The sequence below is a fragment of the Dermacentor silvarum genome, chromosome 2 (genome assembly GCF_013339745.2).
Source record: "Dermacentor silvarum isolate Dsil-2018 chromosome 2, BIME_Dsil_1.4, whole genome shotgun sequence".
NCBI lineage: Eukaryota > Metazoa > Arthropoda > Arachnida > Ixodida > Ixodidae > Dermacentor > Dermacentor silvarum.
Window position 1 is genome coordinate 213,325,842 of NC_051155.1, and position 72,089 is coordinate 213,397,930.

The 72,089-nt window shown below is 45.6% G+C and overlaps 2 protein-coding genes across 2 annotated transcripts; one reads left to right on the forward strand and one right to left on the reverse strand.

Moving 5' to 3' along the window:
• Positions 1–852: 852 nt before the first annotated feature.
• LOC119440695 (adult-specific rigid cuticular protein 15.7) lies at positions 853–16,364 on the reverse strand. Its single transcript, XM_049663016.1, has 4 exons — positions 16,337–16,364; positions 7,196–7,338; positions 6,182–6,530; positions 853–928 (listed from the first exon to the last, which is right to left on the reverse strand). The coding sequence occupies exons 1-3, from the start codon at positions 16,362–16,364 to the stop codon at positions 6,237–6,239; spliced, it is 465 nt and encodes a 154-aa protein (XP_049518973.1). The 3' UTR covers positions 853–928; positions 6,182–6,236.
• Positions 16,365–24,571: 8,207 nt separating this feature from the next.
• On the forward strand, positions 24,572–26,734 carry LOC119440696 (endothelin-converting enzyme 1). Its single transcript, XM_037705585.1, has one exon. It carries the CDS (start codon positions 24,572–24,574, stop codon positions 26,732–26,734), a length of 2,163 nt encoding a protein of 720 aa, XP_037561513.1.
• Positions 26,735–72,089: the final 45,355 nt, after the last annotated feature.

The following is a 72,089-nucleotide window of genomic DNA, read 5'->3' on the forward strand; positions in this document are numbered from 1 at the left end:
TGGGTGCTTTGAAAAGCATACATTATGCGCAGATTTAGAGGTCATCGTATTCTAGAAGTACCTATGGGCTGCCAATCGGTGTTCCTCCCTACGTATCTTCAATGTAATGGTTTCGCTTGAAGCACATTTTCTAGACGTCCAACTTAACGTCTCACCTATATTTTTAGTTTTACCGCTAGACCGAACCACGAGCGATGGAATGAGACATTATAGACGTAACGTAAAGCGATAGGAAAACAGGGGTGTGGAATAAAAAGCGAACGAGGGTAGCCGATATACATAGTTGAGAATAAGATGAAGAAATACAGTTGCGCAGGCCATGTAATGCGTAGGGCAGATAACCGGTAGTCTGTTAGAGTTCATAGAATGGTTATCAAGCCAAGAGAAGCGTAGTCGAGCACTGCAGAGAATAGGCTGGTGGGATGACGTTATTAAAATCGATTGGTTCAGTTGTGGTCAGGACAGTGTAATTGGAGATCGCTGTGAGAAAACCTCGTGTTGCTATGAAAATAAAATACCATATTGGTGCTGACGACGAAGACGTTAGTAATAATACGATGAAGATTAATTTTATTATTAAGCAGTGTAGCAGTAGTAGTAGTAGTAATAGTATTGGTTACAATCGTCGTTTCTCCCTATACATATCTTACAGCAACGGAGCTTCATTATGAAAACCCCTTTTCTAGATGCCTAACTTTCAAGACCACGACAGGCACACTGCATTAACCTTTTGTTCTTGGGGTTTTTTTTTGTTTTTTTTTTTTGCCTTTCAAAAGCCGCCTGTTGTACGAAGTCACTTATCCTCGGTGGTTGGTTACAGAGGAGACACCAAATGCTTTGCTGAAATAACCAGCAGGTATAACTCTTTATTATAGCCCGCTGTTTCAACCGGACGTCACCACTGGATACCATGGATTGCTCGATTACTCTGGAACGAGAAGATATAGGAATGTGAGGCAAGTGACATTCTATAGCTTAAATATCAGCGCATTAATGAGAAAGAGTTCAAAATTTTTGCGGTATATTGGCAAAGTAGTGGGCCTCGAGGCAATACTTTCTGGATCGCCATCGCATGAAAAGGCACAACCCTTCAACTACCACGTAAATTGATCCCACTTTTCCTAACGCTTTGTGAGTTTTTTTCTTTTTTTTTTTTTTTTTTTTTACACAAGCAGTGTTCAGTTCAGATCCTCTGTAGCCGCTGCGAAGAACAGTACCTTCTGAATGACATTTCGCACCACGAAACTTCACCGCTCCTGACGTGAACTTCTCGTAAGGCATTCCTCTGGAGCAGAGCCGTGTGACGTCTAATATCTTTTTATTTCGCAGCACTTGTCTCAGAAGTCTCCGAAATGCCTTCTTTTTTTTTAATCTTTCTTTCTTGCTTTCTTTCTGTCTGTATTTCTGTCTTTTCTTCTTTCTTTCTGTCTTTTCTTCTTTATTTATTTATTTATTTTTAAGCGGTGCAACAGAAGACATATCCTCAGGCAGTCTTTCCTTAGCAACACGCCCCCGAAGCCATATTCTGAAGGTCGAGTAGGCACCGAATCACTCGACTTTAAGCGCCTCAATGTTGAGTTTTATAGACGCACGCTAAACTACACAAACTCCCAGAGCTATATTCTGTCTCGTTATCCGGGCCAGGGAAGCGTAGAAAGTCCTAGCTCGAACTTTTGTTTTCTAATATACGTCACACAAAAAATTGAAGCAAAAAACGCCGCCTACTTGCGCGACCTTGAATAATCAGAGCCAGCTTTCCAGCAAAGCCGTTCCTTTCAAACAGTTGCTCGGTAAAGGTAATTTTAATGCGCATAATTGCAACAGACATTAAACATTTTCTCGCACATAACAAATTTCTCATTCATGCAAACTTAAATTCTATATCACTTGTAGTTCGCGCAGCCCACTGATATATAGCCGGTATAACACTTTCGGGTGCAAAAGTCGGAAACCGACGAGAAATTTCATACTGAGAGCACTTTCTTCTCCTCTCTCTCTCCCCTTTCTTTTCATCCCTTTAAACTCGTTCCCCCGTTTTGGGTAGCAAACCGGACGTGCGTCTGGTTAACCTCCCTGTCTTTCCTTTATTCTTTTTTCCTCCTCCTCCTCCTCCTCCTCCTCCTCCTCCTCCTCCTCCTCCTTAAACTCCCCGTAGACATCGCACATAACCTGCCTCCAATCCTCTCCGTGTATATATGAAGTGACTGTCCCATTTGGTACTTCCAGAACATCGGGAAAAATGTACGAGTTTCATACCACGTTCCTAAACAGGCAGAAAAGAAACTATGCACATTCGACCCTCTTCTCGTCGAGGTTGCGTGAGGCTCTGCGGAGCTCCGCCCTCGACGACCAAACCTGGGCCACCCAGAACGCCCGTGAGGCGGCGGCGAGGCAAGCCCTCGACGTCCCCTCAAGGGAGGCTTAGGCCCGGCCATCATAAAGTGCTGGTTCTACAATAAAAGTTTATTACTCCTCCTCCGACGCACCTCTTGGAATCTGAGAAGCGAAGCTTTCGCGAAGTGGTTAAACAAATGACATGCAACTGGTTATGTTCTGCGCAGCATTTGGCACCATAGCGATTACCTTCCTGCCACGAAAGACGGCAAGACGCGAAGACACCCCCCCCCCCCCCCCCCGCCACGCGACCCACGTGACCGCGCATCATACTGTTTCCGGGAGTAGTCCCTTTGCTATAACACTGTATCCAGGGTCGGCGCACCGCATATAACTCTATCTCACAAGCTGGTTGGTGCAGGGTGGAAACTTCTTTCTGGGGTTTTACGTCCCAAAACCAGTTCTGATTATGAGGCACGCCGTAGTGGAGGGCTCCGGCGTAATTTTGACCATCTGGGTTTCAAAACAATGATGCGAGCGGCGGTGGATTCCTGGCGCAGCGACAAATAGTGCGCTCATTTGCACGTTCTGTTCCTTGGTCAAATCACTACAACAGGTATTGTTGTGCGTATTGATGAAAATTAAGACCTACTAGGAGGCCTTCATCTTGATTATTTTAAGCTCCTTGGCTTTAATAGTGCAATTTGTCTTTTTTTTTTTTTTACTTTCCGCCAAGACCATTGAAGAAATAGTACCTTGCAAATTCGAATAGTATGCTGCAAGTATTGCGGAAATCAATCCATGTTCTTGAATGGGTGGAATTGGAGTTGGGCCCGAGCTGTTATTATTGTTATTATTTGGTATGAAAACACACACAGAGAAAGAGACGGAAATAGGGAAGCAGCAGGCTGGCAGCTGGGGCCCCAGTTAAAGCTTTCTCTAATCATGCAAGGCGAGACAGGTTGTGGAGCAAACAAACAAAAAGAAAGGATGACGTACACTGAAATCACTGAACGCAATATACATTTATTTATACGCTTATGCATCCACTACATACGTACAGACAACATTTATGTTCACTGTTTCCCAAGAAAGCGAAAAAGCAATAAAAAACAGAATAAATCTGCCGTTGTTGCTGTCGCAGTTTTGCAAGGAATACCATCCTCGTTACATCTGTGTTTCTTCTTCAGATATTGGCGTATGGCAGACTGGCTAAAATTGCTTGGTATCTGTGTTCGTTTTTTGTTTATTTTTACATAGTTTTACGTCATCATCAGAAGAAGTCCCAGGAAGCGATGAAGTCCACAGCAGCACGAGGAAGGCTGCAATGCGAGAGAAAAAAGGTTGTCACGCAGGAAGCTATTCCCCCTTTTTCTTGCTTGCTTTACTATTGTTGCCGGCTGATTGTTCTTATGTGAACAAGAAAAAAAGTTGTGAAACCACTGGGTCTCGCACAGTGTCGCATCTACTTGCACAGGGCAAAGAAGAGTTGTGGCACCTCGGGGGCTTCTTGTTTCATTGTATTTTTCTTCTTAGCAGCTAAGAGCTAAGTATCAATACCATTTTTTTCGGCACTGTGACTATGATATCACGTTTTCTTGACGCGGCATCTAAATATTGAGCACATTTTGGGCTGTACAATTTAAACAAGCCGCCTGCACTGCTTTCCCACCAACATCAGCTGAAGGAAGCGTCACGCGAAACATATCGCTCTTTAAACGAAATAATAATAATAATAATAATAATAATAATAATAATAATAATAATAATAATAATAATAATAATAATAATAATAATAATAATAATAATAATAATAATAATAATAATAATCCACTGTTTGAATTTCGGAATCAAGACGTTTACGCGAACGTGTAACATGAGCGCTCTCAGGACTACTGAATATCGTTCAAGCGTATCAGGCTAAAATAGCATGTGCTGGTGGTAATCAGTTAAGTGTTCTGAAAGGCAGTTGGCGAGGACACTGAACACTTTTGTACTAACATCTTACTGTCTAATTGTACGAATAAAAATATTTGCACCTCTAATATCGCTCGGTGACAAAGCGTCAAATTCTACCTTAAGATGCGCTGAGCTAAATATATGGACTTCTACCGAATTTGCTTCAGCTTGGGGAAACGCGATGCATGACATCTTGAAGAGCCGCATAAAATAGCCTGCATTACGGAAGTTCACACTTTTTGCACACAAGAAAAGAGGAAACCATGCAAGTTTCTGACATCCGGGTGTCTCCTTGAATAAAATCATGATCGATTTATATCTCTCTATATTTCTCTGATTGATTGATTGATTGATTGATTGATTGATTGATTGATTGATTGATTGATTGATTGATTGATTGATTGATTGATTGATTGATTGATTGATTGGAAACGCTATTAAGTCCAGCATGTCATAGTGGTTTCCATAGCGGTAACTTGTTAACATGTACGCGAAGAATCATAGCTCAGGGGAAACAGCTTTTCAGCATCTCGCAACCAAACGCAGTCAGTCACTTGCAATATAATGTAGTAGGAAAAGGCCCAAAAAGTAAAATATACGAAGTTTCTCATTGTTTGGCGTATGGAGTTTAGAGAGCAGACTTCTAGCGTTCAACAAGCATTTGAAAAACACTTCACAAATAGGCACTCAAAACAAGAAAATTGAAAAAAAAAAAGAAAGTTGTTGCGCAGCTTTCCAATATCACATGAAAAACATGACGCACAATCAAAGTCAGATACACACGCAAGCACGAAATCGCACTTTAGTAACCTACAAAAGACAGTACAACTAAAGAACAAAAGAAAATAATAGGAACAACGCTTGCAAAGCTTCGTTTCCGCGAAGAGAGATGGCACCGCGCCAATAAGTTGGCGCCGGACATTAACAAATCACGATGGCTTTCCTCGCTTAAGGACTCCATTCCGATTTAAGGACAGTCACAAAGCCACCGTTTGTAGCCAAAAAAGTTCAAGACAGTGCTTAGAACCTTTCTTGCAGCCAAAGAACTTCAAAGCAGAAGGCTGCAGGGACAAGAGCATCCAACAGAATCAACATCCAAAGCACAACCAAAGAAAATTTTCTAGATAATTAATCTTTCATTGACCCGCTAGAAATCTTTGTTTTCCCTTGCCCAAAAACGTTACACACTACTACATCATGCTTTAATAATCAGAAGACCATATAGGTCTTTAGCATGCCATCTTCATGGTCTTGCTGGTTCGTCCGATAAATTTCAGCGTTCCACAATGTTGCGGGGGTAAATCAGCGGGGACAGAGAGCCGTCCGCTTACTTAGATAAGCAGCTTCTGTCCTTTCTGCATAATTGTCTTTCATTTTTGGAATTTGGGGTGTCTGCCATCTTTCTGATGTTTTCCCGCTCACAATCTCAATGAGTTCTAACTTTGGATATAAGCGCGTTGACGAACTGCAGGAAAGTTCAATTAGTCCTTTTCTTTGCTGCGCCATGGTTATGCGCACAATTCAGCACTCGGCAGCATGACACTCGACACTCAGTGGCGATTCTATCTATCTATCTATCTATCTATCTATCTATCTATCTATCTATCTATCTATCTATCTATCTATCTGTCTGTCTGTCTATCTGCTGTCTATCTGCCTATATATATATATATATATATATATATATATATATATATATATATATATATATACATACATATATATATCAGTCTATCTGTCTATATGCCTGTCTATCTATCTATCTATCTATCTATCTATCTATCTGTCTATCTCACGAATATAAAGAAATAACTTCGCAATAATGTGATTTGAACGAATAAACCTTTTGCTCAGCAATTTAGTTTGAATAAAGGAGAAGTGTGCTCACGTGAATGACAGCAGAAGCGTCAACCACGAAGGTGTTGAGAGACGAAGGCTACCGCCTAGCCATGGTAGCCACCGTGCCCGCCGACACCGTAAGCGGGCACGGCTTTGCCGTACGCCGAGTGGTACGGCGCAGCCGCCGCAATGCTGCTCTTTGTGCCCGGCTCGTTGGTGTTGATGACGGCGCGGAAGCCCTGCTTGTCAGCCACGTAGTGCACGCGGCGATGACGTCCGTCCGCGTCCTGCAGGTAGTAGGAGCCCTGCACGCCTCCGTATGCGGAGCCTGTCTCGTGGCGGCCGCTGGCGGCGCCGTAGCCGTTGATGTCGTAGCCGAAGCCGTAGTGGCCGGAGTCCTGGGGCAAAGAGAGAAACCCTCGAACACGCTAGCCTTCATCAGCGTGGGGAGTTGGGTTATTGGTGTGGTGCCTTTATTTCTTTCTAGGCCAATGAACCGAACGTGAATACAAATGAGAGGACGTGTTTACACCACACTGCTGGACTAACTAATGTATTTATTTGAAAATGGGATTTTCCTTCTTGTTTGTCCACTCCTTAACCTTGTCACTAGGTTGTACATTGAATTAGAGAATAGGTTATAAAAGCGAAGTAAGGTATTTAGAAGTATGTGGTATATCTTATCATTTGACCTATAGCACATAGTATATTTGATCGCTTTAATTATTGTGTCTTGCCCACTCTCTGCTGTATCATTCGTCAGCGGGGTGTTGGCCTCACCAGAAAGCACGCTTTGCCTGTCTCCTTTTTCTGACACCTTGTTGCCATATTGCACTGCACTGCATACTTGTCCGAATTAACTACAAATCAAAGATTGTTAGTAGTGTCGTGAACGGCACATACAACATCAATGCCGTCGGCAAAGCTTACAATAAATATATTTACTCGTTTTAACCGGCATCCTTTAGATGAAAGTGCTCTAGATCAAAACGTAAAACACCATCTTTTATGATATTAGTCATTGCTTCACACGCGTAACAGACATAAAAAAAAGACTACACACATCTTGCTTCCTGTAGGTCCTGCTGGTACCACCATAGCCCCCGTAGCCTCCCGCAAGAACTACTGCCACCAGGGCCAGTACCACTGTAGCCTGAAAAGCATAGGAAGATGCGTAGTTATCAAAGTCACGCGCACGCGAAAGAGCTGCCAAATGAACATAGCGCGAATGTTTAGCCTAGGTAAAGCGAAATTGTAACACACTAATCATTAGTAAAGCTTACGGTATCCATGATACAGGGTGTTTCAGCAAACACTTTCAAAACATTTCAAAGACTGCCTGCGGCAGATGCCCCAATCCTTGTTCATGACCCGGTCTACAGGAAGAGGCGGGCATTACTAGCACAAAAAATTGAAATGCATAATCGACTAATTAATAGAAGTTTACTACTTAAGTTTTAACGAATTACTTTAGGCCCATATTGCAATTTACAAATTCTAGCCGTGGAGTGCATAAGATGTCTCCACTTGGAACGAATTCTCAGGATGACACCAGTTTCGAGATAGCAATTGCCGAACTTTGCGGAGAAATGCATATGCGTTCCAGTTACCTTCTTAACAAACGTCGTTTTGTGAATTGAAGCACGAAAGTAACTGGAACGCCAATGCGTTTGTCCGCAAAGTTTGGGAATTCATATCTCGAAATTCGTTTCAAGTGGATCCGCCTTGCGAGCTCCACACCTACAATTTGTAAATTGTAATATGGGCCATAAGGTAATTAGTTAGAAACTGAATTAGTGCATGTTTGTTAATTTGTCAATTACGCATTTCAAATTTTTGTGCAAGTAATGTCCACCTCTTCGAATATAGACTAGCTCATGAACTAGAATTGTGCTATCTGCCACAGGCACCCTTTAAATTTTTTCAAGCGAACCTTGTTATAACTCATAGACTTCAGTGGCATCCATTTATGCACAAAATTATCATCATCATCTTCATGGTCAAGCGTCGTCGTCTTCTTCCGCCGCTTGCTCGGTGGCGCCCCTCGGGTTGCGCTCGTGCTCGGCACGCGCTCGTGCCACTGCTCCCGTGTTCGTCGTCGTCATCTGCTACCACAGCTGGCTGCGTTGACGCGAAATCATTCCAGCTAGAATTTACTTCTCTTCTGTCGTCGTAATGGGGAGGCCACGTTTACGCGGTGTGAGCCATTGCTTAAGGAGGTATGAGCCATTCATTCTCTTACGTAACGAACAGATTTAATTTTTTGAAGCAATTTTATGGAAATCCATCCAGAATGAACGCGCTCGGAAAAGGTCTCGTGGTCGACGTGCCGATTCTAGCGTGAGAGCTTCCGAAGCCCAGGCGAAACGCCAGGGAAGAGCCGCGGACCCCGAGTTGAGGGAGCGCGAGGTTGAGGCCAAACGTCAGCGAAGAGCCGCCGACCGCGAGTTGCGGGAGCACGATGCTGAGGTCAAACGTCAGCGTCGTCTTGCCCTCCAGCAACCCGACAACGGGGGTGCACGCCTCGGCAACGCTAGCGCCAACTCCCCTGGTGCGACGGCCAGGTTTCAACGCGATTTTCTCAACCGGAAGAAGCGGTGATAGCCCTAGCCGCGACACACTCCGCGTCAGAATACATTATTAAAGATTCGCAGGCGGCTTATAGAAACTATATGCCTGGTAGACTCACGCCGATGGCACGCAAAATACTTAGTCAATCTAAGACTCAAGCTGCAGCAAAGCGGCTGATATGGGTACCAGGTCACGAGAGAGTTGAGGGAGACGAGCGTGCACATGCTTCGGCCCGAGCTTTTCTTCCCCGGGATCCTTCTACGTCCTTCTTTGCTGACTTGGGCTCCCCCTCTCCGTTAACAACATACTCAGATATACTACAGCGTCTACGCCTTGAGAGGCAGACACGGCCGGGGCCCGCTAGGGGTCTTAATAAATCAGAAGAGTCTCACATTCGTCGGCTACAAACTATGTCATTTAATAATTCATCTAGGCTTCACGCCATAGATCCCGAGTCTTTTTCGGCGCAGTGCAAATTTCGTGGCCAAAAGGCAGACTTAAACCATATAAGGTATGGGCTTGTCAGAAAAATATCAGTATTGACATAATAAATCAGCCAACGTGGGAGGACTGGGTGGCATTCTAGCTCGGACCTCGAGGAGCAACGAACCCTCATCGAAAGAGCACGGGCTTTTGCCAACGGTGTCCCGGACTAGGGACCTGACCATGTCTTCCCGTAACCCAAGGTTTTCTTTCTTATTTTCAATAAAAGTTTTTATCATCATCATCAACAGGAACTTCGGAGCCAGCTGCAGCGCGTGGGACTGGTTGTGGTTCGAGCACAACGTGGTGTTCGTCAGTGCAATTCGTTCGGAGGAACACCGAAGAAACACACAAGCTTCGCTTACCCCCCTTTCCTCGACAGGGAAGGGGCTACTGATTTTTTTTTTTTTTCAAAGTGTTCGCTGAAACACCCGGTATGTAGCATTCGACAGAATAACAACGTGAGAGATCAAGCTAGTTTTGATCCCAAGACCAAATTCTTTTTTAGTGCGCAGAAACTACTCACACAAAAGGGATAACACAAGCACAAACGCTAGTGCCTGGATTTTCTATTGTTGGTTTCAGAATTCTAAAGAACATCGGTCATTCGATAGACCGACTAAAGAAGCAACATCGCCTGCATGTGGGGACGCGCTATTGTAGCAGCTCATCTCTTTTTGTAAGCCTGTCTCCGAGTAGCTAGTCACTGGTAATATATTCTACATCACAAACGACTACACCTCACTGGTATCTACTGGTGAGGTGAGGTTGTCACCATGAGAGACAGCAATCGTTACCAAATCCTCAGCTACACTTAACAAATACTATTCAACATATTAGTTGCAGGATTTGTTTACCAGAAGAATCTTGCAGTAGGCTAATTGGTCCATCGTTAAGTGAGGTTTTCAATGCAAACAAGACAAGGACTGAAGAAACTGCACATAGAAGTATATAGATCTGGTCTCAATTACAACTGAACTGATTCAGTTGTAAATCAGCGCTATTCCGGTATTTGTGTGATTCCTTCTCTACTTGCCTTGCTTGCGCTGAAAAGCTTCATTATTTAAGCAACTCACTCCGCATCGAAGCCGGAACTCAACGCACTCGCAGACTTACACGAGCTCAATATTACGTAGACTCAAATGAACTCACACTACTCTAGTTTACTAGTTGATAATAAAAGCAGTCATCCCCACTTAGACTCATTCAATCTTGGAGTCGTATCGTGTTGCTCACATTCAAACTCAAAGACTCACAGTTACACGAAGTCACACTCAATAGGTCTAACTGAGATATTGACTGACATGCGAGGTTGAGTCAAAACATATTGCACGAGAGAAGAAGCCTCGCCAACCATCTCTAACGTCGAAACCAAGTGCGCTGTGTTCGTGCCAGTCACTAACAGTGACTGAGCAGCACAGCACGTGCACCTGCACTCCCGTCAAGCGGGAAACGTGGCCCGTGCCGAGCTTACCTGTGCGATCATGTTTGCTATGGCGAACACTTGTTGGGGTCTAATGGGCTTCAGCGCAGGGTGCACCTTTTATAGAGACCGGTGGACAGGAGAGGGAATTTCGAAGTTGAAAAAAGAATAAAAGCCTTTTGGGCATTACTTCTTTTGTCCCCGACCACCTCCACTTTTCTTTTCTTTTTTTCTTTTTTGCTTTCTCAGTAGTTTTGAGTCGACCCGGACGCCGTTCGCTCGGAATGCTGCCCTTCCGAAACACACTTTCTGTGTCCCTCCAAATCGAAGTTTGTGCCAGGTACGAGAACAGCCTACACACGCACAAAAAGAGGAAAAAAGAGCTAGGAGGTGCGACTTAAGTACAGGGCTGTAGGTCAACTTCGTCTAAGGATCGCCGGCGCCAAACAACGTTAACACACTGGTGATGTCGACCTGTTCTTTGTTTTTACTGTTAGGTGCCGCGTATCTGACCCGTGTTCGTGGTGTACCGCACCTCCTGCCTATATAGGCGCTTGGTCATTTGATGTGTAAAACACGTTGGCCTCATCGTGCTCTAATTGGAAAGGAGGGAAAGAAGGATGAGTTTTATCAGTTCCTATAAAGCTGGTTAATGGGGAGGCGTAGTCACAGGGTCACTGTGTGGTGATTCGCCTTGGTAAGTCCTGTAAAGCTGATTAGTGCATAAGTTATCATCCGAAGGGCACAAGACAGTGGATCTGCAATAAAGAGTGAATTCTCGCTTAGACGTGAACAAGCAGCAGTTTGATCTAGAAAGCTCGCAATGTAGTTTCAATTACGTTTACTGACTGAAAAATAAACGGTCAATGCAACGGCTGCGTAATGCCCCGCTTCGTGTGCAGTGTTATGAATGCTTTATCTTTTATTCCGATGTTCGGGCCGCGCTTGCACTACAAAACTAGCACAAGGGGACAAAATCACTCATAACTAATAGATCTAATATCCAGATATCCTGTAGCTCAACCACAACTTCAAGAATGTCCAGCTCACTTGTATTGCTTGCTTCTCACTTCATTTACAAATATACCTGCGCCTTGCAAAGTTTTCTAGCCTGTAGAGCTTCTCAAATTTCGTGGGAAAGGGAGATGAAAAGTTACTTCGCCTTATCACTTCTTCCCATTTTTCTTCCTCGTATAATTAATTACGTCGGTCAATGACAACTAACCGTCGGCTTCAGTGAGTTGAACTTCACGAACATAATTACTAACATGCCGGCCTATGAACTTCATGTCTGCAACGCCGAGCTAGCAACCCTTCTTTTACTGTTTCTACGACAGGCAAATGTGGACCACAGAAGGTCCTGCAGAAGTATGTTCCCACCTTGACCTTCGAGCGAACTTTCAAACCGCGCTTTTATTTTTATGGTAACTGCGCCACATTTTGTTTTCTTGCGCTGTCACGTTCAGTGTCTATACCTATGCATGCAACAACGCAACAAACTGCGCAGCTTTCCACCGAAAGGCTGCTCCAGCGGAGTAAGCTAAATATTAAAAGTGCGTGCCTATTTTGGGGTACGCAAACGCCCATTCACCTCTCGATGCTTTCATGATCTACATTACTGTGACAACGTTTTGATTTCTTGTATTCATGGATCATTTACCCACGGCGTCGTCTGTGAGCGATACTATTTGCAAAATCACTCTACGTACTCGTAACGTCGAACCGCCTTTTCACAACTGGGCTTCGGCGCGTGCCGTTGAAGGATTTGATCGATGTGTTTTGCTTATCTGCGTATATACGTAGGAGCCTGTAGTATTGCTTTAGGAATGGGGGCCCTTAGCACTTTTTTTAATTTGCATGTTTAATATTGACGTGTCAGTCAATATCTCAGTTAGACCTATTGAGTATGACTTCGTGTAACTGTGAGCCGGCAACACTTTTCTTTATTAATTTATTGTCGAAAACTGTCACACCAACCATTTCAACCCAGATGCTGACTAACACGTTCAGAACAATTTTGGTCAGTTCGAAAGGAGTTGCGCGCGTGTGTAGATCAAAATGGTCATCGTTACTATGAAAGGAAGCACGATAGTGAGCTAGAAAATATGTTAGAATGCCTGGAAGTTCCCGCGATGTCACAGATCTTGTCATGGCCTACTCCGGTGTATAGTTATTAGTTTATCATTAAAACACACTTCAGTTGCAGTATAAAGGAATCAAATACTTAGACTAGCAAGTTTCCAGAACTTCTCTCGCGCCAATGCGGCCCAAATACGAGAAAATACCTTTAAATTCATGACTTCACACCTACGTATGCCGTCGATTGGGTTTCAGCGGGCAATACAAGAAAAGAAATTTAGACCATAGATTTTCCTTAAATATTCAACCCCTTTCAGCCACATCAACAAAACTTGAATTTTGAAAAAGTCATTTAGCAAATTAAACTGATTTACTGTTGCTCATTGTTGTTGATTTAAAGCGGTGCAACCGTCTTCTACCATGGATCCAGGAAAGATCCGTCTTCAATTTGCCGGCGCATAAATTCGCATCACCCAACTTCGCTCCATCTTCTTGATATAGAAGCTTGAAAAGTTAAGATGGAAGACATTTTTACTCTTTCGATAACAATCCCACAAATTGCCTAAAGCCACCACGAGAAAATAGAGCACGAATAGGTACCCAAGTGAGCAGGTCCGGCGATGCCTCGGGCTAGAAAATATGGCCCTAATTTGACTGCTCAATCACTGAGACTCGCATCCCCGATCACCATCTCCATCGTTTCTGATTAAGCGCCGTCACAATGCGATAAAATTCACGAAGAAAAAATTGAACCACGATTACGGCAGGCAAGTACGTATTCAAAAAGCTGAAGATAACAAAAAAAGTCACAAGGCAAGGCTGCTTACTCTGCTGTTCCTCCTCTCCTAACTCTGAAATAAAGATTTCATTAATGGTCGCTTGAACCATGATCGCCGTGTTTGCAGTGAGGCTGCGAGCTCATGATGAGGTAATCTCGGAACTCAAGACGTCGGTGCAAGGCGTGTAGCCCTCTGACGTGCATATGCGAGGGCGAAATCGATCACCCAGAAGTGTAATGATTGCTTCCGCACCAAATGCATGGAGGACATTAAAGAGAAGAGCACTCAGCGTAGTTTATCACCTCCCGGAAAAGCAGGACGCTGCGAAAATGATGCTTTGTTAAAGTTTTTTTTTTTTTGAAAATTTTGCTGTATACACGTGAATGACTGAAGCTTGTGGTCGGTCTTTATGAGAGTCTTATAGAGCAGTTTAAAGACATCTGCGTTGGCAGTGAATAAAACATGCGCCAGCTCTGTGCGGAATGCTACACGGAATGCGCCAAAAAAGTGCTTATTGCGTCTATACGCAGCGGTGCAATTATACTTGATCGTTTCACCAAATGCGTTCGACATTCCTCAACATAGGGAAGATGGGATACGTCAGCAATTTCGTCGGAATCGCTTTTACAGAGTACGCACTGGCAGACATGTTAGAACGACTGAACGCGGTAATTACACACGTAATTGTGAAAATTACGTTCATCAAATTTTTGCCGAGGGAGTTGGCAATAGGGTAATCTGAAACTTGCCAATCCTGCGAATTGTTCATAGCCGCTCTTAGGGCACAATTCCTAGTCCACAGTTCATAAGGCACAAAGTAAGCCATAGACAGGCCATGTATTTTTAGGCCATGTTTGGGTACTACGTTTTCACAGACGGCTGCCGGTAGCACTATAATTTTGGTATAATTTTATTCATCGTTTTTTTTTTAATTTACTGAACAAGAGTTATTACTATATAGAAGTAAAAATGTTTATTTTATAATATTTTATTCTAAATTTGTCAACATTCTGCGTTGATCCCTGTGGTTCTATTTCAGCAGCTGCCAATGCAGATAAAGGTGAGAAAATTAGCCTTCTCTCCTTTAATATCTCTGAGATAATGATATCTATGTAATAAAAAAATTTCGCGAGCGAAATTTCATCCAATGAACCATTTATCCGGTGGCCACGAGACAAGTAGTCACTTCCAGATTGATTTTTCCTCTTCTCAGCTTGTCGTATCGCTTTGGCCGCCTTTGTAATCTGCTTGTGGTTCCCTAACAGCAAATTACTTCCGACGGCAGTCAACCTCACTCCGTCACTGAAGAGTGTATCGCCCAGGTAATATTCCAAACGTCTTCAAAGCATGAATTCGGGCAATGCTGCCACGTTTGAAAATTAAACCTGCATCTAATGTGGCAATTCTGCAGTCCAACAAAGACATTTTTGAGTGCTCACTTCCAGACAGCATGTTTGAACGACTCGTTGGGGTGTTCTGAGTTTGTCCATGAAGGCTTTTGTTTGAGGAAGTCCGAGTGAGGCTGCCGGTTAGAGGCTTTATGGCCTCAGGAACTGCACCAGCCAAACACTGCTTGTGCTGGCAAGGCTCGTTATGCAACTGGGATTTGTTGAAGGCACACCAAGTGTCGGAGTCTTCTTCTTCTTGTTTGCATGGCCTGTATCTATTACCATGAAACCTACGCTTGGAAAACAGTTGTTGTGGCCTTGGCATTTTATGAAAGATAACATTCACGCCACAAAGACTGTATAGATTGAAGAAACACCCAAATAAACTACGAACCATCGCACACGAATAATAGCCACGAGCACGGTAAAACAAACTATAAATTATTTACTGAAACCTACCGTAAAACTTTGATGGTTGCCAGGGAACTCATAAAAAAAATCCGATAAACTTGTAGAAGTGTAAAGTTTTGGTTTGAAAATTATTTTTACGCAGCAGAAACTATAATGACTAGAAACTTTTAAAAAAGGGGGGATGGAAAACTATTTGGTTCAGAAAAGGAGTTATTTTACACACTGATACTGCGCGCAGAAACTTTCGAGGCATTGCATAATGTTAGCAAAAGAACATAGTTGCCAAAGAGCTACAAAACGACAAATCAAATTTTTAAAGCTTTTGACCTTAACCTGTGCCCTTAAGACTTTCAAAAACATGTGGTTGATCCCTCTTATATAGGAATCGATATAGAACACGAAAGTGAAACGTGTCTTCACAGAAGTAGTGTAATGTTTATTGCACATTGATATATAATGTCTATTGGTGTTTTGTGGCTAAAGCGCCCTTAGGCGTTGATGCACCCACGCTGACGCCTGGTGGCACGTCTCCTCCATCACGACTACCAACGTCGATGACCATGAGCAACCGTCGTGCATATGGAAGCTGCACTACGCTGCACACGCTAGCACAACGCGAAAGACGAAGCACGTAACTGACACACTAATACAACGCGCAAGACAAAGCACGTAACTGAATCGTCACCGAGTCAAATCAGCGGGTACAGCGCGTCGTAATTGCAGCCTCCGCGATCAACTTCAGAAACATTTTCAGAGCTAATTGCGGAGGCCACGCTCCGCTGTGCTGAGTACGGTGAACGCCACCTAGGTGCAGCGTTGGTAGTGCTTCTTGATGCCAGCGTCCCTTCGAATGCTGGCATCGAGGCGTCGTAGTGCTGAGACCACCGAAGCGTTCACTGTCGGTGCGCGTTAGTGTCATAATGCAGTACTTCTCTTTTCTGCTCGTAGGCGGCGGCACCGCCCCGAGCAAGAGCGCGGGTACACGAATCCTTTCGGCTAATTTCACCAACGAAACCGAAACGACCACACCCCTATAAGACTCCATTAAGGGATGGGGCGTTCCGGCTGACCGTCAGACCGGCCTGAAGCGAGGGACATCGTGACTTAATTAAAACGCTCGCTCATGTCCTCCTGACCCCGACGGTGACGCAGCGACGGTCACATATGCGCCTGTTAGAGGCATGCCAAGTGCACCCTTCGGTATTTCGTTTTCGGGATTTCCGTGTAATGATAGCCAGAATTCCATCACTCCGCCAAAATTAGCAGTGCCAGATTATTGCAAGTCACAAAGCTGTTATGAATTTTTTTTAAATACGGGCCGCAGGTGTCGCATTGGAACCGATCATATGACGTTTTCGGTTACAAAGCTTATTAGCCTAATTTTTGTGACAACTTTCCTAATTATTACACTGCAGTTATTTTAACGCGTCGGCCACTGTGGCAGAGACAATCCCGAAGAAGTCTCTAAAATGTCGCACCTTCTTTATATTTAAGCAATTTCTAATGCGTTTTATTAACGCCATGCGTATATTCCGTAAGCACCAGGTGGGACGCTGCACCACTGTGCTTTAGCCTTTTTAAGAGACAGTGTTGACAACACCTCTTAGTAAACAGGTTTAGCAACGTGCACTATTGTGATACCATTTTCCAGTTATTTTACGCACACTTACCCGCCGTGGTTGCTCAGTGGCTATTGTGTTGGGCTGCTGAGCACGAGGTCGCGGGATCGAATCCCGGCCACGGCGGCCGCATTTCGATGGGGGCGAAATGAGAAAACACCCGTGTACTTAGATTTAGGTGCACGTTAAAGAACCCCAGGTGGTCCAAATTTCCGGAGTCCCCCCACTACGGCGTGCCTCATAATCAGAACTGGTTTTGGCACGTAAAATCCCATAATTTAATTTTACGCACACTCACTCACACACAAACACGCATGCATGCATACATGCACATACATACATACATACATACATACATACATACATTGCTGGATGCAGCAAGTTTTTTTGGCACCCGATGCCTAATTTCAATAGTTTATGTAACAAAATGTGCAGTGGTTTCCCAACACGAAGAGGAAATAGCGTCTATGGCAACTTGCGACCACAGGTTATAGAGTGTAATGTAATTAAAAACTACATCGATACCTCATGAGAGTGCATGGTACACCTCCAACTCAGTACATTTTTATGCAAGCGAGACAGGATATATCGACGATTACGTTGCGCCGAGTTTTGAACTGGCAAAAAAAGAATACAACAAAGAAGGGAACAAGGATGCAGATGGACGAAGAGCAACGTACAGGGTGTATTGTTTTGATTGCTGTGTTTGTACCCAATCAGCGCACAACGCTCGCTTAGCACCAGCAAGTTCAGTAGTGGAAGACGCCCCTAGCGCCTATTTCATTCAAGAGTAATGCAGTAGAATTTACGTATTGCGTCCATCTCACGTGTCTAACGTCAGAAGTAAACTCCTTTGAAAGTGGCGCTGGCATCGATAAATCCGGTCAGCTTAGAGCACTGAATTGATGGCACGTCCTTTGCACTTAAAAACATCTTATGAGCGGATCCCTCAGTGCCACTTTGTCCTCCGTAGCACCCAGAATCGTTTGGCGCTTAAACCTCGTTTTTTCAAGATAGAGGTCCTCAGTCAAACGTCTACGGGTGTCAGCGGTGCGGAGGTATACCCTAACACGGCAAGTATACTATGGGAATGCCCACCATCGCAACTTCCATAGCACCCACTTACCACTTCAACCACCTCCTCTCTATCCATGGCTGTGTGGCTGACTCAGGCCACCAACCATCTATACAGTGTTTACCTGGCACAACTCATCAGAGCAGCACTCAGAAATAGCGCCAGCGAAGCCCTGGACTGATAGGCTACGACTTTATTTTGGCTTGACAAATAAAACGGTTTTCTTGATCTCAATTTTTCCAGAAATGTGAGAAGCCTTTTTTAGGAGGATGTCATAGTGTTCTTCGCGATTGCCGCTTCTCGAGCTTTTTCAGCACAGCAACCTGCAGTTTCTGAATATTAACTGTACCTTGCTATATAAAAATCTACGGCCCATACGATACAACTGCCAGCAGCTTTTTCTAGATAAGTATGTTTTAATGTTTTTATAATAGTAGACTTCTAATAGTAGATAGCTTTCTGAAGGTTGAGTGAATACCTTCTCTTTCATAGAAAGAAATAATTTTTATGCTTACATCTATAAGAGCCATTCATAGCCAAGCTTTTCGTTGTACCCGTGTACCTGGGGGCTCATGAAAGTACATTTTTTCGTCTCTACTACCCATTACTTAAAAAACACCCAAAATTGTCTAGTAGTGCAAGGCAACAACGCAGACAACACTGATATCGATTTCACCGGGCCTCCAGTGTATACAGCGAGATTGTCTTGCAGAAAGTCGCTCTACCGCTTACTGTCACCGTAGATAGAAAAGAAACTACCTACATAGCCTACTACGTTGTGCCGAAATGTCGATAAGTGGCAGTTCGATGTTCTTGACTGTGTAAGCGGCGAGAAAAGTGGCTAGAGGGCAAGTTTCGAAATTTTCGCTTAATGGAGCTGGGCCAGAGGCAAACAACGACGTTGCTCTCAGGCTAAATGAACGGCGAGTCGAGGAAAAGACACAACCATGGGCACAGGTGGTCCGGTGCCGCTTTTATTGCTGCAGAAGCAATCAAATAGACACCGTATTGCGCTGCATGCCCTGACTCAAGCTATAACCTAATCGGATAGAAGAGCTATGAATTGGGCTAGTTGGTGTGCATTCATTTTTTCTTCATTTCAAGTGTCCGTTTCATCCCTGTGGCAGTCTTACTATACTTAGCGCAAGAAAAAATGAACCTAATCGGAAAACGAATTTTCTGGCAGCCATGTCTTACTTTTCTTTTTCGAAGAACGTGTTCTGCTAAGAGAACACCGCTCGCAACCATGCATGGCGGGAGTATAGCTCTCGGCGGAAAAAGCTGAATTGCAATACCTTGAGCTGCGGTTAGCAGGAAAGTTTCATAACCAACCTTGTTTGGCGACTGCGTAACAAATCCTCGTAACCCTTGCATTATCCCATCCCATAGCTGCATAAGACATTCATGAACATGCGCATGCTGCGTCATCAGTGGAGGGTAGCTTTGCTTTTATTTTTTTATAGAGTCTAACCAGCCATATATAGCTCTTTATAAGCTGCGTCGTCTTTGTTCGAAGCGCTTGCGGTAACGTCGAATGTGCTAGCTTCTCCAGTCCTTTCAGGCATTCGCACCTAAAACGAGTCCCTCAGAATAAGACCTCGAGTGAAAGTGAGGTGCTTGTCAGGCGGCGACAGTTGAACTATCTATTCTGATCGAGTAGTTAATCTCTCCTGCATTTTTGAATATTACAGTTTCTTATTTTGGTTGACCCGTTTCTTGGCCAATGTCCTAGAGTGGGTATGAGCCGTCGCAACATAGGCGTCTTTATCCATATCTACCGCTACCCAACCACAATTAGGACTTCAGGTCATCGACTTTCTGTTTCTTTCGATCGGACCTCACAAACGCTAGAGCTATATTGAAAGGCTATACGAGCGTGTTATTACTTTAACGCGATGAAATTCACGCTCTTTTATTATCCATATATATCTATTGTAACTCGGAGCATAGAGTCATGGACTGTAATGTATCGGCAAGAAAGGTAAGAGCAGCATCCTAACGTGATAAATCTTCATAAAACGTTCGCTTTCTTGGTTACGTCATCCTGTATTGCTACATCAGCCAGACTACAGGGATGAGCTGGCATTCTTTTTTTTTTCAGAGTCATGCTCTGAAAAGCAACAGCAACTTTTTCCAGCAACAATGCCGCAAAGAGTATTTTGAAATTTCGATTACAGTGCATTCCAGCTTATTATTACTGGACTAATTTACTACTCACAATCATTTAGGTTTAGAGCTCCAAGAAAGCAGAATTGCCAATGTGTTGGGAATACATTAAGCCGGTAATTAAACATTCTGGCGTTTTACGTGCCAGAACCACGATATGATTATGAGGCACGCTGTAGTAGGGCACTCCGGATTAATTTAGACCACGCGCATTTCTTTAACGAGCATCCAATGCACGGTAAAGGGGAGTTTTTACATTTCGGCCCCATCGAAATGCGGCCGCCGCGGCCGGCATTTGATTCCGCGTCCTCGGACTTACCAGCGCAACACCGAAGCCTCTACGCCACCACGGCGAGTACACGGTAAAGCCCAACGTACCATTTGTGCTCTGCTAAAATTGATACCTCCAAATTCTGATTCAGGCACGAAAACATCACCCATAGCCTATAGGGGCGTTTCTGATACATGGGTGCGAAGTTCAGTTGTAGACAGTTTAAAAGACCAATTACAAATCGTTAATTACAGTCTAATAATCTTTTACTAAAGTAACATATTTTTTGCACAAACATGCTCTGCAGATAAAGGTGAAGAAGTCCATTGATTTCCTTTGATGTCGATGAAAACACCCTACCTGTGACGTACCCCAGGAATTGTTCCTCAGCCCATCACAAAACCATCATGACCGCTAATCTGGACCGGCACTAATTTTACCAAACTGCAAATCTCTCGTAGTGGTTCTTGCTTGCAACCTTTCACTTTCTTTTATTGCGATAGCAATTACATGGGCACTCCAAAGCGGATTTCTGCCATCGGCGTCGTCGTCGTCGCCATCGCCGGTGCCGTCGCCGTGAGGTTCCGCATGACGTCAACGGCGATGAAATCGTCGCCGCGCTCCGGACGCTGTATGTGCGAGTGAAAGGGCGCGAGGGACGCGCGCTTTCACGGGGAGCGAACGCACGTCGGAGAGCAAACGTGCCTTCTGCGCCGTGCTCCATGACGGGCTGCAAAATTAAGCGTCTCTTTCCTCCTTTACAATCACCATATATAGAGAGCAAACGCAACTTCTTCTATCACGCGAAAGGCCGTGGGGGGCGGGAGGGAGGGATGGGAGGCGACGTTTAGCTGCGGCACCAAATGCGTATTATTGCGATAGCAATTATATGGACACTCAAAAGCAGATTTCTGCCGTCGGCGTCGCCGTCGCCGTCGCCGTCGCCGTCGCCGTGAGGTTCCGTATGACGTCAATGGAGATGAAATCGTGGCCGCGCGCCGCCGAACGCTGTATGTGCGAGTGAAAGGGCGCGAGGGACGCGCTCTTTCACGGGGAGTGAACGCACGGCGGAGAACAAACGCGCGTTCTGCGCCGTGCTTCCTTAAGGGCTGCAGAAGTAGGCGTCTCTTTCCTCCTTTACAATCACCATATATGTAGAGCAAACGAGCCTTCTTCCGATGCGCGAGAGGCCGTGGGGGAGGGGGGGAAGGGGGAGGGAAGGGAGGCGACGTTTAGCTGCGGCACCAAGTGCCTATTTATATCAGAGGCTCCGGCAACAGTCACCAACGCCGCACGCATTTTGAGCGAACGCGGGCAAAATGCCGACGGCGTCGACAACAGTTCGGCGCGTTGCCGGTGCTGCTGCATGTCCAAGTTTATACAGCTGATAAAGCTAATATCATTACTCCGTATATCTCTCTACAAATTTGCTATCGCAATTGATGCTTCACCTTTCAGGTGAAACTGCGACAACTTTTTTATATAAAAACGTTGCGAGGCGAGAAGGTGGGTAAGATTTCCAACGCTGCTCGACGAGCGTCCCATTCTGACCTCGTCGAAAACCTCCGAGCCGCCCCCAGAGGCACCGGCAACAGTCACCAACGCCGCGCGCGTTCGGTGCGAACGCGGGCAAAACACCGACGGCGTCGACAAGTTCTGCGCGTTGCTGGTGCTGCTGCATGTCCAAGTTTATACAGCTGATAAAACCACTATCCTTACTCCGTATATATATATATATATATATATATATATATATATATATATATATATATATATATATATAGCTCTCTGCCAATTTGCTATCGCAATTGATGCTTCGCCTTTCGGGCGAAACTGCGACATCTTTTTTTTTTTTTTTTTTGCAACGCTCCGCATCAAGCTTCGTCACCTTGTGCAGACGCGCATATTTAAAAGCTTCATTACCTGCCATGAACTTCGACAAAAAAATTAGGGGCAGCTTCACATTAAGTGTTGCGAAGACTGGGCAAACAGCGAAGCTGGTGGCCATTCCCTAGCTTTAACTTTGCTTTCCTTTGCTCAACTTGGTTTGGCTTGGCTGGTTCTTAGCCAAACTTACTCGACCCCGAGTATCGTCCCGATACTCGGGGTCGCTGCAAAGTTTTTTACAGGCCACTTTATAGTCCGAGGTAGCGTTGACGCCAGAGCGCGCTCGGCACGGGGACGCCACGCCAGCGAAAGCGCAGGACTCTATAGTCCGGCACGAGGCGTGGCCGACGAACGCCGGATGCGTCAACCGCGCCTCGCGCTGTCACTGAAGTCCCTAGATTTTCTGCTCTAAGAAAGCAAAAAAATATCTAGGGACTTTAGCTGTGACGAGGATAACCTGGGGGAGGGTGGTAAACTCGCCGAGCGATGGCGTCACGTGCGTCGTCTGGAAACGCCTCGCACCAGCTGTGCGAGGCGTTGCTCGGCAACGCGAGGTGACGCCATCACCAGGCGCAGTTTTCTGCGAACGCTCCACGGCCGAACCAAAAGCTTAAACAGCTCCGCTGTTAAAATATGACCCCTTGATAGACTATTACAAAGTCAACACGGTGGATAATGGCGGCCGTGGAGCTGTCATGCGTATGGAGTATACCACCTCTTGGCTATAATAACATATTACGCAATATGTTATTTTATTTATGACTGATATATTTCGTAGTTTCGTTTATGATTTTGCTATATTAAGTTTTGTTATAGTTATAAGATTCATGGCCAATCTCTTACAGTGGGTTTGTGCCATTTGTTGAAAAAATTACCATCATCAACACCGTCTTCATTCTCCTCCGTGTTCACAGGTTAATAAAAGAAAGAGGAACGAAGTCAGAATTCCTCGCCCATGCGCAGCAAGCACGTGCGCTCAGAAGAAGAAGGTGTGTGATACTAGAGGTCGTGTAATCGTGCAACCACAGGCATGTCAAGCTCTAGCGAAGACCTCTCTTCCACTTTGCAAGACGCGCTGGCCAAGCCCAAACTGAAGGCGAAGGCCGTCAGGACAAAGAGGCTGATGTCAGTCCCAGAGGCGACACCGTACGCCGGAAGACGTTTGCCTTCAAGCACAGCGGTCGGCAAGCGTTTCACCAGTCCCAGCTCACTAGGCAACAAGACTTCAGGACGCCGTCCGAAGGCAAGTAGAAAAGCGCCTTCAAAACTCGTTTCGCCGTCACATTTCGCGCCTCAGGAAATGACGCGCAACCTGCCACAGCACATCACTGCAGCGGATCGCCAGCCTCTTACAACGAATTCCGGTGGCAAGAGGATTCAATTGGAAACTCCTCATAGCACTCCAGCGTCAAGAAGTGTACGCAAAACAATACGTCATCAGCAAACCAAAGCGAAAGAAGCAGCCCCGTCTGAAGAGAGCCCATCACCGACTACGAAGTCAACGTCACCGTCAGATAGCTCCCCAGCCGTGCAGACATTAGATGTAGCGAAGAACTCGACACATAGAGCCACAGGCAATATTCCACCAAGCAAAGAACAACGCAACCGAGGAACATCGAATGCGAAGAGATCAGCAACAGAAAGTTCAAGTGAGGACATATTTGAGATAGAACATCCTCTTCTACGTGTACCCACGTCGGAAGACCTAGTGCGAGCCGAAATCAAACCAAAGAATGCCAGGAATTCTTCCCTCTTCCCACCTCCCGGAGCGGCGCAATGCAGTTACCAAAAAGTGCCGAAATTTGCGGCTAAGTCTCGCTCACGACCACCCAGCGCGATCACCTTGGACGATCTCGCCGAACGTTTGCAAAAGACTCCTACGCCTAGACAAGTAAGCAAAACCAAAGCCGCCTTTGTAATGAGCAACACTGCAGCAGTCGGACCACCTGCGTACAGCGAGCAGACGTCGCGTCAACGTAGATGCTTGGCGGATGATGCAAGTGCCGGGAGATGCTCTTTTACAGGGGAGCGCCCTGTGAGAAGTAAACGGAGCTCGACGTCATTCAATGCATCTCGGCTCGTAGAATCAAACGCAGGTCTTCCCCTCATTAGCCGTGAACAGTTCAAACGAGCTGCCAGCAGTACTCAAGCCAGGTCTGCCATCGCCTTAACGTTGGACGACATGGCAGAGTCATACAATGATAGGACTTGGTGGCCACGTAGACTTCCTTCCGTCACCACGCAAGGAAATGCACTGCACGGTGACAGACCTGATAGCAAGCCTGTCATGTATGAAGAGGCTCGTGCGCCGCCATCACGAAGCGCCGCCCCCGAGGGCTTCGCTCCTGGGGACTACGAGGTGCGCCATCATGGCATGTCCCGCGAGGAGTACCTTCTGTACCCGTTGGCAGTGTTCCTCTTCGTTGGCTTTGTGCTGGTGGTCACCTTTATTGTCATTCCACGGCACCGCTTTTCGAAGCACGAGAACCCCTATAAAGAGCAGCTCAATGGCATATGTCAGTCACCGAGCTGCTCCAGGGATGCTGTCTACCTTAACAGTCTTCTGTCGTGGGACCAAGTGAACCCGTGTCACGATTTCTACGCTTTCGTCTGTCGCCAGTGGACCGGTAGGTACGCCACGCCGTCTCCAGGGTCTTCTGTTTCTGCCGACGACGATTTCGCTTCGTTTCTTGAAAATAAATTGTACGTCCGCCTACAGGATGATTCCTCGGAAACTAGCAGCAACCTGAGACCAATCATCGACCTCCACCAGAAGTGCATGGACACGAGGCGCATTGAGGATGACGAGTGGAACCCTTTGCTCGAACTCATGTCTCTCGTTTTCCTCGAGGGATTCCCGCTGACGCCACCGGTAAGGAAGAGCCTCTCAGTGTGGCGAACAGCAGCGAAGTTACTTCGAAAGACGGGCACTGCGGCACTACTTGGCATCGGTGTCTACTCCAATCCGTCGACGGTACACACAGACCTTGTTTCGATAGGCCTCCCTGATACGCTGATCCACAACGACTACATTGACATAAGTGAAGCCATTCGTCTTTACACCAGCGCTGCTTTCGCGGCAATGAATGCGTTGAAGAAGCAGTACATCCCACCATCATTCACTCTAAGCATAATCAAATTCGCGAGCGACCTGGAGAAGCTCGCCGATATAGCGCCGACAGAAAATGCATCCAGGGTGAATTCCTTGCAGTCGTTTCCTCAGCTTATCATCTTTCTTGAAGAAATCTTCGATGACGTCCGTTCAACGCTTTACTTTGGCGAAAGCACGGAAGTCATGATTCAGCCTGCCGTCGCTGTAAACCGAATATTGCAACTCGCCGATAACACCGATCTCGCCACCGTAATGAACTACCTTGGAGTTAGACTTATGATCCAGGTCTCGCCGTTCATCCCGCACTCTGGACTCACCGAATTCTACAGCGTGCTTCTCTATGGAAAGCGTAGGGGCAACTTGCCCCGCTGGCAACTGTGCCTGCGAGCCACGGAAAAGGCTCTCTTCCCTCTGACGAACCTCGCCATTGTCACCGATCTCAGTGCGCACGTGTCTGCCTCCGGACTTTACGATCTCACGAGCGATATTGTTGCAGAATTCCAGAACGACATCGACACTTCTCCGTATTTCACAGAAGAGTCTAGGACTATCATTCGAAGCATACTAAACACGACGCGCCTACTCGTCGCCCGACCGGGCTGGCTAAACGACAGCGTTGCAATCGACGCCTACGTTCAAACGCTCCCGGTGAAACTAGCGAGCGCGAGAAATAGCCTTGACGCCTACGTGATTTACCACGAGCGCACGTTCCTGGCATCGCTTGCTCGCGGCTCGACGCAGCGTTGGAGCCGCTCCGCTTTCAGCACGGACTGTTGGTACGAACCTAACCTGGACACCATCTACGTTCCCCTGCTGGTCTTCAACATATCGAGAGCCTTGGACGAGGGCACCGACGCCATACAACTATCCCGTGCGGGGCCTCGTCTGATGCGCTGCGCCTTCGACGCGCTTTTGTTCAAGACACGCGCGTCAACAGGAGTACATCAGCGGTGGCTTAAGGGAGAAACAGAGACCAAACTGCGAGAGGTTGAGGCGTGCCTCGACTCACGTGAAGCGTCGCAAACAACGCGCTTCCAGAGAACCCGCGACGTGCTTGCGGCTCATTTCTCCTTGGGGCTTTTCCTTAAAGCCGTGAGGAGGTCTCGGCACCCAATTGCCCTAACGTTGCCGCAGAACCGTTCTGTGACTCAGGAACAGCTCTTCTTCATCTACCTGATGCTTCAGAGCTGCGAGCAGAGCGGAGGTGTGGAGAACCGCGCTCCCAGCGCTGGTTACGATTGGAATATCGCACTTCGGAACACCAAGGACTTTCCGGCCATGTTTCTTTGCAACGCCGAGAGTCCCATGAACGTGCAAAAGAAGTGCCTCGACGTATGAGCGCCATATCTGTTTCTTTAGTGCTCGTGTCATATTCTTCAAGAATATTTAGGTCTGACCGGGATATTCACAGTACTCTAGCTTTTAACTTCACTGTTCAATTCCAACTATATAGACTGTTGTTATAAAATACTGCGCTAGTGAGCGATGTGCAACACTATCCATGTTTGTGTGCGTTGGATGATGTACAGTCGGCTGGTATGAAGTATTAGTGACGCATGTGTTCGCCGGGGCAGTCTGCGCACATGTTTACGCGTAATGCAAATTGCACTCGTAAACAGGCATGGATGACTCGCGAATTAAACGGGTGGTTTGATGCCGTTGCTCGGATACGGCAAATATCGTGTGAAGCATTGGTTGTGTCACGCTAGCGCTGGTAGTAAGGGCTTTGCGTGGCGCTTTAATTATTGCGAAAGCGCTATGTCACACTGTTAGCATCATCACTGATCCTGTCACCATCCCATTTGAGCCTTAGAGCTTCCTTCCAACTTCCGATGAAAAATTAATTATCGCATTTGAGCTGCATGATGAGCTGTATATCATACTCACAGAGACACACTGTGTAAATTTTCAATCAACCAACTCGAGCTTGCACAACGCCAGTGCACAGGTAATCACCAAAGCTTCGAGTTCAGGTCGTAAACACAGCGCCGTATGCTCGCGTCCTCCAGTGCTCACTGAGTAAACGCCGTTAAGATTAAAGGTGGTTGTGTGTGCGAGTCAAACAGTGCGGGTTAATCTACGTCCTTTGCGAACGCGTACGGCTGCGACGAATCTCTAAGTTAAACACGGCTCTGTAAGCAATCTTGCTAAACCATCCTGTTTCAGCGGAAGCGGTTTGCTGCTCGTAACACAGTGTAAAGCGGCAAGGTTATTTGCTCGTAGTCGTAGAGGAGCAGAGTTTATCTATGGTCATAAATGGCAGCGACGTGCTACAATATCCGTGGACGGCATCCTACTCCACCAAATTAATCCGAAGCCCTCCACTATACGGCGTGTCTCAAAATGTAGGTGCGACTGCGGGACGTAGTGCTGGAGCCTGAAGGGCGCGACAAAGCAACAACGAAACTCTGCCCGCGAAAGCAGCGACATCCGCACTTTCGGCACAGAGAGCTGTACATGCGGTGTTGTGAATAACTTCTTATCTCCTCGTCTTACAGCAAAAAAAAAAATTTCAAGCAAGTAGTTACCAACTTGCGGCTGTTTCGTCACTGCTAATTAGTCAGCGCTCTCCTTGCACGAGCGTTACGGTTTTTTTCGAGAGGTTTGAACCAGGGTCCCTTAGCGCCTTCCACTAAAGGCAGTGCAACCAAGTTTCTAAGACGCGCGGCTGCAGGCGCTGATGTGCAAGGACAACTACTAGCGTTGACTTATTATCTATATAAATAATATATATATATATATATATATATATATATATATATATATATATATCTCAAGTTCGCTCTTCGGCGCAAGGAAATGAAGCAAGTTGTACTCCGTGCGGCCCGAGCGACCGCGCGTGCCCGCCGGGTTGCAAGGCTCCGGGAGTAGGGGGGGGGGGGGGGGGGGTTGAGAGGGAGGAGGTGGGGAGGCGTTCTACTTCGCGCGCGCCTGCCAGTGCGGCTGTATCTTGAAAGCCATCTGCGGCAGGGGACGAGTCCTCCCTGCGTTGTGTTTTCGCGGCTTAGTTCGCGTTGATGCGAGCGGCGGCACGAAGGTCAATTCGCTTGCTGCTGCGGCCGCGCTTACTCACTACAGCGTTTTGACAGCGAGTTTCAGCGGCCATCGAGTGAGATGCGTTCATGTTTGCTTGTACGCGCGTGGCACCATGCTTGTTAATTTAGTTAGTATGCATATGTTTACAAGTTTATACAGCCGATAAAACTACTATCCTTACTTCGCCTAGCTGTCCAGTAATTTGCTATCGCGATCGATGCTTCGCCTTTCGGGCGAAACTGCGACTTCTCTGATGCAGACATTGTTGTAGCGGATTAGGGACGCCGCTGTTTGATCAATTCGTAGCTTGGCAGACCTTAGAATTCTCTCTCGAGTTGCCCTCGTTTCTGAGAAGTTTGAGAAATTAGTCTTGACCAATGAAAGCAAAAATGTGGACATGGCTGACCTTTTAACACTGGGCACTCTCTATCCTCCTAACACCTATTGAACGCCGTTTTAATTAAGGCCATACCATCCGAGTGTCGTAATTTTGACATTATTGAATTTCTGTCGTCGCCTCTTCTCTAATGAGACGCGTATATTAGGACCACTTCCTTTTGCCAATTACGTGGAGTTATTGGGCTTGGAGGAAGGTGGTTTTTTATTATTCTTTCTTTTCCGTGCACTTTAACGCGAATGCACGCTTCACAAGTAATAGGAATTTTACCGCTGCCATTCTAAAAAAAGATATATAGCTGCTCCTCGTTACATTTAATGACATGGTATGGCTGAACGGTTTGCCGAATGCCTACAGGTTAAGGCTACTGGTAAGTATATTTAATACTGCATTTTGTTTTTTGCCTTGCGGCTGTAAACTTAATGTTAATAAAAACAAAGGTTGCTCTGTGTTGTCAGTTACAAATGAGGGGAAAAGCCGCTTTGTCAGAAGAAGCAGGTGTGATAACACCCAACGCCTCTATTTTGAAGAGTTGACAGGTTTACGTGTCTCTACAGACTGATGCAAGTCAGAATTAACCGATGCAGAGCGTCTGTGCTTTTTCATTTACTCTGAAAAATTGTCATCACTCACTTCTTTCGTTTTTTTTTTTTTTTCTTAACTTCCTGCTATTGAACTCACCGGACATTGTTTACCAAACGTTCTGAAAAACAAATATATAAATCAAAGCTTCTGATACGACCCTTCCCTAAAACATTAAGCATACACTGTGGTTAAAGTTCCTGGATGGCCTTGTGTGCTTCAAAAAATATCATCATCTACAGAACCAAGGGACGAATTGTGTTTATGGCGTTAGGCTGGTGCCACTGAAGCTGTTACATAATGTAGCACACAACCTATGTATAAAAGAATGTGGAAGATAGTAGCTTATCTCCGCACTGGTTAGTTCGGAGCTTGGAATTCTTCTGAAGTGGAATTCAGGCAGAAACAAATGTGCCGCTTGTAATACAAAATTTTGTGCTGTTTCGGACGTGGCGTAGGTGTACCGGGTGCTCAAGGTATATGAGGAAAATATATTCTGGTTCTAATAGACATCAACATTTTGATTCCGTCTTTGTGGGCGTTCTCGTTCAATATTTATGTGTGTGTACCACCGATGTCACAACTTTAATGTGATGCAAGTTTTATATTTACCGCACTAGACCGTTCACAAGCTGTGCTGATATACAAACACCAAATCAGGCCGGTGCACAAGGGGAGTCGTCTGCACAGCGTTGTCGCGAGGACGTAGGCACTGTGATGGTTTTTGAGGGAAGGATTGTGAAGAGAGTTGAATGCACGGAGAAGTATGCGACACACAAACTACATTTAAGGATTCTATACCGCATCTTGTCCAACAGTGACACATAACCTATTCTGGGGGATTGCATTAAACAGCAGCTCCAAGGGGCCACGTCAACAGTCAGGCTTTATATGCTCGAGGAGATTAGGCGCCACACCTACAGCGCGAAAGATTTGCTTCCTCCCACACGGCTTGTTCGACTCAAGCGTGGCTAGCAGAGAAATTCTTTTACGATTACACACTCGATGTGGTACCGCAATTCCTGTTATTTTAACTTTCCACGTTCCGTTTCATACATAGCAGGCAACAGTAGCGCACCCAGGATCTCTGCCAGGGGGGGGGGGGGGGGGGGGTTGACAGTTTGCCAATACCATCTAAACAGCAGTAATTTCAACTTCCTCACGTGAAATTGTAAAAAAAGAATGCGCTTTCAGCGAGTGTGCAGACGATTGCGCGCTTTACATCTTAGTTGCAGTACTCAAATGCACAAGGAAAGAAAAGGGGTTAAACAAAAGGGGGGGTTAAGTCGGCGTCAGGGGGGGGGGGGGGGGTTACAACCCCCCCCCCCTCTTGTCGATGCGCCACTGGCAGGCAACGTTGAGGAAGGTACGAAGGTAGTGCGGTTCAAGGGACTAACTACGTGTAACGCTGCGGAGCTTTCTTTTTTGTCTGCAATCGTTTTCACGTCCTAACTAGTCCGTGCATTACAAATACGTCTTGTTGGAGTAAGATTAGGCCTAATCACACATTATTTGTGCACCTTCGTGCTTCCAGTATGTGGCGTTCGATGTTTTGGTCGCAATTGCAAGTGGTGCGCAGCGCCCGCAGGTGGTGAAAACGTGCCGTTCGGCTCGTTCGGTGATAAACAAGCTCAGATGTGTGACGCCTTCCACGTAACAATAACGTAATATTTTGCAACATAAAGGAATGAGTATTGATGTTACGTCTAACTAATGGCGCATACCTACTGTCTTTGTCTCATATATGGGATGCACTATTTTTGGGTCCCCAATGCGGGAGAAGTCACTCTGGTGTTCGTATCGTAACCTGCTACGTACGAAATGGAATGTGGAATAATATCTCTGGGGGCTCGCAGAGAAAAATATTTAAAAGACAGTCACTCAAAGCTCGCCGAGGGCGGCCATTGAGGCAACAGTGTTCCACATGAACGAGCACTATCTGATGCCATCATGCAACTGTTTTCGGAGCTGCATCTGGGCAGTTATTGAGATCGAGGGAAGAATTATCGCACAGGGTTTCATCATGGCACCGAACGAAGCAACGAAATATTTTCGAGCGAACTATGATATTCGTATTAAATTGCATTGCTTCTTCTCGGGTCGTCATTATATTCTGGTACCTCGTGCACCCGGCATTGTCGATGTACGTGAGAATACTTCAGAGTTAATATATCCACAGGTGGAAGCAAGCGTTCAAGAGAGGGGCTCGCTTTTACCGGCTAGGGACAAAGTAGAATAACGCAAACGAGGGTAAACATAATTCGGAAATAGCGTGAAAACAAGGTATGTAAAATGAAACAAAAAGAGTTATGAACACCGGTACAGTCCTATGGTACAAAGGAAAAATCAACAATGAACAAAAAGGTACCTCGACGAAAAGCAGCTTCAGGGAACTTGACCGTCTAGCTCATGAACAAATAATAATAAAAACAAACTGCCAAAGTGTTGAGGCGCTCTTGACCGTTCTCCGCGCGCACAAAAAAAAATGGACACTTACATAATACGTTCAGCGCCTGTGCATGTTGAGTAAAATTGCGATACGTATGTTCGATACTTTTACAGCAGCAGCATTGACCCAGTGATACGTTTGGGGCACAAGCTTGCATTCACCTGATGGTATTTATATGCGACTTTATCTGTATACTGCAAAATCTCCGAAATCTCTCTCGTCGGTGGGAAATTGCGGCCGTACTCTCCAGTAAGCGTTTTCAGGCACGTTTCTACTGCTTCCACATATGCTTGACCTAATTTAGAGCGAGGGGTCTCACAAGAGGACAATGCACCTTATCAATACGCTCAATATAGCGATGCGACGTGTAAGCAGCACCGACTGGAGTAGGGCCATTCGATTCGTGCCTTCGACTTCCGCTCGCTTTAGCTAATTAATGCGTAGTGACAGTGATATCTTAGAAATTAACTGATCGAGAGTAACCGCAATCGTCTCTGGTACACAAAACTTTCGTCGGCCCTTCCATTCCATGAAGACGGTTAACCAGAGAAGCTGAAACGTGTGGCCCCGGTGTTTATCGCGAGGGTTTATTAAATCGCGAGGGTTTATTAAAGTATTTCTCAATTACCAGGTTACACACACGTTCGGCTGCGACGGAGAGAACGGCGTCACTGACGGTATGCCCGCAGTCCGCCGTTGTCGCTTGTGTTCGATGTCTCGAGCTTGCGCGGCGGCGTGGTTAGCAGCATTGGCCCGCCCATTGCCTCTTGCGATTCTTCGAAATTAAATTGGTTCAAGATTAAATCTGTCCATTACGTAAGGCAATGAATGGCTCATATCCCCTTAAGCAATGGCTCATGCCCCCATAAACGCGGCCTCCCCATTACGATGACAGAAGAGAAGCAAATTTCTACGCTGGAATGATCGGCAACGCAGCCATCTGTGGAAGAAGACGACGACGACGAACGGGGGAGCAGTGGCACGAACGCGTGCCGAACATGAGCACGAGCGCAAACCGAGGGGCACCAACGAGCCAGCTGCGGAAGAAGACGACGACGCTCGAGCCAATGCTGATGATGATAATTTTCTGTACACAGGCGATTTCGCCTAGCCATATACGATTTCGCCTAGACATATAAAGCTACCCTTTAAAAATCATCGAATACGAAAGCTCGAATCCCCATATTATTTCACGCATCACATAATTAGCGGGCGATATTCATCGATTACGTGTAATAAGATATCTACGTGAAAAGTAAGTCCGTATAAGGGTAGTATTACTTCTGACAGAAAGTGCGCCCCGGGCATATTGAGAAAATTAGATTGGGCATATTGCCCCAAAACAATAAAAATATACCATTAGCATTACATTAGTCATAATCACGATAGATGAGCGTTATGTTTACAGTTTTGCAAGTGGAATGAAATAAAAATTTAGGTGAATATTTAACACGACGTAGCGCCCACTACCTATGTAATTTTTTAAGAAAGAAAGCACTCGGAAAACCACCTAACACCTCACGTCCTGACGCAAGGGACGTTAGCAGCGGAGACGGCCAGCTTTACCGTCCCAATTTAACAGATTCACATTATCTTCATGATACCCAATTCTAGCATAATCTATTTCGCAATGCGACATATTACGATATCTACCATCCTGCGAATACTCCACCAGCAAGATTTCCTGCAGGAGAGCACATAGATTTTCGACACATGAGTTTAACCAATAGCACGTCCCCCAATACTTACTTGGTATTTCGCAGGTCCGCGACGATGCTTCCGGCGATGCAAAATTCAAGGAAACAACCCTATGTGTGACAGCGTTGCAAAACATTCGCATTGGCATAACAATGTGGCCCTTCGGCATTTTATTCTCGTGATTCGCTTACATACAATACGGACGAGGTACGAGCCAACCTATTCGTGGTGCAACCTCGCTAAGGGCGCATATAACCGTGTCCGGTAGCCCGTAAAGCCACCACCGTCACGGAAGGTCAGCGCCGGTAGAAGTCTCACAGGACGGGAGCAGTTAAACGCTTCGCCACGCGATCGGAAGCCCCAGCCAGAATAGCGGCTTTCGCAGAATGAATCAGCCGGCTGAAAAAGAAAAGGAAACAAAAAACGAGTAAGAAACGTCGCAGTTGCCGTTTTTGTGTGAGCCGGCCTAGAAGTGAGGCAACAGGAAATGCACTGGAGTCTTGCTACGTGGAGAGAGAGAAACGAAACGAGAAAATAGATTAGAAACAGAATCGACCTATATGCGTAGGAGGTCCGGGTGAAGCAAGCAAGCAAGCAAACCGCACTGAGGAGTCTGGTTGGTGGAGACAAACGCGGCGTCAGAGCCGCGAGGCTCCCGATAGAGCCGTCGGAAACGGCGGTGCTTCCCTCCGGACTCACTGTCCGGAACGCCGTGCCCCGCCGAGAAACGATAAAGCTGACCCAGCGCGAAGAGTCGACGCCGGGAGAGCGCGTGCCACGCGAGATACATATACGTACGTGCGCGACAGCGCGTGGGCGAGAAAAAGCGGCGACAAGTTCGCCGATGCGGAGTTACGGACCACTGGTGGCTAGCGCCGTCAACCGTATAGCAGGTCGCCCGAGACCCGCCGCTACCGTCGGCTCGACCGCCCTATCGCCCTCTGCATCACCCACTCACTTCCCAATCACACTGAGCGAGCCGTGCCCCGGCCAAGATACGCGGCAGTTGCATTTCGCTTCTCTTCTTGCTTCTCTTCGCTTTGGTCTTGACATCGAGACGAACCTTCGGGGCCGCTATGCTCTCCATTGCGTGTTGCATTTGTATAAAGAAGCGAGATATGTTTTAATATAGGTGAGGTTTTAATATAGGTGAGGAAACTCGGTTTTCAATATCTTTCTGTCTGACGATTTAGATAAGATTCCTCGCCGATGTTCGTAGGACCAAGTGATTAACGCTAAATTTTCGCCTCGTTAGCGTTTATCTATTTTACGATTATATAGCACTCTTGCTTGTGTTCTTGCCCGTAGTCGCTCATGTGCATTCCGGCCTTAGATCATCACAAGGTAGACCCAGTTATGCTGCGATTTATAAAGAATTGGCGTTATTTATTCTTTGGAGTTCGCCTAAGGAAATCTTTCACAAAAACTGTAAGAAACGTGGTCAGTTCATTTGGCGTAGCCTTATATGCCACATAATTTATAGCTTCCCTGCATAACCAACTCATTAAGGTATGGTGGTGGTGTTTGTTTGTTTGTTTGTTTGTTTGTTTGTTTGTTTGTTTGTTTGTTTGTTTGTTTGTTTGTTTGTTGTTTGTTTGTTTGTTTGTTGTTTGTTTGTTGTTTGTTTGCTTGCTTGTTGCTTGTTTGTTTGTTTGTTTGTTGTTTGTTGTTTGTTTGTTTGTTTGTTTGTTTGTTGTTGTTGTTTGTTTGTTGTTTGTTTGTTTGTTTGTTTGTTTGTTGTTTGTTGTTTGTTTGTTTGTTTGTTTGTTTTGGTTGTTTGGTTGTTCTTAACAAATAGCAGTGCGCGTCGAATTGCTAGCGCTGAACGAAGACTCTGCATTAGGTTCTGGCAGTACTGCCCACCAGCACAAGGTCACTTACTGAGAACGTGCCCATTTGTCATGAAATACAGCTGAGAGCGTCAAATAGCGACTGCCGAAGGACGAAGCTGCATTAGGCTTTATTATTTCTGCACACAAAACACAAGACCCGTTACTGAGAATTTCTGCGCTCGTGCGAGGCTACATATGTTGGCTAATATTGGGTCCGGTGATTTTCCTTGCGCTGACCAGAAACTGAACAAAACGATAATTCCCAACGGGAACAAGGACACAGAACGTCTCACCAGTCACTGCGCTAGTAATGCGTACGCTGCCGAAGCTCGTATGACTATGGCAAACAGAAACTAAAGACAAACATTAAACTAGTCAAGACTGGCAGAGTATGCTTTTTTACAGCACAGCTGTATATGGCTAGGTTCTAACCAAAAGTTCGTGCGTCGACAGTGTGTGTAGAACAAAGTCGCGTCGACAAAATTGAATCCACAGTAGCCTATGTATGTAGGTTCCTTAACATAAGTGTCAAAACCAGTCACGGATGACCGTTACGTCACAGCCTAGCCACCAATCCACCAATTAAAGTGAATGAAGGAAGATTAGGGTGGATTAAGATCAATTATGGTGTATTAAGTCTGATTAATGTGGATTAGGGTGGATGAAGGAGGGTTAAGGTGGATGAAAGAGGATTAAGGTAGATTAAAGAGGTTTAAGCAGGATTGGGGTTGATTAAGGTGGATTAAGGTTGACTAAGGTAGATTAAGGTGGATCACTAAGGTCACTAAGGTTTTTTAAGGAATACTTCCATTCATTTGGCAGAAGCATGTTATTTATTGAAAGAGAAAAGAAAAGCCAAACTATATACCCTATCTTGAAAAGCTAAACTTTCTTGAATTTCGCACCGAAACCTCCGCGCTAGTGCGTCAGTGTGACGTCACCGGATTCGGTGCATTGCTTCGCCACCTGTCCCGTTTCTTGCGTCTCAGGGTTACAGCGTGGTCGCCGCGCGTCGTAAAAGACATCCTCCAGTCCCTGTCGACGCTGCAGAAAAGAAGCAGAGGGAAATAAAAATTATTAAAGGCGTCAGAAATTATATAATACTTCATTGATGTCATACATACTGACCACTTCTTATGCCAACTTAGCTAAACTGGAAAGATTTCTTGGCGTCTATGAGAGAGACTTATAATTATAACAATAGCAATTATTATTATCGGCACGCGCGCGCGCGCGCGCGCGCGTGTGTGTGTGTGTGTGTGTGTGTGTGTGTGTGTGTGTGTGTGTGTGTGTGTGTGTGTGTGTGTGTGTGTGTGTGTGTGTGTGTGTGTGTGTGTGTGTGTGTGTGTGTGTGTGTGTGTGTGTGTGTGTGTGTGTGTGTGTGTGTGTGTGTGTGTGTGTGCGCTCCGTAGCTCATAAACACCTGCGAAACATCATTGGTACGCTGTAAACCTCTCCGACTATTGTATCTCGACGCGCAATACTTCGTGCCTTTTATGTGTTCTATTGTGCGCTGCATCGAGTTCGAGCATGCTTAGGTGTGAAGCCATTCAATGGAGCTCTATTGATGGGACTAGTTATCCAGTCCCGCAATGTTGCGTATAGGCTGAGCCCATGCAAAAAACAAAAGCAGCTTCTGTTTGGGTTCCTTGCATACTTTTTAGCTCCTCCCCTCCGAGAATTTGCGTTTGAGATGTGCTGACACACTCATGCGGCTTCAAGAACCATCAATAAGTAAAGATTCATACCGAGTGCAACTCGTGAGGCTGGAAACAGGAAGGTTTGATGTAAATTAGTGAGAGCCATATCGCTAAGCAAACGACGATTGCACAACGTGACATAACATCCTTTACAAGCGTTATAGCTGTCGCTAATCGAGCTTGATGTAAATGCGCAGTTTGAAAAAGATTGTGTAGCAGAAAAGTAGGACGGTCCTGTGAAAGAAAAACTCTCAAGGAAGCCTGACATTGAGTGGGTCACGGCCGCCAAGAACAGCGAATGACGATTACTACTTGGGCATAAAACGAGCACTAGGGTTTTTACGTTCCGTCTCCGAAGAAACGGAGATCTTGTCCTCCAGCAGACTTTGGGAATATCTTAAAAAAAGAAAAGACACTGGTTGAACGAGCAGCCACTGGAGATGTTCTTGACAGGCAATTTATTTCAATGGTAGAGAATAAAACAGCCCATGTCTTGGTGGCCAGGGCATGATAAATATTTTGATGCAGATAAAAACAAACTGAACGTATTTTGGGGCTCCCTGTGCTGTCCCGGAACGAGTCCCGATTTCTTGCTACTTTATAGCCAAATTTTGTTCAGATTTTAGTAATGTTCTTGTCTTTCCCTTCTGTAATGATGATACGGCACTAGCTCTAACATTTCTACAAAGATACCACAGCGCTCAATAAAGTGTTGTTTAATAACTTTAACAGCATTGGAAGTGCACCAAAGAAAGAAGTCACAGAGTACGCGTGATCAAAGAACTTAGCACGTTGGATGAGCCGCCAAGTATACCTCTCTAGATATCATTCTGAAGGCTTTCTCTTCCTCCCATTTCTCGTCATAAAGGATCATTTTTTCATGCCGGACAGATGTTGACGATATCAAGGATGTTTCTTAAATGTCAGTGATATATTTTTGCCGCAGTCTACCCTGACTATAATTTAGAAGCATCTGGCATCTCTTCAGGAGGTCTGTAGGACCCATCTTATACTTCCCATAGCAGTTATCCTGAAACGAGTCAGCTTCTAGACACTTGCTTTCCCATCCGAACGAGTTCTTATCACAAGCTCCTGACTATCTTCTATGCATCGCCGCCGGATTTATGCATGTGGCCACTCGAAATAGAAATAAAAACAAAGTGTGTCGGCACACTACTTCTATGGTCAAGTGGAGGTGGAAACGTATGCAAATTGGACCGCTGCTGGTGCCCTACATTCACGCTCCGATGCCCTCTGTAGTGCCGAACCTCACTGACGTTGCGAGGAAAGAACTGCTCCAGGCCCACTCGATATGCGTCCTTCTTTGCTGCGATCCGTATTTTCGATCGTCCACGTCTATAAACATAACTATGTGGAGGCTAACGAGCTTAGAGAAACGAGCTCAAGTAAATTTGGTTTCGGAACAATGTTTATTCAGGAAAACGGTTGAATGGGCTGAACATTTCTTATAATAAAATTGCTGGTGTCTGAGCTAAACAGCGTTAAAGCAGACCGTTCGTCACTACTTGACCAAGATATCAGGAATTTTTATAAATATACTGTTCCACTTATTGGATTAACAATCTACTCTGCGGTTTACTTGCTGTTCTCTCAATGGCCCACTGCCAGCCTCCATATTTCTCACAACCGTTCCTAATTGAATTTACTTTTTTTAACTAACTAATCTTGTTCCGGGGAAGAAAAGGCAGAACTTCTACATTGTTAGGCGTAAAAATGTGCCCTCGAGCATCGTTTCCCCTGCGTAATAAGCATATGCCTCTACCTTCGCGTTCGAGCTTGCAGGCGCTACTCGAAGCCCGCCCCCATCGCTCGTCGGCCCATAAGGCTATGAAGGCACTTTTGCGTTTCTTGAGGGCGACTGGCCTGTGTGAACGCCTTTGACTTTGCGGTGCCCTCCGCACGCGTGTGCGAAAGGCTTTCCTTGCTCTTTCTCATCTTTCTTCTCCCTTGTTCCCCTTTCCCCAGCGTACGGTACCCAACCAGATGTTTTTTGAAATTAGCATCCTTGCCTTCTCTCTTTTTTCTCCCTTTTTTTTCTCCCCTTCTCCTCCGTCACGTACGAGTGTTCATTCTTCTACGTTTTTTGGAAGCAATTGCTGTTAACGTTATTTCACGCACCTTATTTGATTGGGTTCTATTTTCTTTTTGTTTTGTTTCTTGGTTTTTTTTTTTATTTCGCTGGAAAGTTGAAAGAACGACTGCGAAATGGCATATTGTCTGTCCTGCTTCACAGGAATGAATTCTTCCAAGAAACGATAAGTGACTTCCGCTGTAGTCCCGCTGCATAAATCTATCGTAAACTTTGCATAATCGCTGCAGTCTGCGTGTCAGAGTCATCTGTTTCTGCATGCATCTGAGCAGACTGATATACACTTGAACTTCAAGTGGTTGTTTTTCTTTTTGTGCGCGAGGGCTTATTGAATACGAGAATTAGTATTAAACAGCACCTAAATATATATATATATATATATATATATATATATATATATATATATATATATATATATATAATAGAACTGTACAAGGGTCGATTGTTGAGGCGAGTTTGTTTGGTATCATCTTGAAGGCAAGACGTGTCGATAAAATCAAGGGACGAACGAGAACAGACAGCTCTATTTGTTCGCTTTCTTGCTTTGTTGTTTTTCTTTTGTGCCGCTGGTTATTTGTACAGCAGCAGCGCTTGACTTCAGCTTAGTACTGGTATAATAGCCGTCCTCAAAGATTTTGCAGCCGCTATCGTTCGCGGGATTATATTTGCTTCATTTAGATGGAGGAGACAATATTGCAAAACTTTCTTGCAGCTCTGCCACCGCGCTCTCCCCATTTCTTCGAAAATCTACGCTCTTTTATATTTCTGTGGTCGTACCATGCCTATTGTACTAAAAGCGCTTTCGGAACAGCTAAATCCACCAGATTATATGCCGTACTTGTACTTTCGAAGCCAGCCAGGCTTGCATATGAGGTTAACGTTTCGTTCCTGAAAAGCGGAGAGTAACATATTATTAATAAAGAGCCTTCTTTATCCGCTTAAACAATACCTGGTAACTTAGCTTATTTGCATCGACATGAAAGAGAAAAAAGTACTTGAGCTGTTATGATAAATTACCCTTCTACAAAACCAAAAAAAAAAAAAAACCACTCTCACCACGAGGCTTGGTAAGCCACAAAAAAAAAAGAAAACAAGACGAACGAAAGTCTGGTTGCGACGCCGCCTTGAAGTTCCTGCACCAGCTCTTCATGATGTCATAAATTTTCACAGCGTCTGTTCGGGCCTAACTAATTATTTATAGATATAGACAAAGTATACTGTATTCTAAAATCACCAAATACTGAACTTGGCAAGTTTGGCGAAATTTAACTACTGCTGAAAAACGCAAAAAAAAAATTGTGAAATTCGTGACGTCACACTAACGTACCGGGGCTGAGGTTTTCGGTGTAATATAATAATAAAGCAGGAACCTTGACCATCGCTTTCTTTTTTGATAATGAACTTGTTGCCGCGAAATTAACGAATGCGATGTTTTGAAAGAATACTGCATCTGTCTGAATTGATTTGGCATTTCGCTTTAGGATCCCTTTAAGTATAACCGATTATATGGCAGACATTTCATGCGTAAGGAGCTTGCCAGATCTGCCCTACCTGTGTGAATGTACCCAGAATGACTGCCTCGAATTGGCTGCAGTTTTAGTGATGGCACAAAGGAGGCTTTCACTAATTTCGTATTCTTAGTATACCGGCCAAGAGTAGTCTGCTTAAGCTTTCTTTGGCTCTTACCTCCACTCTACGGTTGCTGGCTTCTGCTGTCTTGCCGAGCATTTGAGAACTTGGGCCACTGAGCATGCGCAACTAGCTGGGTATGTGCTAATATGCATGTATGTGCCCGTTGTTCGCAAATTTCCAAGAAAAAAAAAACAGGCGTGTGCAACTAAGTATTTGGCCGAATTGGCAATCAGAACTAGAGGTAACAAGTGAAGTCAGCAACACAAGCGGCCGAGTGGGACCACAGCATTATGTTCATTTGCATGATCGCTTTTCCAGTGGATAAACATTGCATTACATTTGCGTCGTTAGAGTTACTTCAGTGCGAAATTGCATTGCATTTGCGTCAGTTCGTACGAACATTTCATCATTCCGTCTCAAGTGTTACGTTTGAATAACATTCGCGCAAACATCAAATAAAGCTTCGGTTTAACACGATTTCACACATAAGTGTGGTATTCGCCGAATTTCGTTCATCCTGACTTCTCTCTCTCTCTCTCTTTTTTTTTTTTTTTTCATGCGCTAAAGTTCCAGAACTCTTTTATCTCCAGATATAAAGAAGTCGGGCCGGCGGCGGTTCCCATGCCCCATAAGTGACGCAAGACAGCACATCCTGGCGCAGCAGAACTCAGAAACTATTAAGGAGGACTTAAAGAGAAGGTAAGTGCAGCAAAAGTGTTTCACTGCACGATTAGCGCAAGCCTATGCCCACCGAGGCCTTTATCTATTAATTAAAAACCGCTGATTACCCTTTCAAAACAATTATACACAATAAATTTCTGTTCGTTACACCACTCAGAATGCACATATCGTGTAATAGCCGGTTCTTCTGATGCTTTCACTTCACCGTCACTATTAACTTTGTTATTTTTGTTTTTGTTGATGCTTACGCTGCTGCTGCAACTATACTTCTGCTACTGTTGCTGCTGCGGTGGCTAAATATCTGTGAAGGTTCGCCACGGAAAGTGGTGCGTTGCTCCAACGCTCCTGTCGCGCTATACGTACTACGTACCATCGCGTGCAAAAAGTTTAGAGAACAACGAAAACCTTTACTTTTCATCGACGCTGTTATTATGAGTTGGTGGGAAAAAACGCTCAAAACGTGCACTCAAAGCATCCACCCAAAATGCCCACGAAACCTCCTTGAAATAAACATTTTAGCAATGAATTTGTTGGGGATGTTAGGAATTATATATATAGTTATATAGGGTAAAGTCACAAAGCTGTCGGATTATTAGAGTCGTTGTAGGATATCCCCTAAGTTCTGTTAATTGCCTCTTTCAGCTCCATGTGGCATTCACTAGTGTGTCGTTTACACAGCTCTTCAGCTTATCAAAATGAAACCTAATTGGAATAAAGTGTGTATTTGGAGACATGTTACAGCACGGTGCGTCCTTCGCATGTTGTATGCGTTCTGAGGGCACCATATGTACTTATCAAACTTGCGCTGAAGGCGGTTCATCTCGATGGCTGCCGGCGCATTTGAACATTCGCCGTTTGCAAACTACGCAGCATATCAAGATAAAACGTCGTGAAAATGCAGTGATTGTTTGGAAGAGCTTGGTATAGCTTGGTATTTTATAGCTATAGGTATATCTGTGGTTAAATTAAAGTTATACGTATATCGGAGTTCCGGCATAATTTTTTTTACTAAATCCTAATCAAAGCGGCTTCTAAAACAGTCCTTCAAGTATTGAATCGTTAATGTTATAACTGCTGCTGTAAGCAAGTTACTGATCGTCTCGGCTGGAAACTTTGCGCATGCGTGCGGGAGATGCTCCGAAGTTGCAATGAAATGAAGGCGTTGAGCGCTACGAAAATTTTCCCAAGTACTCAAAGAGCTTTATTTGGCGAAGAACACCACGAGGTTTAACAAGGAGAGCGCTGGGTGCCGGGGCTCATTTATCTCGGAGAAGAGCGCGTCGCTGGAAATAGAAGTGGGGTTCTACAAGACTGCACAAATTGGTTGGTTTTTTTGTACATTAATAAAAAGAAGAATCTTTCCTCCACCACATAAAAAGCTCACAAGACCTCAGGCTATAACCCTTAGGATGCTTCGGACTAGCTCCTAACTTAGTCTGGCCTTCATGCACTGTTTATTCCTGGACGTCTTTAGCTCGCATTGTCCTAGCTCCGAGGGGACATGCAATTTAGATCACATGCTCTGGCGGTCTCCCTCGTTACGAGAGGATAAGGACATCACTGAACAGAAGTAGAAACTCGGCCATCAAGAGCTCGGGATACCATCGTCAGCAAGTAGCGCACCCAGGATCTCTGCCAGGAGGAGGGGAGGGGGGGGGGGGGGGTTGAATTTTTGTGGTGGGGGTGGGGAACAAGCACTTTGCATAATATGCAATTTCCTTGCTTTGGCCTAGAGGAATCCAACAGCAAATAAAATGCCTAATAATTATAATAATAGTGACACCAAGGATGATGACGATGGTTATTTCTTCAGCGTTTTACCCAAAGTAATTTAAGAGTGAATGAATAAATACAAGGCAGTGATAGAGTGTTTTTGTTAATCAGGAAAATTCGACCTCAATCCACCTCCTGAATTGTAATGACAATGTGAACAGAGCACTGAAGGTACATGTTAGACTGGTGCTGCTTGGAGGCGGGGGGGTTACAACACCTGAATACCCCCCTCCGTCGATGCACCACTGTCGTCAGCTTCGGGCTGTCCAGAGAGCCTGCGATGCGGTGGTTAGGTTGAGCCTAACCGTCCCCACGTGGAAGCGGCCCGCGGTGTCGCCCTAAGGGGCAGTGCTTCTCAGGATGCTTTAAATAAAGTTCTTCGTATCCGTATCCGTATAATGAAAATTGGTCGAAAGAAAATTTATACCTGGGAATTTTGATAATACGGGTTAACTCATACAGATACGAAGTAAATAATAACTAAATAATAACTAAATATCCCAGTAAGGAAAAAAGGAAACTACAAGAAAAGTAAGAATTTGTGCAATTTTTTATCCCTCAAGAAATTGACGATGGTGCCACAAACGCTCCCGTGGATGCAGCCCAGAGCGGTGGCACCAAAGGAAAGGACGACCGCAAAAGTGAAGTTCGCCCCAAGCTTCCGAAATGGCTCTACCAAAAATCTTTCATTTTGAAGAATAAAATGGTGACGTGCTAAGAAGACATAATCTTAAGATTCACTCTCAATGCGGAGATGTCATAAAGGTAAGGACCCCGGTTCCATTTCTCCTTCTTGTTCTTTTTCTGTAACAGCGCGAAATTAAGCCGCACACTGCATTAGTCGAACCACGTACGAGGGATTTCAGGCTGCCACACCCACGCTATGAAAAAATAATCCTTTTGGAGGCATCCATGTTCATTAAACGTTGGCTCGCGATTGCACTCGTAAGGAAAGTCTCGTCAGTACAAAATTTATTCAGCAGCCTTCCACCACTTTAGCACATCAATACGCGCTGCAGCGCGTCGCCCTATGGGCACAGTACAGAACTTGGTGGGCACGTCGTCGGTATTATTAGCGCGTGTGTATACATCTTCCCACGCCCGGTCGCAACGCCCACCGCGGCCACAGCTAACCCAGCGACGGAGTTTTCGGGGGAGGAAAGCGAACGCCATCCATCGACATCGGCTGTCGCCGCCAGCTATGCCCGCCCGTGGCTTTTGATGGAATAGCGGAAATAACGAGCACCCGCCGGGACGAGAGCGTACCCTAGCGGCGAAGCCTCACGGCATCTTCGTTCAGCCATGCAGACACGGTCTACTTTGAGGCGGCCCCACCGCCCGCTCCGAAGAGCCTGTGCTGCTGAATTTCACGAAGAGGAAACATATATCGGGGTTGATGTTGTTGTCGCCTTTAACACATGGCACGTGGTTGCTGTTGTATTACCTTCTTCTCCTTGTTCTTCTTCTATTTCTTCTTTTATTGCGATAGCAATTATATGGACACTTCAAGCGGATTTCAGCCATCGGCGTCACCATCGCCGTCGTCGTCGTCGCCGCCGTGAGGTTCCGTATAAAGTCCAAGGGCGATAAAATCATCGCCGCGCGCCGTATGCGCGAGTGAAAGCGCGCGGGAGACGCGTGCTTTCAGGGAGAGCGAACGCACAGGCGGAGAGAAAACGCCACTTCTTCCGTCGTGCGAAACCCGGGGGGGGGGGGGGGATGGAGGGGGTAGGAGAGGGAGGAAGGGAGAGAGGGGGGGCGACGCTGTGCACCAAATGCGTATCTTGCAACCGGGCGCAAGGGAAACTGGCGACTCTTGGCAACGCGGGAGGGAAAGGGGGGGGGGGGGGGGCTATCTTCTACTCTGCCAACAACTGCGCACTTGTACTTTGCGTCGGTGTGGGCTGTCGCGCGCACCGTATCTTGAAAGCGATCTCCCCAAGGCCTCTTGACCTTTGTGTGCGCTGTGCTTTCGCCCCTCAGTTTCCGTTGAAGCGATAGACCGCACGAACCTTGGCTCACTGCGGCGGCCGCGCTTGCGCACGCCAGCGTTTTGACAGTGGTTGTCTGGGGTCATCGAGTGTGATCTACCTATGTTTGCTTGTGCGCGCTGACACCACGCTTGTTAATTCAGTTAGTAAGCGAATGTGTCCAAGTTTATGCAGCCGATAAAACTACTATCCCTACTCCGTATAGTTCTCTACTAATTTGCTATCGCAATTGATGCTTCGCCTTTCGGGCGAAACTGCGACATTTTTGTTGTAGTTCTACATTTTTTTCTTTTTATTTTTCTTGTCGTCGTTGCTGTTTTTGTTCTTGTCGATGTTGATTCCTTTCATCATGACATATACCCACGACTGGGGTTGGCCACACAATTAAGAAATCTTAATATGTTTGCTGTTGATTCCTTTCATCATGGCACACATACTCACGACGGGGATTGGCCACACAAATAAGAGATCTTCTTAACCTTCTTGATGTTGATTCCTTCCATCATGACAGATACCCACGACTGGGATTGGCCACACAAATAAGAAAGAATCTTCTGCTCCTTCGTTTTCTGATTGTTTTCTATTTCGTGCTCTCGCACCTTATGCGGACAGTCTGTTGCTTCGAGAACGAAGCGACCAGGAAATGTGCTGCGCTGAAAGGTCTAGGCTGAAAGTAAACAGGAATGAAAGAAAAGGAGGTATGCAAGTAAGTGAGTCTATTTGTATGCTTCACGCTCCACAGGACATCCCCTATGTGCCAGAAAAATCGAATGCATCGATAAAACGAGCGAGTCCGTTCGTTTTGCCAGTACACGAGTATACGCTCGACGGTGAAAGCAACTGGGAATTGCTGCCCCCACTGCTTACGCATGCAACGGCTTGCAGGTGTTGCGCAACCAAACGAAATCAGTCGCTGAAGCTAAAGGCACGTAAATTAATAACAATGGCATAGGCACGACCATGCTTGCTAACATTACACCACCATAAATTGTAATCTCTACCAACAATTCATTGACAAGATCACAAGAGAACAGAGAGGTGACTTGTTACTCGGTTATATATAATCGAGTAACTATACGGGACGTAAGATATCGTATGAAACTCTTCTCATTCGTTCTTGTTCTTGAAACAGAACCCAAATGCCATTTTAAAGCGTTAGAGCTCGTTGCTTCATATTGCGCCGTTGACGCCGTCCACAGTGGTGGGCCGATCCCGAAGATGGTGCAGTCTACAGTTCCCATGACTATGTGCCGCTGGACATGTGGCAGTGAGTATGTCGTGACGTCAGGCCCCTAGATATGTGCCATTGTGGTCACGCCGTCCTCAGCCCGCCATCAACGCCCCGCCAACGTCGTCATCTGGTTCTCGTCACACAGTCGTCACGTCGTCACCGTCATATAGCCGTCGTCATTCCCATTGACGTCATTCCTTCGTCATCGTAATCGTGCTGACGTCATTCAATCGCGACTGTGCGGGATTTGTCATCTTCGTGATTGCCTCATTGTCATGCAATTGTTGTCATTCCGCTTCATGCCAGAAGTGGGACCTTCAAATCGCCACGCGATTCGGCGAGCTCGAGATCTGGAGCGAAAACGCCTAGCCCTCCCTCCACACCCCCCCCCCCCCCCCGACAGCTACAACGCTTTAAACATTCGCGTTACAGACTCGTAACCATCCTGTGCATATGTTTACGCGTCTTCTTATTAGTGTTTTATGCGAATGAATGCTCCCCATGTGGTATAGCGAACCGCATAATTGCTGTCAGAGATTTACTTCACCTCACGTCGTTCTTTTGTTCATGCAACAAGCTAAAATTAGGGAAAGACCAGCGACATATTTGTCACCATGGTTTCATATATCATAAGTAACCAATCAATAAATCGACTCAGATGTCTGCAACTTTGTCTCAGCATATTATTGGTAAGCAAGAATACAATTTCCAACTTGCTTCTTTTCCTGAACTCTCGAAACAATGTACGGAAGCAACAACGACAACACAACGACGTTGGCGCGAGTGCTGAAACCAGCAATGACTCAGGAGGCATTCGTCGTGGTTCGCTCAACAGGGCATGAGACAACTTTTAACCAACAGCAAGGCGATGGAACGAATGCGAAAGAAAGACTGCAGTGTATAGAACCCGGTTGCATAGCAAGAAAATGTGTTGTGCAACGTTAGCCTGAGAAACCCCAGCTGCAGCATATGGTGCTTATAGCAGGGGGGTGAATCTTCCTATACCTCCCATTGGTTCTCCTATAGCAGATGCTCAGTCGACACTAGCGCCAAGACGCACTTCAGTTAGGCCCTAGCGGATGGATGACGGTACTACGGTGCCGAAAGAAAGAAAAGCGGCGCGATTTTTTTTACACTCTCCCTTGCGCTATAGCACTTTTTTTCTTCCTTTTTTATAATGTTGTTCCACTCGTTTCCCCTTTCCCTCTTGACTTTCCTGTCCTTCTCCCATGCCTCGCCTCACCCTCCCTTCATGCCTCGTGCATTGCTCTTTTTTTATTTCTTTAGCTGTCCGCGGCGCGCTGTTTTCTTTTTATTGCGATAGCAATTATATGGACACTTCAACCGGATTTCTGCCGTCGTCGTCGCCGTGAGGTTCCCTATAGATAAAATCTTCGCCGCGCGCCGTATGCCCGAGCGGAAGCGTGCGGGGACGCGCGCTATCACGGAGAGCGAACGCACTCAACTCCCACGCGCAAGCAAGGAAGCAGGAAGCCAGCGCCGGAGGGAGTGGGGGGGGGGGCACTTCTACTCTGCCAACAACCGCGCTCGTCACTCGTCCGCACCGTCTCTTATCTCCACACGGCTCTGACCTTTATGCGCCGTGCATTCGCCGCTCAGTTTCCGTTGAAGCGATATACCGCACGTACCTTCTCCCGCTGCGCGGCGTATGCGCTCGCTGCCAGCGTTTTGACAGTCGTTGTCTGCAGTCATTCAGTGTGATCTATTCGTGTTTGTTTGTGCGCGCTCACACCACGCTTGTTCATTCAGTTAGTAATAGTCGGGCCACATTTTCCAACGCACGCTACACATGCAATGCTGCCCGGATCGGCAGTGAAGCGCTACAGGTGTGTCCCTTCGCACGCGCTGCCCACGAAAAGCGCTTCTCATCAACACCACCGTTTCACACGCACCTTCTCGTGGTCATCGAGTCTCTCTTCATGTCGGTCTACTTACGCCGCAGCACACCTGCTTACTTAATCAGCTCATGTTTACTACAATTCATATTGCTACCAAAGCCGCTCACCTTACTTCGTATGACATTGCTGTGTTGCTATCGCATTCATTGCTTCGCCCTTAGGGCGAAACTGTGACATTTTTTTTTATGTCGCGGGCGTTATCAGACGCACCACCGGACCGAAGCGCGCGCTCCTCTCCTGTCCAGCCGTGCCATTCGTGCTGCGTGCTTGTGCGCAGTGGATTCTTTTTGCGTTTTCATGTACGCAGTCACGTTCATTACTACAATCAAGCAAGCATGTGCCCAAATTGTATTTGAAAAATAATTCCACTTACAACACAACAGCTCTTTGGACTCACTTTATTGTGTTCGTTTGCGAAAACCAGAATTCGAGCAGGCAGTGCAACACACTATAGAATGCAACAAAACGCGGATGGTGTTTGATGTACGCACATGTAAAAAACATTTACTGTAATTGCTCAAATGGTCAATGCGCAGAACAGATTCTCACGGCCTGCTTCTCGCTCGGTCCATAAAATCCACCTCCATGAAGTGCGCCGAGCATATTCTGCGGTTGTTGACCTTGTCTCTGGGCAAAACCATCAGGTCCTTCCTTCCAGCGTAGGTTAAAAACGCTTCCATCCGGAAGAACAGTGAAGATCAGAAATTATAACATCGCAGTTGGAACATACAAAAGTGAGCTCGTTTCGCGTCGCGGCAGAGTACTAGTTGTGATATGTCAACCTTAATTCTCGGAAACGCATTTTTAAACGATGTCGACCAATTAGCTAGAAATAAGTGCAAAGCGCACACCTACACACGTGTTCCTTGCGATACGCACAGGTGGTACTATATTTATCAGGAGCTTTATGTTCGCTGCTTGTTGACATAACGATTTACTGCGTCGTTGTGGTGTTTTCAAATCAGCTAGCTGCTGCCTCACCACCGGACAGCCATGTACGACTGCGCACAATTACTATCACAAATAAAAACCGGGAAGCAATCTGCACAGTGCTCACCTGTTGTCTTTAGGGATGCGGTAGAATTTCACGTCGCATGGCTCACTTCGTCTTGATGTGTTCGCACACCACTGAACCACACACGAACAGCGACAGCTGCGAGACATTGTGGGGAAAAGCCGACAAATGTGCAACGGTAGGGTACCACACTGCTAGCGCGGAAGGCGAAAACCGCAAAACTGACCGCATAATGCCAGAAAAAAAATTGTTGCCGGTTTGGTCGTTATCAGCACGGCCGCCGACGAGCGCGGGCCGCACCAGCCGCACCGCCGATAGTTGAAGGCGAGAGAGAAACGACAAAGTTGAGAGAGGATTGACAAGAAAAAAAAAGGAAAAGCGATTTTGGTTTCGCATCCATCTCATGGATGGCGCTGCAATTCGCGTGGACAAAAAACCAGCGGTGTTTCTGAGGCCTGCTTATAGTAGTGCATGCTCATGACGCTGTGGGCCCAGAACGTTTCGATGTCGACGTGCAATCAACAACGTGTCACGACTGCAGCCTGCAGCATAAACTCTGCCTAAGGTATGCAAAGGCTCAAAATTGCGCAGACCTCCCAGCATTTGTTTATCGGTACTCAGGACGCCTTTCAGGACACAGGCTAGCACGATGACGGCTGTACCTTGCGTGGTGTGTTGCTGTTACTATAGTTGCTGCTGCTGCTGTCCTTACCGTCGATTACTCACTGCTGATTGTTAAGGCGCGTATACATGCAACGTCCTGCAGTAAGTTCGCGCGCCGCATTATGCGGTTAAGATGGATGGCGGGATTCGTGCAGACGTCGTAGCAGTCGTTGCCCGCTTTGAACGCTTCGTCGGGAACTTGCGTCGGTGAGCGCTTGTCGCTAACTGGTGCTTTAGATTGTTTAGATCCCGCTGTCATTAGCCACGCCAGCGATGACGTATGTTGTTATCGGCCCACAGCTGCAACGATTACCGCGATAACGAGCTGGTACATGAGCGAACGGCAAAAAAGAACTCTGCAGCGTGGGTCAGAAAAGAAGAAACTACGTAAGTAATACGGTGGAGCCAAGGATGGAGAGAGGATGTCCGATTTCAAGTTCTAGAAGATAAAGCGAAAACATTTGAAGCATCCGTAAGTCGAACTCACTTGATTAGCAACCTTTTTTTTTTTCACCTCTCTAGTTATGCATATGTCCCCTTTAATACATGCATGTGAGGATTTCCTCATTGGTTAGCAACCAACGCGATGCTCTCTACACTGTTACTTTTTTTTCTATTTTCTTCATTCTTTTTACTTAAAGCATCAGTGGTTAACTGCCGATTATAATCACTTTGCTGAAGACTATTGCAGCGTACCAATGGACACGCTCGCATGCACACACACAAGCACGCGAACATAACCACACCATATAACAAGGAGCACAGCACAACGCAGCTACCCTCCAAAACAACTCGCAAAAAGTCAAACGGGCCCATTTAAGCAAGGACGTGTACATCAGGCAGCATGCGTAGACCCTTTAATCATGCACGGCGCGTGTTTAAATGATAAGAACAAAAACAATCTAGGAACTTTCTAAACACTCAGAATATCTTCGTTGTTTTAGTATATATTTATGCCTCGTATATTCTGTCATGGTACAAACCACAAAAAAAGAAAAGAAAAGTGTGTGGCGGATTCTGCAAAAAGAAATGTCATTGTTAGAGCATATATTTACTCGCGCAACCGGTAAAGCTTAGAGACTGAGAGTGTGTGCTTACAATTTCTAGTGTTCTTGTTACTCTTTTTTAATGAATTATCATATTTGTGTAAGTCGATTATCAGAATTATGCACCTGTTTCTGCAGCTCACAATCGAGTCTGCGAAGTATTGCAGAGAAAAAAGGGTCGCTATATATACCCGTTCATTGCACGGCAAGCTTACCACTTTTTTTTCTCTCTATCTCTCGCTTCCTCTCTCAGTCTCTCTCTATTTATTTATTTATTTATTTATTTATTTATTTATTTATTTATTTATTTATTTATTTATTTATTTATTTATTTATTTATTTATTTATTCATTTATTATACAGCGCGGACATTGGCAGACAGTCCAGTATCCGTGGGGACGAGAAAAGATTACGTACATGTATCCGTCATGTGCTCGTAAAGTTATTTCGTTGTTATATTTAAAGTACAAACATGCACGGAAAATATATTTCGATTTTTCCTAACAAAGAACTGGTATTATACATCTCATGTATCAAAACATATCGGGGCAAGTTTGGGAAAAGGAGGTCGGACGTGTGTTAATGCATGGGCGGCGCAATCTCAAAAGTATTCGCGCCGCTCCACTGCGCTGATAACTAAATGTCGACGGGGAAATGCAAATCAACTTTTAAAAAAACGGAATTCAGTAGCGCTCGTCATTTTACGCGCAACACTCTTTCTATGTTTAAAGGGCCTACCTTCCCGGATAGCACCATTCTAACCGATGAAATAAACTACTCGTTGAGGCAGACATTACTTCCACCAGAAATCGAAAACGTAAATCATTAATTACCAAAATATTGCTAAGTTAATTTACTAAATAAGTTACAGCGCGTATTCAAATCCACGTATTTTACCTAGTGAGTTTGCCAGGTATGTCGACTTGGAGCGGATTAACCTGTAAGGATAGAACCGGTTTCGAGATATGTGCTGCCAAACTTGCGATTAAAATGCACGGTTGTCCCACTTTTCACTTACTTGCTTACGTTTTACTTACTCTCTCTCTCTCTCTTTGCACTCTCTCCAACCCCTTTATCCCCCACCCCAGTGTAGGGTAGCAAACCGGAAACTCACTTCTGGTTAACCTCCCTGCCTTTCCTATCTCACTTGCTCTCTCTCTACTTACGCCAACGTATTTTGTCGGACACATCGAGAATTCATATTTGAAACTGGTTCCAGTCTGAGAATTCGTTAGAAGTGGATACGCCTTCCGTACCCACCGGATACAATTTGTAAATTGCATTACATTATGGGGTTTTACGTTCCAATTCACGATTTGATTATGTGGCACGCCGTAGTGGAGAGCTCCGGAATAATTTCGACCAGCTGGGGTTCTTTAACATGCACGTAAATCTAAGTACACAGGTGTTTTCGCATTCAGCCCCCAACGAAATGCGGCCGCTGTGGCCGGGATTTGATCCCGCGACCTCGTACTTAGCAGCCCAATGCTTAGCCACTAAGCAACCACGGCGGGCCAATTTCTAAATTCTAATGTGTGCCATAAAGCAATTATTTAAATTGTTACTTAGTGTAATTATGTCATTATTCAATTAAGCATTTTGATTTCTCGTAGAAGCCTTGCCCGCTTTACAGAGCAATTCAATTCATTGGTTCGAATTGTTCTAGCTGGCTCAGGCGAGCTTTAAAAATTTGATGCAGCTAAAAAAAAACAAAAAATACACGTGTATACGCATATTCAACGACGGTTGGCTGAAGCGGCTCGAACAAGTAGCCGGGTGAACTTCACCTACATCGGTATTTTCCCAGTCGCGAAGATGTTGGTTCCCTGGCCATCAACAACAGTGATCGCTGTTCAACGGTTCCTCGAAAACAGTGATGCACTTTATGTGTACTGGCTGCACAGTAGAGTGTGTTATGTACGTGCCTTATTTGTCGTCATCGTCACCCACCATGATCCTCTTTCTTCCCCTTTTTTTCTTTCTTCCCCTTCCCCCAACGCAGAGTAGCTGTCTAGAGGAATGTACCTTAGACCTACCTCTCTGTATTTCGAATCATTAAACTTTCTCTCTTCTCATCATTCGGCGTGAAACGTAGTGCATGGGCTCCGATATCTGCAAACTCTACTTCGACTACAACATTTCCCGTGAGACTAATTTCCTTGTATAGCAGCATCTTTATTTTTTTCTTCAATGTTAAAAATTGGTTTGTCAGTGTATATATTTATCTCTTAATGCTTTGAATTAACAACTAAATTGAAAGTAATAGCTGTTGTTCTCGCTTGGATATGGCGAGAAAGATTTCTCCATTTACATTGCGTCAATAAAAAATTGGAGGACGCTTAAACTTCGCCTTTAAGAGTAGAACGCGATAGCGTTATCGGGACCCGTTCGCATCGCATCGTTCGCATACGGCAAGTAGGCTTCATTCACTGCAACACTGAACGTGGGAAAGCCAGCTTACAAAGGCCAAGCTTACACCGATCCCATAAAGTCGGCTTCACTTTTAAACTGAAATGCATTGCTGGAAAGACGTTTTTTCAGGGCCAATATAAGTGGTCTTAAAATGTGAAGTCCCTAGCACTTTTCTTATTATTTTATTATTTGTTTGCCATTGCCCCGACGCGCGCAAGTCCTCGGAGCAGAATTAGGTTTTCTCGTACATTCAAATTACAATCCGACGCCGATTGGTAAACAATCCGACGGCGAACCCGACACCGAATGGTAAAGTCGTACTTTACCATTTTTCTGACGGATTTCACTGTGAGAAATTCAATTTTTGTTCACCAAAACCTTGCACCGCGTGGAGGGCCAGCGCGGTCGATGTGGTTGGATGATTTTCTCCGCCACCCGCGATCACACGCCGGTTGCCGACGTTGGATTTTCTGCGACGCGGGGTCCTAAACACTACCGAGTTAAAAATACTCGAAGCTGTAGTAGCAGTATAGATTGGAGTAAACGTAAGCTGACAAAGTAAAAACGAGATGTTGTACTAAGGGACCTCTGTTTGAATCCGGCCATCGGACAATTTCATTTATGTTTAATAATTAAAGCCATCGTTTTTCTTAGCGATTTTACCACCACCTTATCGTATCGGGTATGTTTCAAACCTCTTTCCTGGGCCAATCCTGGAGGTAGTGCACAGCCACGCCAATAAAAGTACATCATTTTCAGGTTTTAGTTATATTATTGTATCGCACTTGTAATATTTAAGTCTGAGGAGATTTAAGATAGAAGGCATGCGCTGTCAGTGTTTTGTTTCATGACATTTGTTTGTGGGCTGCCATTCTCACAATTCTGAGTAATAATTTTGCCAGGAATGTACGACCTCGTATGAACAATTGTGGTGACAGAATTCTGTGGCAATATATCCCGCACATACCGCATTCAGATAGCATGGCATGGCATATAGCATATATATATATATATATATATATATATATATATATATATATATATATATATATACTATCAATGCTATCGCAATAAAATACCAATCTGGTCATGACCTTCACGTAATGTTATCAAACATTATTAGCATAACAATTATTTGTTCGTAATCGGTTCCCTTGCACGTAGGACATTACTGACGCCCGTCAACGTTTCCTTTCCTGCCAGCCATGAACGTTTTTTATTCATAGATTTGCATTCGCAAACACAGCACGCAAACGCAAGAGCGCCGGGCATAAATCAGCGCCCTTTTTCGCTGATTTATCACTCCGCAGCGAGCACCTCTCCGGAAAGTTGCACAATGTTCTGCCGGAGCCATCGTTACCTATGCCTGACATCGGGTCGTGGCTGCATGTCCCCTTCGGTTCCGTAGACACGCCACGTTCTCGTTTCCTCCTATATGCCCGTCGTCTCCCACGTTACCTGTCGCTTCGACGCTGTACTCGCTATATATGGGGATCGTTCGTGAACCCTTTACTTCTACTCATGCAAAGCTAACAAACCGCACGAAAGAAGTTGGGAAATATGTGAGAGTCGCAACTCCTTTCAACCTGCTGCAGTGACTCGGTGGCTATGGCATTCTGCTGCTGAGCGCGACATCGCGGGTTTTATTCCCGACTGCGACGACCATTGTCTTAAAGGCAAGCAATATAAAAGCACTCGTATTCTTAAACACCAATAGCAACAAAATATGGAACTGCGTAAAAATACCGTAGTTTTAGATTTACCGAGTGTTCAAAATTAAGCTTTACGGAATTTTTGAAAATCGCCTGTGGCAGGTAGCAGAATTCTTATCGTTGAGCTAGGTTATTCGAAGAGGCGGGCATTAGTAGAACGAGAAATAGAAGCACATATTAAACTAATTAACAAAAATTGACTAATGCACTTCTTAGTTGATTACCTTACGACACATATTGCAATTTAAGAATTGTAGCTGGTGAGCTTGCAAGACGCATCCACTTGAATTGAATTTTCAGGATGACACCAGTTTCGAGATATTATTTCCCAAAATGTGGGACGAAATACATGAGCATTACAGTTACTTTTGTGCTTCAATGTATAAAACAGCATTTTAGTAAAAAAGTACGTGGAACAAGAGTGAATTTTTACGGCGAGTTTGATGGCGCATATCTCTAAACAGGTGTCATTCCGGATATTCCTTCCAAGTATATACGCCTGACAAGCTCACCGGCTACAATTCGTGAACTGCAATATGTATCGTAAAAAATTAACCAAGAAGTTAATTTGTGAAATTTTGTTAGTTAGTTGAATATGTGTTTCGATTTCTCGTGCTACTAATGTCCGCCTCTTCAAATAACCCAGCTCAACGATGAGAATTACGCTACCTGCCACAGGCGATTTTTCAAAATTCCGTAAGGCTTAATTTTCAACACCCGGTATATAGAAGACGCCATCATTGCCACTCGCCGGAAATGACCCGGGGCGCAGGACGTTGAAAACAGGCGCAGCTTCTCTACATGACCTCGGAGATTAGGCGGCGCCTATGGCAAGCTGATAAACCTCGGAGGCGACGTGCTGGAACTCACGTCATACCTGCCAACCTCTAAGTCCCCGCGTTTCTGTTCAGGTGCTATTTAAAGGTGTTACTAAGAAAATTAGACAATTAGCAGCCCTGCAGCAGCTTGGCCAAGAATGTTTCTGCAGAACATAGTAAACCACTCATTTACAATCAATTTAGTCAAAGTGAAATTTTGTTGCAGTTGGCTTTTAAATTTAAGTACAAATTAAAAAGCCCCTAGCCGTCAAGATTAATTAGGAGTCCTCCAGTAGGGCGTCCCTCATAGCTGCCATCAATGCATCCATCAAAGGCATACTGTGTTGTGACTGTACAGAAATGGTTATCATAAATGTGGGGCTACTGCCGCTTAAGATGTGAGCGGACTGTGTGTACAAACACGTACGTGCGTGCATGTGTGTGTGTGTGCGCCTGTGCGTATGTGTGCGTATGTGTGTATGCATGTATGGCTGCGTGCGCGTGCGTGTCTATGTGCCTGTGTGCACGCGTGTGCTTGTGCGCATGCGTTTGTGAGCATGTGTGTGTGTGTGTGTGTGTGTGTGTGTGTGTGTGTGTGTGTGTGTGTGTGTGTGTGTGTGTGTGTGTGTGTGTGTGTGTGTGCGTGCGTGCGTGCGTGCGTGCGTGCGTGCGTGCGTGCGTGCGTGCGTGCGTGCGTGTGTGTGTGTGTGTGTGTGTGTGTGTGTGTGTGTGTGTGTGTGTGTGTGTGTGTGTGTGTGTGTGTGTGTGTGTGTGTGTGTGTGTGTGTGCCGGTGCGTGTGCATGTGCGGCTGCGTTTGTGCGTGCGTGTGTGTGAATGCGTGCGCATGCGTGCGCGTGCCTGCATGTTTGTGTGTGTGTGTGTGTGTGTGTGTGTGTGTGTGTGTGTGTGTGTGTGTGTGTGTGTGTGTGTGTGTGTGTGTGTGTGTGTGTGTGTGTGTGTGTGTGTGTGTGTGTGCGCGTGTGTGTGTGTGTGTGTGTGTGTGTGTGTGTGTGTGTGTGTGTGTGTGTGTGTGTGTGTGTGTGTGTGTGTGTGTGTGTGTGTGTGTGTGTGTGTGTGTGTGTGTGTGTGTGTGTGTGTGTGTGTGTGAGTGAGTGTGCGCGCATGGCCACCGTCATTGTGTCCCAATTTCATGCCATGTACGACTAGCGTAATGGTAAGATTTGAACACCAGTCTGACAATTATTTGTTTTTTTTTATTCGTGTCATTTCTCATGCGTCTCTGCGCGAGCCAAGAAAAACATTGCCAAGGAAAAATGACAAGAAATAGAATCAAATGTGCGAGAATTATCCTCGTCCTTTTGGCCTCGCTCGTTGCGTATCCACAGTGGGGACAACGACACGAAATTCGTGTGAGGGAATAGACGGAAAACAGCGCGAAAAAGGAAAGTATTTCTTTAGTGATAAAGAGCACGCTATGTGAGGGGGAGATGGGGGAATTGAATGAGCTGTTCAAAAGAACGGAATCAGGATGACGTCTGTATTGATCGGCTCCACGGGAACACGCGTACTTATCGCGAAACAAAATGTACAATGGGAAAAAGGTGCTTTTCGTTTAGCTCTCGAATGAGCGCGCTATCAAATTTATGTGCTCTGTCAGAGGGGAAACAGAAGAATATGTCATTTCCATTGAATCTGAAGCAACGCGTGATGGCCGAGTGACGTTCGTCTCTCAGATCTATTTTCGCTACCATATTCCAGCTGGTGGAAAACGCAGGCAGATTAGCAAGAAAATAAATACCTGTCAGGTGCCTTTCATCTTAAGCAAACTTTCTTTCGTACGTCTTAGTTTTTCTTCTTCCTTTTAGTCTTCTACGTCTAAATTCTGATCGTTCTCGCCGCGTCAGCAATGTCATGGAATTCCATGGGCTCTGAAATAATAGTCTTCAGCTTTTCTATTGTGTCTCTGAATGGTTTTCTTTCGTTGCAAGGTACTAGGATGATCACGTCGATTTGGCATAAGCACGCCTATCGGTATCGCGTGCGAAATAGGGAGGCGCTGCAAATGATTGCGACTTCTGTACAAAACAAACAAATTATGATATGTTACAGCACACAGCATATAACAGCACATGTTTGAAGGATTAGATGGCAAACGTATATGCCGAGGAACCCACTAAAAACCTTCATTTGTATTTCATTTTTCCATTGTCCAGTTAGCGCGCGGCGTGACGAGAACTGACCTTTTTTTTCGGTTCTGTTCTCATGCCGTTTCTCTGACGTATAGCTATTTTCCATTACTCGTGGGATAGCTTAGTCGCATAGATCCCCTGACTACGTGCCTCGTTTGGTGCTGAGCGAATTTTGTATAAGCTAAATCAATTTCTCTTACGCTGCTTTTGAGAGGTGTGGTCTCGGCTGCCCTTGAACCTTTTTGGCCTCGTCATGCGTCCTTTGCGAAACTATCGTGCATGGCAGAGAATCATAGGAATATATGTTGCATATGGGAACTCTATTCTCTGGGCATTCATGTTCACGAGTGCACCTGTGTTTCCTAAGTTGAGGAGTAATTGGAAAACTCGCTTCTTGTATGTGCCTGTGTATTGTATTTGCTCATGTAAGACCTGCCCTGGATTAAGGCCCGCACCCCCACTTTAGAGTGTGACAATCTGGAAAAAAAAGTTTCACTAAGCGTCCCACGCATAATCGCGTGCTGGTTAATTCCTCGCAAGCCGCTACTAGATGGCAGTATAGTCCGTGTCCGAAAAATAGGTGGTGACTGTGAATGTATTTATAGTCGGCCGCCGGTGGTTGCATTTATTAGCGCAGCAGTCTGAGCGCAGTTCGAGGTTTCAGTGAGTAGTACGCAAACCCGGTAAAAATTCCGGAAACAAAATGTGATCCTTGCACGAGTAAATACGGTATAAACAGATGTTATTTATTTATTTATTTATTTATTTACTTATTTATTTATTTATTTATTTATTTATTTATTTATTTATTTATTTATTTATTTATTTATTTATTTATTTATTTATTTATTTATTTATTTAATACACTTGCTCACCTCTCCTCTTCAGTGGCGTTTTTTGTTGGGGTTGGGGGGGGGGGGGGGGGGGGGGAGTGCGAGGGAGACACCAACTTTACGAGGACGAAGCGGGTGAGGGTAGAAGAGAGGGGGGGGTTACATTCCCGGTGTGGCACCCCCTAGCTAAGCCACTGCTTGTCTTACTTTCAACGCATTTTTTTTTTTTTTTTGTTCTTCAATGTCTGTCGGATGTCATGATGGCCTCATGCAGAAGACGACTGACCCATCGCAACTTCACCCCCACCAGAGGGCGCCACCTCCGTAAACGAAGTGCACGCCTTCCAGAAGCACTTGGGTTTAAAGTGGACGGAAGCATCAACCCAGTCAGCAGTCGAGATAAGCAAGAAACGTTTAGAGTTTTGGCGGAAAAGAAGAGCAGGCAAGATAGCGATACGACCTGATCCCTTACAGTCAGAGGTAGCGGTACAAGGTAGATCTTGAAGGGGAAAATAGATTAATGAGACGTATACAAACATGCTATATATAAAACATGTATAGCATACTTGATTAACTCAAGCAGGCTAGGTGACTATTTGTCACCGCCCCGTTTCAAAGGGGATGCCATTAAATCATCATCAAGACACTCGGACTATAGAGTCGGTGTTGAATAAAGTTTTCTGCTTCGTCGTCCATGTTTCTTTTTTTTCGTTCTTTTTCGTTAGGTGCTCAATGTCTGTATTTTGAAGTAATGCTCTCTGTTGCTAATGACTGACAGAGGGCTGCCCTGGTGAGGGATTTACGCAATGGTATAAACCGACGGATTTTTACAACAGAGGGATTTGATGCAATGGTAAACCACCGCGAATAGGTGATGCACTCTAGGCCATCAGGTAACCTGCAGGAACCATGCACATGTGCAAACATATTGCGCCTGCAAGGTCCTGTAGGATGACGAAATCGGCGGAAATTAAGTTCAGATCACAGGCAGTAAGAGAAACTCCGTGCAAGGCTATATGGGATTAGCGCTGCCAAACCAAGTCCGTGGCGTTACGTGCAGGTCCGAGTCCATGTGGAGACAAAGCCTACATGTGGCCCAGCATTCCACTCAGCGTTGAAGGCACATTACTGCTTTCCGCGTCAGACAATCAAGAAATGCATTTAGAGTACTAACCGTTATATTGAATTAAATTATTGAAGAGGTGCCCCCCGCCCCGTTCGAAATAACTTCGACCACCTGGAGTTTTTCACTATGCATCTAAATCTAAGTGCACGTTTGCTTGTGCAGTCCGCGTCCGTGGAAACATGACCGCCACGGCGGCGAATCGAACCCACTACCTCGGGTTCCGCAGCCGAACAACATTGCTGTTGCCCCATTCGGGTAATTACCACGGCGGAATTCTTTTCAACTGAAACACACATGTATACAATTAGTTCGCTTCCTCGATGGGGTTTAACGGCTCAAAGCAGGCACGCGGGCCGGTATAAACGCCGTAGTGGAGTGCTGCCGATTGATTTTGGCTGCCCAGACTTTAACGCGCACACAATGCTCGGCCCACCAGCACTTTTGCGTTGCGCGCCCGCTCGAATAGCGGTAGCCGTGACCTGGGGTTTAAACATTGTCGTATAGAGTCATGAAGTCATAAAGACATGCAGGCACCAGAGTAAATCAGGGTGTTTTGTTGCGTTGCGATGCTTTGTTTAGAACCCACAGAACAGTAACGAGACTTTAACGTTTTGTTGTTCCGAAATATTTGGTTGGTTTCTAATATTCCAAAATACCAAATGGTTCCTTTTCGAATGCGAATACGAATAGTTAGCGCGTACTATTCGACTCATATTCGAAACTTCTAATACACGCTCATCCCTAAATTTAATAATTTCTTGAGTGGACTGGTGCTCAGGAAAACGAGCAACACTCAAACACAACGATATCGGATAGCACAGTCGTCGGTCGACGAATGCATAACTGATGCGTCAGATATGTCCACTATTTAAACATGTATCACTGTACAATGCAGAGGGATCGTTGGGGCTCGCGTGCATTCGAGATTACACAACACTATTCGTGTCGAGCGCGCTATCTCTTCGCTATAGACACTCTTCGCTATCGACTCGGTGACAACTTTTTAAGAAGTTTAATGGGCGCGTCTTGCGCAGAGCCACAACTTGATAACAGCGATAATCAGCCGATAAACAGTCACCGGCGAAAAGCAAGACAACGTATACTCGTCGTGACAATATAGGTCCATTCGATTCGCCTGCACCACTGTGAACCAGTTCATGGCGGTTCACGAGAAGTTCATAAATTGTGCAGCTCGATTTCTGCGGTGCATGCACAGCGCGACACTCAAACGAATGCCAAGGTACGTTATGTTATGTCCGACTAATGTGCACAGAGTGTGTAAGTTTGAAAGGTCCTGAACTGCAGGTATTATCGGCTTCTGGGGCGTAAATACACGCCACATTTGCGTAGATACATCAGACGTGCATAAGCGGGTTTTAATGGCGCTCGCGCCCGTGTGCTGCGTCGTCTGCTGCGCTGCTGCTTCGCACCTATACGCCTGCACTAAAGCGGCACCGACAGTGGAGTGGGTGCAGCAAAATCATGAACCAGCCCTACACCTTTCCTGCACCTTTTGAAACAAACGTCGTGGTAAAGCGGGCGCCTTTGCTGCACCGCTTAAACAAATGGCAGTGTGCAGCACCTCGTGAACTGGTTCAGGCGGTGCAGGTGAATCGAACGGATCTTATATTTATCTCTGTTTGAACGCACCGGAAAGCGTGAAAACACCCTCGGCATTGGGCGATATGTGCGCACATGGCGGTAAGCTATTCGCTCAAGGAGAGATCATGGAATCGATGGGTCGCAAACGGTATGTAGGCTGGCTGTCTTGTCTGAATCCCCTGTAATGAAATCGGACTGTTACTTAACGAATTATTCTTGAAACATTCTGGAGTGTACAGAATCTAGCCAGACAGAGAGTATCCCTGAAGTTTGTAGAGAGAGAGAAACAAATTAAAGAAGGCACGTATGAGCAAGAACACAATATTCGGTTAGCTGTCCTACACTAAGACAGGAAGGATGGAGAGGTAGGACGATAAGAATAAAGTGCGAGGCAGAGAACACAGACACACCATCAAAGCCGGTCACTACACGCATTCACAGCCATTCACAGCACAGCACAGGATCGCAGTTAACAGCGGCCAGCGTTAAAGGTGATTTCGCAAGTCTATTGCCCTTAAGAATCACAACAATGTCTTCGCCGCCGCTTTGCTGAGACTGCTGCAGAGGTCGGCATTTCAAAATGGTTCGTTCTCAAAATTTTTAATCATCAACGCGAGCTAGCGAAGTTGTGATCAATCTTCTCTGTACACTATCAGGACAGGGGCAAAAACGGTATACGTTCGAGAGTCCACTGGCGACCACAGTCATGGGAACAGCGTTGCCCGATTCGAAAAGCTAAAGACTTCATAAAGGCTGCTCCTAGCCATAGCTCACAAATTTGAACACATCTGGGGATATATGCTTCGGCCGCAGCTTTACCCCGCAAAGCCTGGGAGAGGCTGCAGCTGTCACTTGAGTTCTGCGCAACGGCTTGATCGCGCTTTACGTCTCCCCGCATGTGAGTATACAGAGAGCATGTAGACTCCCAGGCGTTGTGTGTCTCGCAAGCACTGTGTGCTGTTGCCGTAGGAGCTTACCAATCTCCCCGTTTTGGCACTCATCGCGAAGGAAATCTGAGCGTATGGGCAAATCAAATTACAACGCGCGCCCACTCGTTTGCTCCACACACAACCACCGACGACGATACTCCTCGCCGAGAGCTCTGGCCGCAATTTCGTCTCCTGGCCTTGTCTGCTCACACTTGCCATTGCGAAAGCCGTAAGGTCTGCAACTAAACTAAAACTAGAAGGTTGCTTTCTTTTCCTTCCTTCCTTCCTTCCTTCCTTCCTTCCTTCCTTCCTTCCTTCCTTCCTTCCTTCCTTCCTTTCTTTCTTTCTTTCTCTACATGAGTTCAAAGTTGGGCTAGTTAGTTGAGCATCATTCGGAGAAAAACTGTTGAGCATCAGGACAGAAGAAAGAACAAAGGTGATGTGTTGCGTCTTTCCAGCTTTCTTTGTACGCTTGGTGGAAGGGGGTATGTATGTATGTATGTATGTATGTATGTATGTATGTATGTATGTATGTATGTATGTATGTATGTATGTATGTATGTATGTATGTATGTATGTCAAACGCGTCCGGGCGTGCGTGCGTGCGTGCGTGCGTGTGTGTGTGTGTGTGTGGTGGTGCGTTTGTTGTTGTTTGTTGTTTGTTTGTTTGTTTGTTTGTATGGTCAACATGTATGGCCAAACGCGCGCGCGCGCGTGTGTGTGTGTGTGTGTGTGTGTGTGTGTGTGTGTGTGTGCGTGTGCGTGTGCGGTGTGCGTGTGTGTGTGTGTGTGTGTGTGTGTGTGTGTGTGTGTGTGTGTGTGTGTGTGTGTGTGTGTGTGTGTGTGTGTGTGTGTGTGTGTTGGTGTGTGTCGGTCTAACATTTTTCGTTGCATAGCTCTTTCTTTGCGCGGTCCTTAACTGGTTTTCAAGATTATTTGTTAACCTCCAAGTTTCTGCCCCATATGTTAGCACTGATAGATTGCGTTGATTGTGCAGTTTTCTTTTCAACGCCAGTGGTAACCTCCCAGTCAGAATTTGGTAATGCTTGCCATATGTTCTCCAACACATTTTTATTCTTCTGTAAATTTCATTCTCATGATCAAGGTCCGCAGTGAGTAATTGATCTAGATAAACGTACTCCTGCAGTGACTCAAGAGGCTGACTGGCGGTCATGAATTCTGGCGCCCGTGCCAGGCTATTGCACATTACATTTGTCTTCTGCATAATAATCTTCAATCGTGCTCTTAGATTTATTCGGTTAAGGTCCTCAATCATTTGAGGTGAGCAGGACAATGTCATCTGCAAACCGAAGGTTATTGAGATATTCGCCGTTGACCCTCACTCCTAAGCATTCCCAATCTAATAGCTTGAATAGTTCTAAGCATGCAGTGAATAGCATTGGAGAGATTTTGTCGCCTTACCTGAGCCCATTCTTGATCGGTAACTTTCTACTTTTCTTGTGTAGAACCAAGGTAGCTGATCTTTGTCGATATTTGTCAAAATATTCACGTATACCTCCTGTACTCGTTCATTACGCTATGCCTCTATGACTGCTGGTATCTCTACTGAATCAAATGCCTTTTCATAATCTATGAAAGCCATATAGAGAAGTTGATTGTACTCCGCAAATTTCTCGGTTACCTGATTGATGACATCTATATGATCCATCGTAGAATATGCCTTCCTGAAACCAGCCTGTTCTATTGGATGACTGAAGTCAAGTGTTGTCCTGATTCTATTGGAAATTATATTGGTGAGTATTTTATACAATACTGAAAGCAAGCTAATGGGATTATAATTCTTCCATTCTTTAACGTCCCCCTTCTTTTGTATAATATTGGTATTCTTGCAGCTCTTTGGTACACTTAAAGTCGTGAGGCATTGCGTGTGAAGAGCCGCAAGGGTTTCAAGCATAATATATTCTCCATCTTTGATTAAATCGATTGTTATTTCATCTTCTCCTGTCACTTTTCGCAGGGACATGTCTTGCAAGGCCCTTCTAACTTCACTGCCAGTTATATTAGGAGCATCTGTATCCTGTTCATCACTACTTCCAATGAAGGTTGCCTGGCTGCTCTGGGTACTGTACAAGTCAAAATAGAATTTGTCTGCTGCTTTTACTATATCATCGAAATTACTGGTGACTTTGCCCTGCTTATTTGAGGAATACATGGTTGCGTTAACAGGAAAATAAAGACTTAGAAAGTGAAGTAGGAAACGATATTCCTTAGAAAAGTAAGAAACGGTATTGCTCAGATCTCAACCAACTCGCCCAGCAACAAGTTCTACCCTGCTTATTTTTCACTGCATACATCTTGCCTTGTCCTATGCCAAGTTTTTCTTCGCCTGATTTAATGCTGTGGCCATTTTTTACTGCTTCGTGAAACTTTTAGATGCTAGAATTTCCAATATCACTTACTTTCTTATTGCTTATCAGCTTTGACAGTTGATCGAATTCTATCTGATCTCTTGAGTTAGACACTCATGCTTTGTCAATTCGTTATTAGGTCCTTTATTGCTTGGGAGCGCTTATCTATTGGTTGCCTTAGTGCCTTAACTCCCACTTCATTTGCTGCTTCTGAAATCAACCTAGTTACGGTTTCATTCATTATCTCTATGTTGTCTTGATCCTCCAGTTCTAAAGCTGCATATTTGTTTTCGAGCACCAGCCTGCATTCGTCTGCTTTTACGCTTACTACGTCTAGGTTGGCCTCCTTCTTCTTGACTAATATTGATCTTTCTCTCTTCAAGTTGAGAGTGATCCTAGACCTCACTAACCAATGGTCACTGCCCTCTACCCTACCTAACCCTTCTACATCCTGCACTGGGCTGGGATCGGCAGAGAATATGAAATCTATTTCATTTCTTGTTTCTCTCTTAGCGCTTTTCCAGTTCCACTTTCTGTTACGGCGCTTCCCGAAGAAGGTATTCCTTATTCGGAGTCAATTCCTTTTCGCGAATTCTACCAACATCTCTCCTCTAGTGTTCCTAGAATCGATGCCTTAGTTCGTAATTGCTTGTCCCCCAGCCTGCATTTTCCCCATATTTGCATGGAAGTCGCCCATAACTACAGTATACTGAGTTTGCACCTTTCTCATTGCTAATTCAACATCTTCATAAAACTGTTCTATTTCTTCATCATCGTGACTGGAGGTTGGGGCGTAGGCTTGCACAACCTTCATTCTATACCTCTTATTCAGCTTTATTACGACGACTGCTACCCTCTCATTAGTGCTGTAGAATTCATCAATGTTGCCCGCTATGTCCTTATGGACTATAAATACTACTCCGAATTCTCTCCTATCTGGAAGACCTCTGTAGCAGAAGACGTGGCCGTTAGTCAGCACTGTATAAGCCTCACCAGTTCTTCTCACCTCACTAAGGCCAATAATATCCCAGGCAATACCTGATAATTCTTCAAATAGCCCTGCTAAGCTAGCCTCACTCGATAGGGTGAGCGTGTTGAACGTTGCGAGGTTCAGTTTCCGTTGGCGGCCTGTCCGGACCCAGAGATCTTTAGCACCCTCTGCTGCGTAGCAGGTCTGACCGCCGCCTTGGTCAGGAGCTCCGCAGCCGCTGGGGACTGAAGGCCATGAGTAAATTGTCGGAGTCATTAGGGAGGTAGCACCGAATACTGCACCAGGGATGCCAATTCCTGTTCTGGTGAGGGAGTTACTTTGTTGAAGCTTAGTGGGCCTTCCTAATTTGGTTGCACCTTGACTAGTATAGCCCCACTAGCTCTCGGGCGATTTTTTTTAAATGCGACGCATTTCTTGGCGAACATTTGCTATTTTGACAGTATCTATCTATCTAGCCGCCTACGACTTTGTACTCTCATGGTCGTTTCGTTAACATGGTATGTACCAAAATTGGCATACTATGACAAGAGCATATGACGAACATAAATGATATGTCATGACATGAATATCATAACATGCGTGTCATGTAGGTCATGAAACAGCCACCTGCATCATGGTGCTCTCATGGTCGTTTCGTTAACTTGGTAGGTACCAAAATTGGCATAGTATGACAGGAGTGTCTGACGAACATAAGTGATAGGTCATGAAATAAATGTCATAACACGCGTGTCATGTAGGTCATGACAATGACTACGCGAAAAATATTAACACTCAAAAACCACTGATATGGGTTCGGACGTGGGTACTAAGTGAACGAAACACTACAGAGAGAGAGACGGGGTGGGAAAGGCAGGGAAGTTAACCCGAAAAGATTCTGGTTTGCTACCCTGCACTGCTGGAAGGGAAATGAAAGGCGGAAAGAATAGGGGAGAGAAAAGCAGTCACGAAAAAAAAATACGAGGAATAAAAAATATATAGAGGAGGTTGGAAACGTCTGTGAGAACTATAGTCTGTCAGAAAATCCACTCGATCGCAAAAACTTCAAGAGTGCCTCCAATGACTTGTGTGACGACTGTATAGGCCGGCGTTCCAGGACTGCCTGCTCCGAAAGCGGCCGGGCGTCAAGACGCGCCAGCGCGGTCGCGAATGACTGCCTATGTTCGCTGTATCGGGGACAGTGACAAAGTACGTGCTCGATTGTTTCCTCGTCTCCGCAGTGGTCACACGCAGCACTATCCTCCCATCCAATGCGGAAAGCAAACGACTTCGTAAATGCGACCCCAAGCCACAATCGGCAAAGTACCGTTGTTTCAGGTCGGGAAAGTCCAGGTGGAGGTCGAAGTCGAAGACAGGGGTCCAGTACGATGCAGACGTGTGTGCTGCAAACTAGGTGTGTTCCACAACGATTTCGTGGCATCGTTTGCAAGCACTCGAAGTTTCGCTGCTGCATCTGTTCTTGACAGCGGGATTGGTTCCTGCGCGCCATCTTCATGAGCAGATCAAGCAGCTTCATCGGCATATTCGTTGCCCATTACGCCACAGTGGCTAGGGAGCCACTGAAAGGTGACGTCGTGTCCTTGCTCGACGAGGCGATGAAGGAGCTCTCGAATTTCTAGGACTAGTTGTTCGTAGGGTCCATGGGGTAAGGCGGAGAGCAAGCAATGTAGAGCTGCCTTGGAGTCACTGAAGTGCGCTACGAAGAGCAGCAAGCTCCGCGGCTGTCGATGTCGTCTGGTGTGATGTCTTGAACTTCAAGGTGGAGACCTTCGCAGGAAAAGAAGCAATACAGGAGTAGAAGTAATAGTCATGAGCATGACTCAGCATAAATGACAATGACTCAGCGAAAAAATATTAACACTCAAAACCCACTGAAATGGGGTCTGACGTTGGTAATAAGTGAAGAAAACACTAAAGGATGATGGTAGAAGTCATAGTCATGACCATGACTCAGGAAAATGACAATGACTCAGCGAAGAAGAATAGCACTCAAAAACCACTGAAATGGGTGCGGACGTGCCTATTGAGGGAAGGAAACACTAAGGGATCGTGGTAGTAGTCATAGTCCTGAGCATGACTCAGAGAAAATGACAATGACTAAGCGAAAAAAAGATTAACACTTAAAAACCACTGGAATGGGTTCGCACGTGGGCACTAAGTGACGGAAACACTAAAGGATGATAATAGAAGTCATAATCATGGGCATGCCTCAGCAAAAATGACAATGACTCAGCGAAAAAGATTAATACTCAAAAACCACTGGAATCGGTTTGAACGTGGGCACTAAGTGAAGGAAACACTAAACGATTGTAGTAGAAGTCAAAGTCATGAGCATGACTCAGCAAAAATGAGAATGACTAACCGAAAAAAGATTAACACTCGAAAACCAATGGAATGGGTTCGGACGTGGGTACTAAGTGAAGGAAAAGGCTAAAAGTTGATGGCCGAAGTCATAGTCATGAGCATGACTAAGGCTTTCGCCTTCAGGTCTCTTAGGTGTAGCTAAAGGGACTCCTGAGGACTCATGACATGAATGTCATGAGATGCGTGTCATGTAGATTATGAAAGAGCCGCCTACGTCTTGGTGCTCTCATGGTCGTTTTGTTAACATGGTAGGCTCCCCGCACACTGCTTCGCATAAGAACGATTCCCACAGAGCGTGGGATCTGCCGGATTTTTTTTTTTCTTTTTTACGGTCTCAGGTGCCATTCTAAGCCTGAAAAATGTAGTGGACCGGACGAATTATCACAAGGCGCTAAGAAGCAAACTCGTTTTCTTACCTCTGTTACTTCTTCGGTGCACATTCCCGGTGCATTCCCATATGCTGTCTGTAAATGAAAAGGCATAAATACGAACAAGGTTTTACGTACCGAAACTTCAATTCGGCTATGAGCGACATCAGTGTTTGGACGGAAGCGCTGTAATAACTTAGATCACTTGGTATTTATTTCAGCACACACAAGGCACGGTCAAGAACGGCTTAGCATTGCAGCACCACGTAAGTGCACAGCAGCAAGAACTGGAACTCGCGACCTATATACTTGTCAGCATAGCTACTCAGACACCGCGGAAGGCAGTGCAATTGAGCATTACGCATTTTCTGGGGAAAGTATTTCGGTTATAAACATACACACACTCCTTTTCGCCGCACCTGACACATTGGTCGACTTTGACTTTGCAGACTTTGGACCCACGTTTCACGAAAAAAGAGCACATTCCTTGTGGGGCCAACAGCAGCAACAGTTGAATTAATTAGCAAGGTTAATAATTAACTGTAAGTAATAGTATTGCACCATGTAATAAATGAAAGAGATGAGGTCTACCATTAGGAGTAGAGGGTCATTTCTTCCAGTTTCTGTAATCGCGATTGCAGCTCATAAATATTCAAAATATTTAGTAGTCGCTGACTTCAGAATTCCAAATACCGCGCCTAGCTAGACGCCATTTGTCGGCCGTTCACCGCGCAATTCTGTCTAACTGAACAAAACGACATTACGAAAGAATAATCAGTAAGCATGCACACGCAAAAGCGCGAGTGAACTATTCTCGCTCTTTTTTTTTCTGAACAACAACGCTCTCATATACCAAAGCAAATTTCCACCTTTGTCGAATAAACGTTGTTGAATTAATGCCACGCACATTTGCTCAGCAGCCTCACAAAATTCCACTTCATGATGCTGCTTCAAGATGCGTTCCTGGTTGTCGGACCGTGGAAGCACAAATAAAAAAAATGGAGGACGCTTAAGCTTCGCTTTTAAGAGTGGAACGCGATAGCATTCTAAGATGCCTGACTGTTTGTCAGGCTTCCCGGCAACTGCGGCTTTCTTTTCTCGTCACCTTCGCCTCGGCGCGCCGCGGCCGTAGGGAGCCTACAGGCAACGCTGTTTTACGCTGCCGAGGAGGCATGCGCCACCTGGACGGCGTTTTTTGCAAGGACCACCGACTGGGGGACGCCGCTGTATGAATGGTAGAAATGCTGAAAAGGGGTTCGTGTTCGAGTTTCCGCGTAACAGAATTATTTTTTTACGGTATATTCAAATTACACTCCGACGCTATAATGCCTGTAAGTTGTGGTTAAGTCGTACTTTACGACTTTTCTGACGCACTTTACTTTGAGAAATTTTATTAGTTCACCAGCGCCTCTGCGCCACCCGGAGGGCCTGCGTGGTCGGCGTGGTTCGGGATGATTTTCTTGGCCGGACAACGCCGGCCGACACCGACACCGACACCAGATTTTGTGCGACGTAACGCTGTCGCGTCAAAATGACGTCTGAATTTCACATACCTCAGTTCAGTATCTTTAAGGCAATGTAAACCCCCTCTCATTTACGAACGCAAGTAACTTTCACGGCTCTTCTTGGGCCATTTTTTAAACGGAAACAAACATAAAGGACGACTTCAACTTCAAGCGGCACGTAATGGCAGCTTTGAGAACTCAGAAACGCACATGCATGACCTTTAAATCCGGCAGCTCACGTGACATTGTGGGCGATGGCATGATCGTACTGCTCTCGTATAAAAGCGGAAGTTGCAGTATCATTTCCGTCTTCACCCAGGAGACAATTAGAGAGGAATAAGCTGCGTAGGAAGGCGGTGGGAACTTTGTAGCGAACGGTGATGTTTCCGTGCGTTGTGTGCGCAGTGGGAAGGACAAAGGAGAGAGAGAGAGAGGGAGAGTTGTGGAAGACCGGCGCCGACAGCGTAGTCGGGGCAACACTTCTCCACTGCGCGCAATTCCTACCCCGCATTCCGTGTCCTCGTCCAGCAGCGCACTAATTGACACCGAATCTAGTGACACTGATCGCACACCACGTGGACCCCGTCGAAACAGTCGGATTCCGGCAACAAAGGTGAGCATATAGCCGGAAGCCGTCGGTGCCTCTTTTTAATTTTTTTTCTCTCTTTTTTTTTCTTCTACTCGGAACACAGGCCCACCCCTTGCCCACCCCCTTCTGCGATATTATGTTCAACTTCATGATTCGCTGGCATCTGAACTTATTACCGGTTCTTCTCACCCCCCCCCCCCCCCCCCCTCCGAGGATTCCACGGCCTGTGTGTTCCGAGTAAAAGAAAAAAAAAGAGAAAAATGGAAAGAGAGGTACCGACGGCTTCCGGCAATATGCCCCCCTCTGTTACCGGAATCCGACTGTTTCGACGGGGTCCACGTGGTGTGCGATCGATGTCACTAGATTCAGTGTAAATTAGTGCGCTGGACGAGGACACGATGCTGTGACCAATATGGGTCGGGATATTGAAAGCGGGTAAACTGCTTTCGGTTGCTGTCGCCACAAACGGTGAGGTATACATTTCAAACACAGTACAAGTCCGAGCAAAAATGATAAAGAAGTGATGTTATGAAGAAGCTGAAATGATGATGCACATGTGTGCTCATATGTGCGTGTGTGTTTGGGGGGAGGGGGGAGGGGGGTAGTGTAGCCGATATTCTCGTTGACATTATAAAAATACAGAGAGTTGGACCGGCCGTGCAATGAGTAGGTAAGGCAACCGGTGGTCTAATAGACTTACAGAATGAGTGCCAATTAAGAGAAGTGAAGCGTAAAAGCCGAGAATTCGGTGTTGGGATGAAATTGGGAAATTTGCATCACAAGAGTGGGGGTCTGCTGCCGCAAGACAGGGGTAATTGGAGTTGCCTTCGTCCTGCCGTATACATAAACATGATCATGACGACCTATTGCATTCAAGGAGGCGGCGATAGTCAGATATATAGAGTGTTCATTTTTAAGTTTTACAGGAATTTTTAGAAATCGCCTGTGGCAGGTAGCATAATTCTTCTCATTGAGCTGGGTTATTCGATGAGGCGGACATTAGTAGCACAAGAAATCGAAACACAAAGTCAACTAATTAACGAGAATTCACTAATTATAAATTAGTTAATTACTTTACGACACATATTACAATATACTAATTGTAGCCGATGAGCTTGCCAGGCGTATCCACTTGAAATTAATTTCCAGAATGACACCAGTTTGGACGCCAT

Excerpts from the sequence above, each read along its gene's own strand:
- LOC119440695 (XM_049663016.1), bottom strand. The coding sequence starts at position 16,364 with ATGTCCCTCGCTTCAGGCCGGTCTGACG. Across the intron at positions 7,339-16,336 it reads CGCTTCAGGCCGGTCTGACG|CTCTTTCGCGTGCGCGTGAC; the intron begins GTCAGCCGGAAC and ends TTCATTTGGCAG. Across the intron at positions 6,531-7,195 it reads GGACCTACAGGAAGCAAGAT|GACTCCGGCCACTACGGCTT; the intron begins GTGTGTAGTCTT and ends TCTTTGCCCCAG.
- LOC119440696 (XM_037705585.1), top strand. The coding sequence starts at position 24,572 with ATGTATGAAGAGGCTCGTGCGCCGCCATCACGAAGCGCCGCCCCCGAG.